The sequence below is a fragment of the Lygodium microphyllum genome, chromosome 3 (assembly GCF_053477565.2).
Source record: "Lygodium microphyllum isolate KBCC chromosome 3, Lygodium_microphyllum_v1.1.10, whole genome shotgun sequence".
Taxonomy (NCBI): domain Eukaryota; kingdom Viridiplantae; phylum Streptophyta; class Polypodiopsida; order Schizaeales; family Lygodiaceae; genus Lygodium; species Lygodium microphyllum.
In genome coordinates, this window is record NC_141137.1 from 119,543,165 (window position 1) to 119,615,253 (window position 72,089).

Consider the following 72,089-nt stretch of genomic DNA (forward strand, 5'->3'; position numbering starts at 1 on the left):
AAGGATGAGCTTGATCCTGATCTTGGAACACCTCCATCCATTGAGATTGAGGGTGGGGCTAGGTTGGCTTCCACTTGTGAGGCACGGGATGACTTTGATGAAGAAGAAGATGAAGAAGTAGATGAAGAGATAGAGTTAGAAGATGAGAATGGAAAGGCAAAAACACCTGGGTTAGGCCATTGCTACATGGAATCAACACTTCTACTTTAGGTGATGATATGGGTGAAGAAAAAGAAAGGAGAGAGGAATTAGAATAGAAGAAAGAAGAAGAGGGGGCGGATGTGCTTAGCCCAGATTTTGAAACACCTTGACTCCGACAACCTCAACCCCAACAAGAATTAACCAAACCCTCACAATTCAATGATGATAGGCTAGGAAAAGAGTTGAAGGAGAGAATCATGAAAATATGAGATGAGATAGAAGAAGATGATAGGAAAGAAGAAGAAAGAGATTTGTTAGATGGAGCCATAAAAAAGATCAAGGAAAAGATGAGACAAGAAAATAGAAGAAAAGAGATAGAAGAACAAGTAGTCTTAGCTAGGAAGAAGCTAGAAGAAGAAGAGAAGCTAGACCATGATAGGAGAAAAGTTAAAACAAGTAGAAGAAAACAAGAAGAAAATTAGGAAAAAGATTGAGCAAGAAGGAAAAGATGAAGAAAGCAAGTTGAAAGAACAAGTATGGAGAGCTAGGAAGTCAAAGGAAGAAGATAGAATAGAGCAAGGAGAGCAAGAAAAGATAGATCAAAGGAGAAAGGCCAAAGAAGAAAATATAGAAAACAAGAAGAAAGAAGAAGAGCAAAAGATAGAGAAGGAAAAGAAGGAGAATGAGACGAAGAAGGCGGCGAAACCAAACGCCAAGAAACAGAGGCAGGCCATTAGAGTCAAGATGAGAGATGACAATGAAGATGCCTCCAAAATCCCCCAAACTGAACTCGTGGCTAAGGACGAAGCAACCCTAGCTTTTGATCCAAGGCCACATCCTATCCCAGCCAAAGCGGATCAAATTAGGAACCAAATGCACTTCAGCAATGGAGTCATTGGCTACACCTTTGAGCCTGAAGAGCCAAACACTTATGAGCTTGGATAGGAGTCAGAGGACAAAGCCTTAAAGAAGGGAGGGCATGAGGGAGTGCTCGCAATATAGTCAAATCAAGGTAACTTAGTGCCATGGAAGGGAACCTTACTAGTTGAGCCTTGGAGAACTCTCCAACTCACTCTTAAGGTGAATGTCTTTGGACTATGGAACGCATTGGGACTATACTCAATGCCAACAAAGATTGAGATCTTGGCATTTAGGCCACAAGCATTGCAAGGAGTTGTCATCCCGATCCTATGGATCCGTAACACACCAAGCACCACACATATGGGCATCACCCCAAGAAGTTCAAGGATACCTCTATTTCTACAAACCAAAATCCGATCTAAGTGTGACGACTTAGTCTATCCCCCGCCAAGAACCTCAACTCCAAATGAGGCTAAGAAGAGCCAAAGAGATGCCATGTGCCAAGACCGCATCTTCCGTGTGAGAAGGTAAGCTGAACCAACCAGCTTGTCTAAGTACAAAGCAAGCAAGAAAGCAAAGAGGCCAAAGAAACAACTCAAGTGCTTGACTCGGTGATGAGGGCAAAGCGTCTTGGCAAACGAACCAAGAGACCCAAGTTTCCAAGGCCCAAGGCGATGGCATGAAGAAAGGGAGAACCGACGCAAGGAGCAACTCAATGGACTGCCTTCCTTAAGGCATGGCACAACATAGTGACAACCGTGCCACCATGCCTTGACCCCAACAATGCGATAACTTGGGATCGTGCCTACAAAGCTTGGTATGCAAAGCCATAAGTGCCAAGCCAACCTCCAGTTAGGACTATGAAGTCTCTACTTCTCAAATGTAATTAAGTTGAGGGTGGACTGGAATGAAAAAACAATAAAACAACTAAGTCTAGATGGGTAGACCCTGGCCAGCTTGATAAGATAAGCTATGTTAAGACTTCCAAGTCATAGTGCGGCAGACACTGAACGGCTTGATAATAAAGGCTACGTTAAGACCCTGCTAATGAGTGAGTCGTAGATTGACAGACACTGATCAGCTTGATAGCATAAGTTGTGTTAAGACCTTGGAAAGAGTCAAGAAACCACCCTTAGATTGCTGAGGGCAGCAATCCATTAAGCGGGGGTGAGTGTAAGGGTATGGGCTTTGTAGCTATACCATGGCATAGGTATCACCAGGTGGTGATACTTTTTGCGGTTGCTTTGCTTATTTACTTTTGTAAATATTTTATTTTTCTTTTCTTTAGTTGCTATTGCTTTTTATTCCCAGAGTTCTCTTGGATTAAGCCAGGATCTTTGCATGGCCAGAAGAGGTAGCCATTGGGACAAATTGGATTAATGGTTTGTTCGAGCCTTGGGACCGGATTGAATGGGTACTAAAGAATAGAATGCCAGTGTTTGGGATTGTGTGCTTAGCCACTAGAGATAATGCAGGACAACGAGCTTGACCAAGACAAAAGATGCACATGTGAGAATGCCTACGAAATAAAAGTCACCGTAATTGAGCCACATTACACTTTTTGATGTGGTTGCAATGATAAAAGTTGCTTAGAACAACTTGAGGAATGTAGGGGTCACCATCCCTAAAATTTAGGGAGTTAATATTTTTGGACCCCAGAATATGTTCGCATCATTATCTTCGTTTTTGCATGAGGATTAATTCTTTGGTGTGCCGAGGTCAAATTTTGCACCGATCATGGAGAATTTTAGATCGGAAGGTTTAAATGGGAAAATTGTTACGTGTATGTCATGTGTCACAATTTGGGCACAAATTCCCAAAAGAGAGAGAGCAGCAGGAGGGGCAGATCTGAGTGTGAATTTTTTTTTGGGTTGAGGGCAGATTGCTGCAAGTACATCAGCTATGGAGAGTATTGCTTCGTCTCTGACTCATGTATGGAGGTAGAGCTTGCTCCCTCTGGTCAACACTCTCTCTATTCTTAGAGGAAATGCTCGGCATGATGAACTGATTCAATCGAATGTACAGTTTTGTGTTTTCTTTGCTCTTTTGCTGAGGCAAGAGCCTCACTGTCCAGGTTCAAGAGCAGCTGATTGCTTCTCCAATGCAGGAACTAAAGAAAGTGATGAATATGCTACACAAGAAAAGTGTTTTCAGCTCTGATTTAGTGCTGTTTGTTGTACTGTTTTACTGCTGGAACGATGCCAGGGTCAAAGGGTTTGTAGTCCAAGTGGTATGGAACAGATCTGGAATGGAATAAGGCAGAGAACAGGTCAAGAAACAGGTGAAAAATAGTAAATACAGAGTTCTGTAGATTGCAATTCTACACTTGAATTATTGAGTTATGGTCACAGAAAGTGTTTTCCTACTTGGGATGTTGTTCTGGATATGCTGTATTGTCTTTATGCAGCTGAAATTTACTAAGAAAAGATGAAAGTCAATTGTTCATAGGCTTTGTACTTTGGAACTTTTTTTTTTTTTGGTAACTTTCCATCTTTTGATTGATAAAGAAATACTGAAAGGGGCATTGGACTTCGGGGTCAATCTAGTGTTGAGTGAGGTCTTTGTTTGTGTGTGTATGTGAAAAGACCAGGTATTGATTGAAGGGACTACCACTTTATGTGAGTCATAGATTGGTTTCAGTAGGAGTGAGAAACACCTATATAGGGAGTAGTAGTGACTCTAAGCTTAGCTTGGTTTCCACTCTACATGAGATTCCCTATACTTAGTGGTGAACCCTCACATGTGCGGCGTCACAAGGGTGTAGTCCTGAGATGTGCCTCAATGTTGTATCTTTCGATATCATGAATACAAAGATTCCTTATTGATATATCTTGTGTGCCATTCCGCTGTGCCTTTTTGTGCCTCTTGACAGGTTATTACTTGAAGTCCCGTGAAGGTCTGTATATCCCCCCCCCCTAGCGGTCCGGTAAAAAACTCTCTCTCTCTTTCTCTCTCTCTCTCTCTCTCATCTGGTTATATGGATGAATTAGTTAGTAGAAAAGAGATTGAGAAAAATAGAAAATGGCTCTCTCTGCTTTGGTCAACACCATGTAAAATGCCTAACAAGCTGGCTTTTTCAGTGAATCAAGGTCTTACAACCAAAAATTTATAACTTGGCTTTAAACTGTGATTGTGTATAGAGTTTGAGGTCAAGGGGAGTAAGGTTTCCCTTGCGAGATTCAGAAAGCATGGCTCCTATATTTACTCCTCCGAAGTCCTGTATAGTGCCTACTGAAACTAATCATGCATGGCGACAGTCTAATGAAAAGCTAATTGGTAGACATGAAGATTTAGATTTTCCTCCAGATATATTTGATGTGTTGGGTACTGCACAAACGATGGATTTATTTGGTACTGCTCGGAACTGTGTAGACCTCCTTATGACGGTGCTGACATCTTCTCCACAGCATGAAGCTCTTCAGGTATGCTACATATCACCATGTAACATACCAGCATTCATTCTGTAGCTTTTATTGTTTAAATTGTTATTGAATGCAAAACTTCTTTTTCTGGTGCAAATGGCCATTACTATATCTGAACTCCATAAGTGGAGGCAATAAATAGGATTTTGCTTGTAGAGATATATGATATTCTCATATGCAAACTTTGTGAAGATGGTAAGTGTTATTGTTTTGAACTTTTGGTGGATTCTATTTTTAAAAATTATATGATTTACTTCTCGCAGGATGAGCTTACGCTGGCACTAGTGGAGCAGTGCTATCAATCTCAATGCGTCGTGCAAAGAATTGTTGAACAGGCTGGTGATAATGAGCTATTACTCTTTGAAGCATTGAATGTGAATGATGAGCTTCAAAAGGCTCTTTCCAAGTATGAAGAGATGAAAGAATCTTTATTGGCAAACAGCAATTGGCCTTCGTTATCCCCAACCACGATCAGTGATTCTCATTCGTTTGCTGGTTCTGAAGCCTGTGTTAACAGCACCACTTCAAACTCAAATGAGTAGACAATTATAAAAGAAAGCAATGTGTTGGAAGTGTGAAAGTTCTGTGGGGAGATTCTGGTGGGTATTGTTTGGGCTGTTCAGGAGGGACTTCTGTATAAACTGTTTGTTCTTGGGCATGGCAGCCCTCTGCTTGTTTGTTTGCAGAAGTGGCGTGCTTTTTGAATAAATTCTTGTTCTTATTTTGAAGAAGGTTGGGTTTCTGATTGGTCCTATAACAAAATATTACAAGAAAGTTCAAGCAGCGCAGGTCAAGCTTTGTAATCAAGCAGCCATGAACAAAAATGTTCTCATGCTTAGTTGCACATCATTGAGTCAAACTCCCAGACATTTGTTTCCTTTTTCCTATAGTTTCCCTCTATGTGTGTCTTGCATTCATTTACGTTGCAAGATAAGAAAGAGAGAATGTTGCACAATTGTAAATTTATCTGCTCTAATGTACTTGGCGATTTCAGCTTTTTTTCATGCAGGCCTAACTGGCTCAAAATGTAGTAGTGCATTCTTGTTACTCTCTATGTAGTGGCAGATCGGTGAGCCATTCAACACCGGCCATACAGATATGAAAAAACATAATATAATGTGGAGTTGGATGTTGGTTGATGTTCAGATTCTTTCCACGCAGGAAGAAATTCAGCTGTGCTGTTCCAAAGCTATCCATCATCTCAATATTATTCTTTAGGATGCAATTTCAATTGGTGGTGCCTGAAATATCAGGATGCTGGTGTCATAACAGGACCACCGCCAATACGATGCGGGCACCTTTACCCTTATTGGATGCAAAGGGAGGATGAACCTCACCTCTGTATGGTGTGGCAGGCCATAAGGGGGACTGTTGCCATAGACAATCAGGATCATAGGAATACCATAGTCCATCATAAGACAGTCAGGGCAATCGAAGCAACTTGTTAGGTAGGAGAGGAAAATTTTGATTCAATCATGTGACATTGCCAAAGCTGGGAAGAGGGATAGAACTTGAATAGCTACTGTTTTCGAGAGCAAGCTGAGTAAGTTGAAGATCTAACCTGAGAGCTGCTGTATCTCTTTTTATTGATACTTGTACTTCAAAAGAAAAAGAAAAGAGACTTGACAGAAAAGTGGTTCAATTAGCCCCATCATTGCTTTCAAGAGCCTGCTTATATAGAGATAAGGTTCATTGTCTTATAGAATGCATTCCCCACCCAATCTCAAGAACTTGGCAAGCTAGATGACCATCAAGCAAATTTTCCATGTATGTATGTCTTTGTCGCTGTCCTTGCTATTGATCTTAAACAATGTAATCAGGGCCATCATAATCTTGCTCTCTCCCAACCATGACTAAGGCTTACCCCCATATGGGTTGGTATTGGCATTGGTTGGCACAAGCTTGGGTTGTTTGATTAGGGTCTATGCTTTACATGTGTCCTTTCCTTGCAATCAATTAAAGCTTAAGGTAAGCAATAGTATTGTACGCTCATCCTCATGGTCAAGTTCTATTAGTTGAATTGCTCTAACATCAATTTCTTGATTTGCATTTGTCATTAACAAGGGCACATTCTTGCATTTGTTTTTCAATTTCTAAGCACGAGTCTAATTGTAACGCGATGGATAGGTGTCCATGCCAAGGATTTTCCTCTACTCAACCTATTGTTAGTTGTGGTAAATTTAGAGAGTGGCCAAGATCTACATCCAATCCTTTCCATATTTGAAATCGAGGATAAACTTATTCAGGTAGCTTATTGTGGATTGCTTATAGTCAAGTCCTTGAAGCATCATTTATATGATATCGAGGTTGAAAGAGCTATTCCTTCTATGCATATTCCCTTTGTCATGTTGCCAAAAAGCTTAGATCATTGGCCCAACCTTCAATCAATCATGTCTTAAGCATTCATGGTCTTTTGAGCACAAGGTCATAGTTTAGCACCTTTCATGACATCAAAAGTGACTAAGAATCTCACCCTAGCAATGTTGATTGGCTAAACCTCTAAAGCTCCAAAGGATTTAGTTTTTTGGCAGTTGGCTTTAGTTGGGTTTAAATGTGCAACCTCTATTGGTAGATATTTCCAAGCCTCAAGTATGAGACTAACATTGCTAACACTTGGCTCCTGTGTTAATGAGCCCTCTTCTTGTGATATCACTTGGGGCCAGGATTGGCAACACAATCTATCTATTAACTTCTTCCTAAAAGATATTGACTCTCAAAGGATTTGGGGTGCATGCCAAGTGCTAGGTTTGACATTGGGATGCTAGGTTGATAAGCTTTTTCTTGCTCCTCAATTGCTGTAGCTTTTTTTCATCTAACCAAGATTTGAAGGCTCTCCACAAAAGTGGGTTTTATTTGAGTAGCAATCCTAAGGGAATTGTAACACTAGTGGAGGTCAAGTTTGCTATTATGTTTGGATCTATATGTTTATGTGTGTTTACTTTAGCTTTGTGGTTTGTAAGCATGTGCTTGAGAAAAAGGAGGTTGGCTTTTTTCTTTTTTAAATATTCATGAGTTAGATTTGGGGTTTCTCAAAGGTGTTTGGACTTGTTATACTATGGGCTTGATGTCGGGACCATTGGATACATCCTCATTAATTCAAGGATTTTGATCTACAAACTCACCAATATGTTTCACCTAGTTGGCTCACATGCTCGTACAAATCTAAAGACTCGATATAATGTAGGAAACACACTTATCTATACTTACCACATTGTTGTTGCTCATGTTGGCAAGGTTGAAAGGTAGAGCCCAAGTGGAAGCACACAAGCGTAAGTAAAAGGAAAGCAAGAGCTATGGTAGATGGAGCAAGAGAGCAAGAGAGAGAGAGACATTGTATGTGGGAACTCTAACAATTACAATACGTGACTGGCCTTCCCTTATTCAATAGTAATTGAAAGAATAAAGAACAAAGTGATAATGATGGGGGCTCACCACCTACAGTGTATAGGTGTGCGGTCACAGTGTGTGAAGTAAATACATGATTGCATAGGCACATGCGTTTACCCCCTATAACCTTCCACTTAAAGGTAAATGTGCCTCTATTGAGGAGAGAATAAGAAAAAGTGATAAAGTACAAATGTATATAAAGTAGAATAAGGTGAGGAATAGACGTTATCTTATCCTACGCCCATCATCTTCCTAAGGAATGCAAAACATTTTGATGAGAGACTTTTAACAAGTAGATCTGTAAGATTCTTGTCAATTGAGATATTGGGTTGACAAGCTCAATAAACTTGTTCTCTACCACCTCCTTGATGAAGTGATAACACATCTCAATGTGCTTTGTCTTCGCATGGAAGACTGGATTCCTAGCCAAGTGAATAGCACTCATAGAATCTGAATGTAGTGTAGGAGTAATAATATCAAGGTTTGATAGCCTAACCATAGGGCCTCCTTGCAAGCGTCAATGGCTGCAACAAACTCTACCTTAGTAGTAGATAAGGTTGTGCATTTTTTTACCTTGGACATCTAAGAAACAACACCTCCAGTAAAAGTGAAGACATACCTAGAGGTGGATTTTCTACTATTTGGATGTCCTGCATAGTCGGAGTCAATGTATTTCACGATTGTAGTATCTTGACCACCATAGTAAATGCTCATATCTATAGTGTATTTTAGGTACCTCATGATACCCTCCACAATGTCCCAATGTTGCCGGTCAGGTGTAGCTATATAGGGTGCCACAACTCCCATTGCAAATGCGATGTTAAGGCAAGTAGCTATCATGACATACATTAAGCTTCCCAATGTGGATGTATAAGGGGTATTAGCCATCTTGGTCTTTTGCTCATTCGATTGGGATCTACTTGCCCGACCTTCACATGGGAAGGTAAAGGATAGCCAATAGGCTTAACATCTTCCATATGAAAGTGCTCAAGGCTTTTTTATATGTACTTCTATGACAATTAAAGGAGCCCTTGAGAGCGATCACACGTGATGTGCATCCCAAGAATATGTGAGGCCTGTTCCATGCTCTTTATCTCAAAGCTCTTGTTCAACTAAGTTTTTTCAAAGCATCCAACTTATCATGAGTTCTACCAGCTATCAACATATTATCCACATAAAGTATCAAGATAATAAGGTTGCTATAACGAGGCTTCTTTGTGTAGAGACATGGATCCATATCATTGCGGGAGTAAGACTATGAGCGACATAATAAATGCATCAAAATTATGATACAATTCATTAGTGTTTGCTTAAGACCATGAAGGCTTTTCCTCAACTTGTGTACTAGGTGTTCCCTGCCCTTTTCTTGAAAGCCCTTAGGTTGCTGTTATAAATCTCATCATGCAAGTCCCCTATAAAAAACCTATCTTAACATCCATTTGATAGAGATCGAGATCTAAATGAGTAACCAAGACCAACACTAAACGTCGGGTAGTCATCTTGACTATAGCAGAAAAGACCTCATTAAAGTTAACACCATGCTCATGCTTACCTCAACTATGTCGCTCAGGCTGTTTATGCATCTTCTCCTTATGGAAAACAACATTATGGCTATGGATAATCTTCCTAGCAGCCTGTAGATCCCATATGCAATAGTCCATCTCATTTGCATTCCCATAATCAAGAAAGGTGTATTTGACTAATTTAGGATGTAATTTATTGCATTTGTCCTTGGGAACATTGCAAAAAGCCCCACATCCAAAGTCACACAAATGAGCATATGGCGGAGATTTTCTAGACCATACCTTCTTTGCAACCCGATAGCCAATAGTAGTGTATGGGGATTTGTTTATCAAGTGTATGGCAATAGTAATTGTTTTAGCCCAAAAATACTACAGTAAGCCTACTTGGCTAAGCATACTATGGAATCTCTCCTGAATCGTTCTATTCATACACTCTGCAATACCATTTTGGGGTGGTTTGTAAGGGACAGTCAATGAACACTTAATACTTTGCTCATTGCAAAACTGCTCAAATGCTTTAAAGACATATTCACCCCCATTATTAGACCTTAGGCATTTTATCCTGTACCCAATCTGGTTCTCAACAAGATTATGCCAATGTTGAAAGGTAGTCAATACATCCGATTTTTGCTTTATGGGATATGCCCAAACCTTCTACAAATAATCATCAATGAAAGTCATGAATACTTTGTGCCACCTAATGACTTGTAGGACATAGGTCCACAAACATAAGAATGAATAAGAGCCAGAGACTCATCCATGCACATAATGCTAGACTTCATATGCGAACTATGGGTTTGCCTACCATAAAGATAATGATTGCAAGAATGAAAACATTTATAGTCAAGGGATGGAAGATATTGCAAACGGGTGAGCATTTTCGTTCCCTTTAATAACATGTGTCAAAGGCGATGATGCCATAACGATACATGTGGTATTGCAACCATTGCCAAAACATGGTCAATAGACCCATATATAAGTAAGGGATAAAGAGTGCTAGACTTGGTACTTTGTGCTAGGATAAGATTCCCATGGATAATTTTCCATGCGGAATCACCAAAAGATACATGATATCCTATCTCATCCAGCTATCCAGCAGAGAGTAGGCTTTTGGTCAAAGCTGGAACATGGTATACATAATGCAAAACAAAAGTATTGCCCTAAAGAAAATTGTAGTCTAAATCATTGATTTCCATAATATCCAATGCCAAGTCATTAGCTAGTGTCATAGAATCTTTCATAGTGTGATATAAATGAAACCAATCCCTAAGGGGTAACATAGAAAGAAGCCCTTGAATTAAGCAATCAACAGTGAGAAAAGTAGATAAGGCATCAACCAACTGACTAACATGAAGCTACCAAGATGTAATCATCATTAGACTCAATCTCCAATTATCTCCTCAATTTTCATGCTGCACTTATTAGGAGCAATGTTGCAATCATTAGACTTTTCCTACACTTTGCCCTTGCCTTTCTCTTTGCACTTATCATCATGTATCTTATGGTACTGTGGTTGAATATGATCCCGCTTCAAATGGTAATGACATGTAAGGGAGGCTTTATGACCATAGGACTTATTGCGAGATTGCCCATGAGACATCTCTACTACAATAGTCCTTACCGCTTTTACAATCATGTTTGCCCCTAACACTCAATGCATGAGAAGTATGGGATGCATCCACATTCTTCCTATTTATCTCCTCTATGAGTAAGGCACCCTTAACATCTCGGAGTTTCAACCTATCCTTAGATATATTAGCACACATGGCAATACGGAAATTGTCCCATGAATTGGAAAGTGTCACAACCAAGAATAAGGGAGGAAGATTACCCTTAAAATCAATGCCTTGCAAAGTCAACTGCTTGCAAATGGAGTGAAACTCATTCAAATGTGCAAACACACTAGTCTCTTCTTTCATGTGAAGGTCCATGATCTATTTCAACCAATACATTTATGAAGCAAGACTTTGCTTGTCATATAAAGGTTACATTTGTGAAGCACACATGGCAATATGAAAAGTGTCACAACCAAGAATCAGAGAGGAAGATTACCCTTAAACTCAATGTCTTGCAAAGTCAGCTAGTTGAAAATGGAGTGAAACTCATTCAAATGTGTGGACACACTAGTCCCTTCCTTCATGCGAAGGTCCATGACCTGTTTCAACCAATACATTTGTGAAGCAAGACTTTGCTTGCCATAAAGATTACATAGCTTTTCCCATAATTACCAAGCATATATTCAAGTGCCACAACATTGACATAAACCTGTTTAGACAATGATAATATAAGAGTGGATTTACATAGCTCATCCAACTCATCCCAAGTATCCTAATCAATGCCTTTGGGGTTTATTGAAAATAGCACTATCATAGTATATCATTGTAAAATCCAAGAGAATAGGATTTTTTAAATGAGTGAAAATTAATCCCCAAAACTCAGCCAAAACAAGGGCAAAACATGAGGGAATCCCAAAGTATAGAGTTGTTCACCAACTACAACCAATAGACTACCAAAGTATAATGTCCACTCTCTAAAACAATGCTAAAAATTGTAATTACATCAATACTGAAATAAAGGTAATAGTGTATGTCAATCCAATTGTGGGAAAATAGCCAAGAAATCAAGCTTCCACTACCAAGGATATCTGAGTAGCAAGTTGGATACATAGAATGCAACTAGCAGTGAAACTAAGCATAGACTATCAATACCAATGAGTGTCATGAACTCAAAGTGTCAGCAAACCATACACCCATAAGCATATACATCACCAATAAATTGTTAACAAAGGTAAGTACTAGTTTCCAAAGCATACATGATTAAATTAGCCCACAACCAGAGGCAATTACATCCAATAGTATATAAGAGAGCAAATACATGAACCAAGAGTTCCATTTTCTCAAAGAACCAACCAAGTAAGTACAAGCATCTCCCATTGGAAGAAAATCTGATTTATTGCAAAATTAAGCCAACAAATCTCAAGACATATACATCAAAGCATCTAGGAAGCCCAAGCCCATCACAAAAACATTCGAGAGCATGTGTCCAATGAAGCTTCAGTACCCCCGTAAGTGAGTAAGTATAAATGCTCAAAACAACTAATCAAAGCCCAAGGAAATAAAATGTAACTCAAATCCAAGTGCCAAAGCATGTCATAACCATATCCATGCTCATACATCAATGCTAGACATCACCATAGACATGTAGCATATCTGAAATACCATGTAAACATAATAGACATTTAAAGCACGAAGTTCCTTGTTGTATGCTTGTTGTCCAAACTATTATGATAGCAATAAAATTCTACAACACTAAGTAAATTAAACTCTAAAAAATACAAATAGCATCCCAAAGCATAACCATATCATACGAGTACCAAACTAGTATGCCCGAAGAATCAAACATGCATCATGGAGCTCATTGTTTATTGTCCAAACCAAAACAATTTTGTTCTGTGTGAAATGGAGAATTGAAAAATGCATAGAATCAACTTTGAGAGTACTTGTAGCTCTCGTTGTGCTCTTTGTTTCTAGCTATAGAATGCTTAGATCTGATGTCGTATGCAAAAGTTATGGTCAAAATACGAAAGTATTATCAAGCCACCATAGCTGTCCCCACGACTTCTGCGATATGCTATGTATTCACTCAAAATAGATAGAATGACTAATCCTTAGCTCAATAAGTAAACAAGGCTTAGCTAATCCTTGGAAAGCTCATCAACAAGCCAAGAACAACCTACAACAAGTTGGGAGAGGGAACGAAGCAATTCATATCTCAAAAGCAAGAGCAAAGTAAGAGCTATGGTGGATGGAGCGGGAGAGCAAGAGAGAGACACGGTATGTGGGAACTCCAATAGTCACAATGTGTGATTGGCCTTCCCTTATTCAATAGTCATTGAAAGAATAAATAATAAAGTGACAGTGATAGGTGTTTGCCACATGCAGCGTACAAGTGTGTGGTCATAGTGTGTGAAGTAAATACAGGGCGGCCTAAGCACATGTACCTTTACCCCCAACAAAGGTACGCTCAATAATCCAAGTATGTGCCATTCGTGCTCTTGTCTCCTTGCTTCCATTATTGCCCATGTGCTTAAGATGAGTCAATGCTACGAATAGGAAAATATGAAGAAATGGAGAAGATTTTCACATTGCACATCCCTCACTTCCTCGCAACTTGACATCACATACTCTAGCTCAAGCTCTCAACTCACCATAAATGGATGGAGATGAAGAGGAAAAGATAGAATGGATGATCCTTCACAATCCACAAATCTATCACTCCCCCCCAACACACACACACACACACACACACACACACACACACACACACACACACACACACACACACACACACACACACACATACACACACACATCCCCTCCTTTACTCTCCAACACTTGGGTACTAGAGTAGCAAGAGAGAGAGGAAGCAAAGTGAAAGGTGAGAAGGATCGAAGCTTGCACGCGAGCTATGGCGGGAGAGCAAGAGCAAGAAAGAGAGAGACAAGAAATGGGAACTCCAACAGTCACAATGTGTGACCGGGCCTTCCTTTATTCAAATTGTCACTAAAAGAATAAAGAATAAAGCGACGTGATGGGCGCCTGCCACCTGCAGTGTGCAGTGGCGGGTACTGTCAGTGTAGTAATACACGGGGCGGCACGACAGAGGCGCCTTTACCCCCAACAACCTCCCACTTAAAGGCGAATCTGCCCTAGTGAGAGAGAAAAGAAAAAGAAAAGACAGTACAAATATACATAGGTACAAGGGATGAGGAAAGGCGACATCTCATCCAACGCCTCCTGAGGAAGGCAAAGCGCTCAGTAGTGAGGCTCTTTGTGAGCAGATCTGCAGGATTCTCGTCAGTGGAGATCTTCATAAGGTCAACAGACCTGTCCTCCACGACACCATGTATGAAGTGATACCTCACCTCAATGTGTTTCGTCTTCGCATGGAAGACCGGATTCTTAGCCAACTGAATGGCACTCATAGAATCTGAATGCAGTGTAGGTGTAGCATCAATCCCAAGGTCAGCAACTAGACGGCCTAACCATATGGCCTCCTTGCAAGCCTCAGTGGCTGCATCATACTCGGCCTCAGTGGTAGACAAAGCCGTACACTTCTGAACCCTGGACATCCAAGAGACAGCCCCTCCAGCATAGGTGAATACATAGCCAGAAGTGGACTTCCTACTATCTGCATGTCCTGCATAATCGGAGTCAGTGTACCCCACGACCCTTGTATCCTGGCTGCCATAGCAAATACACATATCTGCTGTGCCCTTCAAGTACCTCATGATACCCTTCATGGCATCCCAATGTCTGCTGCCAGGTGTAGCCATATAGCGTGCCACAACACCAACTGCATGTGCAATATCTGGACGAGTGGCTATCATGGCATACATCAAACTGCCCACGGCTGAGGCATAAGGGATCTTGGCCATCTCGGCCCTCTGCTCATCTGTCTGCGGACAATCGGCCTGTGATACCTTCACATAAGAAGGTAATGGACAGCCAATAGGCTTTATGTCCTGCATGCGGAAGCGCTCAAGGACTTTATGAATGTACTCCCGCTGTGAGAGATACAAAAGCCCCTGATGCCTATCGCGCTTAATGCGCATCCCAAGTATATGTGAGGCCTGTCCCAAATCCTTCATCTCAAAGCTCTTCTTCAGCTGAGATTTAAGAGCATCTAGCTCATCATGAGCTTTCCCTGCTATCAGCATATCATCAACATAGAGTACTAAGATAAGCAAACTGCCATCATGGGCTTTCTTCGTGTAAAGACATGGATCCATAGCACTCCTGCTGTAGCCCTGTGACTGCATAAAGGCATCAAACTTATGATACCATTCCCTAGGTGCCTGCTTCAAGCCATACAAGCTCTTCTTCAACTTGCACACCAGGTGCTCCCTGCCAGGTTCTGCAAAGCCCTTAGGCTAATCCATATAGATCTCATCATGCAAGTCCCCATGTAGAAAAGCCGTCTTGACATCCATCTGATATAGATCTAAGTCAAGTTGTGCAACCAAAGCCAAGACTAAGCGCAGGGTGGTCATCTTAACCACAGGAGAGAAGACCTCATCAAAGTCCACACCATGTTCCTGCTTAAAATCCTTTGCTACCAATCTAGCCTTGTATACCGGCTTGGGGTGTCCAGGGGTACTTTTCAGCTTGTACACCCACTTGCATGGCAAAGCCTTCTTGCCATTAGGCAAGGCAACCAAATCCCAAGTCTCATTCTTATGTAGGGAGTCTATCTCAGACTGCATAGCCCTCTCCCAGGAGTAACTGTCACCCCTGCGCATAGCCTCATCATACGTGAAAGGCTCTCTACATCTGTAACCAAAACATAATGCATAGAGGGCTGAAATCTGTCAGGTGGACGTCTGTCTCTAGCAAACCGTCTCACCGCAGGCTCTGCTGTCTGTCTAACTGCCTGTCCAACACCCTGGCCCTGTGGAGGAACTGCTGCAGGCTGTACTACTGGCTGTGCTGGAGCTCTAGGCTCCTCCTGAAAGATCACTCTGCGGATCTCAACCACCTTCTCAGGCTGCCTGTGCATCTTGTCTTCATGGAAGACGACATCATGGCTGCGTACTATTTTCCACGCCTACGGATCCCATAGGCGATAGCCCAGCTCTCCTGACTCACCATAGCCAAGGAATATGCATTTAATGCTCTTTGGATCCAATTTACTCCTCTTGTCCTTGGGCACATGGTAGAATGCCTCACATCCAAAGACACGGAGATGCGCATAAGAGGGTGGCTTACCAGCCAAAACTTCCTCTGCAACCTGGAAATCCAATCCACTGGAAGACGATCGGTTTATATGGAATTTCCAGGGGGGTATCTCCGGGCCGCTTGCTTGGTGCGTACCATGTCTTCTAGGAGAGAGAACTCAGAACTCAAAAGTGAAATGTGTAAAATGAGGTGAAACTTTAAACTTATAGCCAAACTTTTCAAAAACCCTAAAATTTTAATTAATGAATCCACGCTTTGGAAAAATATCACCAGTGCTCCGATTTACATGAAATTTTACTTGTAGGCTCCTCAAGGACACATCAACCACCCAAATTTTTTTTGGCCCCAACAGAAGCCTCTGGATCACCTGTCCGGAGGCTCGCGTCTGGGGATTCAGGGCCCCAGACGCGAGCCTCCGGACAGGTGACCCAGAGGCTTCTGATGGGGCCAAATTTTCAATATAAATGAGTTTTTCTAATGCCCAGCATGAGGGTGAAGTTTCACCAGATTCCGATTTATAAATTTGACGGTAATCTTTTTTTGAAAATGCGTTAACTGCATTATATTGCACTGATAATGTATTGTCAACCTCGCAATTGTAGATTAAATGTACTGATAATGAGTGTGCGCAACTGCAGATTAAATGTATTGTCAACCTCGCAATGCGAAACATTGGAAACTTAAAAATTGACAAAAAATAAATCATGGGTAAAATGGAATATTGCATATCGGATATACTATTGCCAAACCACTAAATATAGTAAGCATATAGTGCATCGGCCCATGTACAACCAATCACCGACGTGTACGTGGTTGCACATTGAATTTATCCTCAACAAAACTACTTACAAAATTGGAAACTTGAAAATTCACACAATGCGAAACATGGTCAAAATAGAATATCACATATTGGATTTAGCATTGCGAAACTATGAAATACACGGTAGATAGTGCATCGCACCAAGTACAACTAAAGCTAGGGAAAATTTAGCTCCATTTTGCAGGCCACTACTATCAAATACTTGAAGGTCTACCGGAAAGATAACCCAAAACTAAGCTCCTTACAATCTACAACCAAACCTGAGCTAAAAACATAGATCCAATTACAAGGTAGCTTCTCAAAGCATATTGTTGACATTAAGATTAAATGCATCCTTGTTATTGTGGATCCTGCGAACAAGAACCAGATCTATGGGCTTAATAGTGATACGTCGGGCATGAATGGCTAAAAGTTGACCATCACTCATTAGATCAATCAAGTAGCTTTCAGCTGCTTCTTGGAGAGCAAGCAAGGCTTGGCTTGACCATCGCCCCACATTCCTTGCCTGGTTCCTCGAAAAGAACTTGTGATGATGCCCTGACTGTAGATCTTGCAGTATTTCTCGCACCAACCTGGAGAATGGTGCCTTAGGAATAATCAAGTCGGCACTCTTCTGGAATTTCCTTATCTTGCGTAGCACAGCTGTGCCTGGTCTCCATCTTCGCTTTTTATGTGTTGGAGGGCGTGTATTACGAGCTGGAGCAGTAGTGGGAGGTGGAGCAGCTGGAGCATGTGGACCACCATTTCTGGACAATGGCGAACCATCATTATCGACCACACTAGGGCCACCATTGTTGGCCACAGTAGCGCCACCATTATTGGCTGCAGTAAGGCCACCGTTATCGGTCACCAGGGGATCTTTGTCACTCACAGTACGCTCACTAGATTCGGAAGAGTGTTGAGCTCTTGCTCTCGCAGGCGCCTTTTTGATAGGAAGCTTGGAACGTGCCATGGCTGTGATGATGAAGGATAGAAAGGTGGAGGGTAGAGTGGAGAGCAATGGGAAAAAATGAAAGGAGAGACGACTTAAATACGAAACTTTCAAACTTACTGTGGTGTAAATGAATTTTAATTTTTCATTTTATTTCATTTCTCCACCCCATCCCTATCTCTCTCTATCTCCTGACACCCCCCTCATGCCCCCCCTCTCTCTCTAGGCTAGTGAATGTTCCAATGTTTGGAATTTTCATATCTTTGTCTTAGGATTTCAAAATTCGACTTTTCATAATTAAAAAACAAAGTTTGAAATCGACTTTGAAAAACATAGTGACAAACCTTTAAAATTTTAAAGAAATTTTATAAGACATCTCATGTTAGAGATATGAGTATTGATGTGTCATATCCTTGGGACTTGTGCTCTCTTGTGGACTCTAAATGCATCAAAATTATTATCTTTATCTAGGTCTCCATTTTTTGCCATCTCTCTCTTGGGTTGCCAACCATTCTGCGTGCCGTTGTCTAGCTATGCTATTTTCATATCTTGCTTTTCTCACTTCATATATTGCCCTACTTATTGATTCTGCTTGAGATGTTTTGGACTTCTTTTCTTTTTCCTCGTATCGTATCTCTAGTCTCCTATACCACCATTGGAATAATTGCCTCATAGAATTGGAATCATTGATGCCACCTCCATGATCAATTGCCTTTTGAAAAGCATAGCGAGCTTGCCAGTGAGATCTTTCCATGCCTTGAGTTGACCATATTGCCAAACTTCCTTGATCTGCAAAGTATGGACCATGTGCTTCAAGTATATGCTGCACAAGAAAAGAGATTAGAAACACAAAGTAATTCGAAATGATGATTTTTTTTTGCAATGGTGATAATACTGACCATGTAGTGTGTTATGCTATTTGTAGTCCATGCCTCCACCATGGACTTATGAAATTTAGCAGCTGTCTCTTTAAATGCATTGGCATCACCATCCATAAACCTCAACTTCTGTAAGAGAGCTGCTAATCTATCTAGGTGTATCCACACTTCTGCCTTCGCAATCCTCGTTCGTCCCCCATTGCTCCGATCTGAAACAACAAGGTGCAACTTTTTCCATGCTTCGTACTTCTCTGGTTGTTTTACTAGTATATTGCCTTCCTCATCTCGAGGTGGAGATAAAAACTTCCTAGCCTTGGGTCCGCCAAAGCATGGTTTACAAGAAACATTTCCACTCTTCCCCGATTTTTTCTCGTCCTTTTTTATTTCTACTTGGCCTCCGTGCAATCCAACTTCAGAGAGGACTTGTTCTACCTTCTTGCATGTAGCATTAGATTCTGACACGGGCTGCATCTTGTATGCAAAGCATATATATTCATATACTAGCTTCTCAATTATTCTAACCAAACAATGCAATGTGCAAAAGTGAACCCTTGTTAGTGGTATTTTCAAAATAGGGCGCCAGTTTGGATCCACTGGAATTAGCATTCCATTTCTCATGACTTTCTGATCACGTGTCGGAGCACCCTGTTGTCCTGCCTTGGCAAGCCATTCTTTCTTTCCATCTTTCCCTTTCTTCCTAGTTTGCATGCAGTATATGCACGGAAATTTTGCATTTGCTGCATTTGATAAACCAAACATACACTTCAATGTTTTTAAATCGCCTACAAGATGCCATTCAACTTGATAGTTCCCAAACCCCTCAACGTGTAAAACTGCTCCATTATTTTGCTGTTGAATAACACTGGGTATATTAGTGAGGTTAAAAAAAACTTCAAGTACTTCATGGTCCTCCTTTGGTACTTCAAATGCTGCAAGCCACCATATTTCATTCTCCGATTGTACACTGAAGTATAAAGGATGTTTTTCATCGATGTTGGGATCCAATGCTCGATTCATAAGTGTTATACTCACACGCTCAAGTTTTTGCCCCTTGATAATCTCACTCTCATCAAGTTTGAGGACAAACTTAAGCTTGCCTCTACATTCTTCCATAGACATATTGTAGAACTTGACCATAGCAATCTGAACCCTACATATATCCAATACAAAGTTGTTGGATGCATTCAATACAAAGGCAACTTCTTTGGAACCATACTTCAATATGTGTGTGTGTTCCAGATGCGTAGGCTCACCAATTAGTTCTAAAACTTTCTCATTTAGTTGTTTTCGAGCCTTCGTCACGTGAAATGGTTTTGGCAAAGGCATTACTCGCTTAGTATTGAAGACTTGCTTAAAACCTGTATCCAATTGTTGATAGATCATACTATATGACTTAGAACTCATTCCCACCTTGTCACATAATCCCTGAGCATCTGTAGCAGTAAATAAGTTGCTCACATCCCTAAGACGTTCACTAGCAACACCATCCACAATGTCCCTGAATTTACGATTTTCCAATGCATTTTTGACCATATCCTTGCTAAGGACTTTGGCAATAGTATCATTCTCTGCATGAGGAAACATATTTTTCATTGTAGTAGATTGAGCATATATCCATCTATGATATTGTCCACTTCCTTTGGCTAATTGGCCAATTGGTTTAACGGATCGGATGCGCCAACGTGCCTCTTTGGTTTTTAAAGTGGGCCCAATCTCCAAAGTTTTTGTGAGCTTCCTCTCTATGTTTCGATTCTCCTTCTCCAAGTCATCGACTTTAGACTATAACTCCATATTCTGCACGTGTGTAGCATGCATAGCATCTTCAATGACAGACATTGCTTGTTGTAGGTTATGGTTCTCTCTATCCTTCTCAGCCAATAATCTATCCTTTTCCATCAAAGACTGCATATTCCCTTGTAATCTTGTCTGCATATTTGTCAAGGTTTGATGAGCCCCTGCTAATCCTTGTGTGACAAGTCTGCATGTGTATCCATACAATCCTTCATTGCCTTCACAAGCAAACTTTACAAATGATGCAAGCCCTTCAAATTGTGGTGGCCTTCGAGTGAGTGGATCGGGTGGATAAATGCACCCATCAACCCAAAGGTCCACATTTTTTTCCCCTGCATTTCTTTCTTGTTGCATCCTGCATCTTATTGCATCATCTCTTTCCACAGTTCTTTTGAACATTGGTGCATATTCATCCTCCAATTGAAAGTGAATATCTCTCTTTCTCTTGGTATATCCTGCACTTGCATTCTGGAAAAAAAAAAAGTATGCAAATGTTAACTTGGATTAATATTCAAATCGCAGAACTACACCCCTTTGATTCACTATATCTGTGTTTTTTTTAAAACCCAGTTGGTTCTTGTCTCTTTCTCTTGCTTTCAGTCTTGATAGACCCTAATCAGCCTGTAATCTTGGCTTTTAATCTACCTCTAATTAGCATCAAATCTTATCTTCTGTTCCATCCAAAATATTCTCTCTCTCTCTCAACAAAAATTCATCAAGGAAAAACATTCATATTGAAGCTTGGCTAGTGGAAAACAATAACATCATCTTATCTTCTGCCCTAATTTACTATCTGTCACTCTATCACTTATTTTCTTTGTTCATCTCACACAGTCCTCTCTGTCCCCCCCTCTCCCCTCCTCTCTCTCTCTCTCTCCCCCCTCTCTCTCTCTGTATGAATTGATGCTTAAGGACTGAACAACAACTGTGAAGAATAATAACATCACAAAGATTAAAAAAATAAAGATACCTCCATTATCACTGGATTGCTTGTAGTATAGACAGTTGAAGACGGAGATTTCTTACTGCATATTTCTGAAGAGGAAGATGGCTTGTAGCAAGGTAGAGTGTGTTGTAGATAGAGATTATTTGATTTCAACAAATGGTATCAAAACTACTCCTCAATGCTGCTTCAGAATAACTCGTATGCAAGAAACCATATTCTGGAGGGAAAGAGAAGAATGCACAAAATTTGGGACAAAACTAGAGCTTTCTGAGGGAATGAAAAAATGCCCAGAAATAGGTATATACTTGTCCAAAAAAGATGAAAATTTACAAGGAAACTCTCGAGTCAAAAAGGTGTCTCTGGGTAAAAAATAATCTTAAAATATGATGTGTACATCATTTTATATCGTTTTTTAACTTCCGCCCTTTTAAGAAGCGAGAATGAGAATGATTGAAAAGTCATGAGGGCATTAAAGAGTCATGAGGGCATTAAAGAATGATTGGCTGCATTTTTAGAAAAAATAAAATTATATTTTTTTAGTTATGAGGATTTTGAGAAAAAGTGACCTTATCTTGCAGTTTGGGAATAAAATAATAGGTGAAATCTATTGAAAACACAAAAATGAGATTTGCTTGATTGTAGAAGATCTCTTTTTATAATATTATTTTGGAATCTCTTTTTAGAGAGAGAGAGGTGAGAGAAACCCCTTAAGGGGCAAAAAAGAGAGTCCATATTTCTCCTAATGACAGGACATCTTCGCACGCATGTCTCCAGACCAACTCGCCAAATTCAGAGAGATGGCAGACCAGGAGCTATCTCGTTCTTCGTCAGGGCGCTCTGCTAGATCTGCTTCAGCACGATCAGATGATTCGACTTCGAGTAGACGATCTCAACACTCACGACTTGGGCCAGAGGGAGGGAGTGCATCGGGATCAGAGGGATGCTACTGTGGAGACACGGATGTGGTGTCTCCATCTCGTTGTTCAGCTGGAGTTGCATCACCTCCAAGATTTGTCACACCTGTGGGGACGTCTACTCCAGTTACTCCGGCTTTTGTGCAGCCGTCAGCAAGTGGCACCCCTTTGGGTGCCACTCCGAGAGAGATTACCCCCGTCGGTACACCGGATGCAGAGGGGTCTCTTGGATATGCGCAAGAGCATGGACGCAGATGGGAGAGGACCTATCTTAGGCAGACCCCTAGGAGTTATGGATATCTGGTCGATAGTAAGTCAGGAGCCATCATCATGAATGATGAGAGGAGGAGGGTGATGGCTCGCATGAGAGAGTTGTGCCAACAAGTTTTTCTGCACAACGTCTTGGATCATTGAAAGAACATACCGGAGGGGAGCAAGGACTACATAGTAGCATCCTTACATGAGGAGTTTCCGGTGCCAGCTGCAATAGATAGATTCTCTACGGGTTGGATGATGAATTGCATGCGTGCATACATGTCACATAGACGATCCCACGCACGTAAGGCAATCAAGAGTGGGCTGCAAAGCCCGAGTGGTTAGATGCAGACGACTGGTGCCGACTAAGGGAGAAGGCTACAGATTCTCCAGGACGTTGGAGTCAGTAGCGCGAGGCGGCGAGGGCACGACTTGAGGCCGGAGTGGTCCATCATCTTGGGAGTGGCGGCCACAGGACATATTTGGAGGACTTTGTAAGTTTTTCTTTTGTTTTGCTTGTTTGTTTTTTTGAAATATTCTTTGTACTGACAATCATGTTTCTAACAGTTAGCATTTTATTTTTTTTGCAGCACTCCATTACAAATCGCGATCCGACCGGCCTTGAGACTCGATATGCAGAGAGGCACGGTCTCAATGCATTGATCGACCGATTGTATAGACGCAGCGGCCCTGTAAGTCACTCATCTTTCTTGTTCATAGTTACCATGAGATATTTGAATGCATTATTGTATGGTGGACTGATATGTTGTTTCTTTTTCTGCAGAGTCCATTCGATGCTCCTTTGTGGCGGGACGAGCTTTCCGGGGACGAGGATGCGTAGCTCGCCCTTGGATCCCTGGAGCTCACACACTTTTATTTTTGAGTCGCCTGATCTATGTAGACATGTTCTATGTATTAGTGATATCCTGTCATGATTGTACCAATCGCTTTTTATGAGATCATGTATTTATTTCATGTATCAGTTTTATGATTTCAGTATACATTGTTTTTGTTTGCAAGCACTTTGTACACAGTAGTGCAAAAACTATTTTGTATGGCTCTCATAAAGCACACAGTGCTATATGTGGCCCTGCCACAAAAAAAGAATTATCCCTGTTACCATCGCTATTAGCGTCGTAAATTTTACTGCTCGCGTCGCTATTGGCATTGCTATGCGCGTCACAAACTGTCGCTATTAGCGTCGCTATTGGCGTTTGCGACGCTGATAGCGACGCCAATAGCGACGTTTCTATGGTGTCGTTAATAACGACGCTTTTTGCGACGACGGGGGCAAATTTTGTTATTTGTATTTTCGTTGCTTTAAACATCAATATAAGGCCTATATCTTGTAGTGCAATTAGTATAATCGATCGTGCACTATTTGACTTAGTGGGTCACTTTCCTTTATATTATATCTTATTTATACTTTGTGTACATTACATAGTGTGAGGAAGAAGGAAGAAAAACCAATAAGAAAATGTTTTGGCCTCCGCCTCTCTTCTTGTGTTATTGAGTGAGCTTGCTCTTGCATGTATTGAGTGTGTTCGGTGTAGACGTAGCTCAACCAAGTCTCCCCACCATGCAATTTGTGATAAGTTCAACCCTTGATTTGCTAAATTGGTAAGGATTTTCAAAGTACAAGTGCTTATATTGTGGCAACTAGTTTGCATGATAAAATCAAAAACAAAATTTTAGCATAATCCTACCATTATGTGAGAGATTATCTTGCACTCTAGGATATTTGTGATTTAGATATCATCTTTTTGTGTTTGGGATTTTCTCATTCTTCAAGATGATATTTAAAAACTTATTATTCAAAACTATATATTGAAATAAATTAAGTTTGATAATTACTTAAATAAATATGTATAAATATAATTATATACTATTAATTTTATATTAACTCATTAATGATACATTTAATGAACAAATGCTCAAAGAAAATAAGTATTACACTTAAAATTAAAAATTATAGTAAAACTAGTCAAAAAGTAGAAAGGGAGAAAGTAGTCATCCAAAACCTTTCGAAATGTAAGAACCTTCAAAATTTAATCATGTACATAGTTTTTTTATTAAAAAAACATTTTGAATCGAAATGTGTTTTATTTAGAAAATATCCATGCATTACTCTGTTATGCCTGGAATAAAGATGTAATGTGTATGTAAGAACCATTATTTGGGCCAAATAATGCTACTTAAGTAAGGGAAAGGCAAGACATAGGAAAAAATATCACAAAAAGGCACGCTTATATAAGAAAGCATAGTTACCAAGAGAAAAAAAAGCACTAAATTTATGTAGTGCATTGAGTTGGAGAGAAAAAGAATGTAATTTGGCAAGTTTTACAAAAAGTGTGTCTAAAGGAGGTAAAGTTGATGCGCTACTCAAGTTAGCCAAAACAATCACAAGATCTTGCGCTTTTTTATTTGTATAATGAAAAAAAAAATATGGATCCTTAAAGAAAGCAAGAAAAGGACAAGACATAGGAAAAAACATAAAAAACAAGGATGCTTCCATGCCTATACACTATGCACACATGTATCATGGCCATATTATTGTGAGTATAAGGGTAGTAGGCATGTCTCTTATATTACCTCATACATGTCATGCATATTCTATCACATCTATATACATTGCAGTCATGTACATTACAGCCATAAATATAATGGGTATATCTATTGTGGCTACATATATAGCCATAAAAAGGGAAGAAACACAAGATAAAAATTGGTATTGAAAGTGCATTACTCTCTTCAGGATTTTTCTCTTTATAAAGGAGATGTGTCACCTGTCAGCGTTTAAAAAAAATTTAAACCCTATTTACACTCATACAATAGTTATATAACCTCCCTTTTACACTTATCCGATATATTTAAAACATTATTGCATAATCCCTTTTTTAGATATAAGATTTTGTATTATGTTTAGTTTTTCATATTGATTCACATCACTCCAAATGTAGTATTTCATGGTATGAATTATCTTGAATACTAAAAATGTAGTATTTCAAAATTGTAACAAATAATTTATATTTCCCTTGGTTCCCTCTTCCCCCTTCCCCAAGGCCCAACCCCCTCTCCTTACTTTAATGATAAGAGGGGGGAAATTAATGGGGGCCTACCCCCAATCTATATGCTTATGCACTTTTTGAAAAAGCCTCACTCCCTTGCACTTACATGATTCAATAAGTTACCCATGGCGAACTCCCTAGGTTTAGTCTATGCTTAGCAATGCATTCATGGGGAAAAAAAAATACAGAGATTTCTTTGAGTACTTTTCCTAAACAAAGACTCTTGTATTTGTGTACAAAATCTTGGACCATTACATATAATGATTAATATTCTACACCTAAATGCATAGCACCTGCATTCCACATGATTAAGGATTCCATGGTTTTCCAAATTATAGTTTAGTAGAGTATTTATTTGTGGACTAAGCAAGTTCGAGTGGAATTTTTGTGTATATGGGTGGCTCATATATGTTGTGTGCTAAGAGAAAATTAGCTTGTAAGGGAGTGTTAGTTTTTGTCCATGTTGTTGATTGACTTTAAAAAGCCACACTAGCTCAAAGAGATGCCTAGTATAAGCACTCAAGGCATCAAAAGATATGCAAGTGATGGAATTTATGTCTTACAAGTGGCCTAGTACTAGCTAGGTTAGGATCCAACTCAAGGCATCAAAAGAACTACAAATGATGGGATTTATGTCTTACAAGTGGCTTCATTGAAATTTTTGGAAGATTTAATGGACTATTTTAGTGTATCATTCTTGCTTGAAGGTCAAAAAGGTTGTTTTTTGCTAATTGACTAAAGTACAAATGCATATAAGATCTTTTTGCTTAGTGCAACACTCATGGGGGGTTGGCATTGTGACTTGACCAAACCTTGAGAATAGAGATATTATTTTTAGATCAAAAGAACATGCAACTTTTTGGGAAATAATTTTGATTAAGACTTCTTGAATCATAAAGTTCCAATCGATAACTATTTTGATGTATATTTAAAGCCACTTTGAGACTACTATGAAATTTGGAAACCTAAAACTAATGATGTTATTATATTGTGAAAGACATGAACATTCACTTTTCTTGATATATTAAGGTTTTCAATACTTTCGTGTAGAAATTTGAATTTAAGCATCCCTCTTTACAAAATGACAAAAAATTACCATAATGAAACCATTTCAACCATTACAGGATCAATATAAGAAAACTCGATGATTTTATATAAGTAAATCCTACTCTTAGAAGTAAATATACAAAGGGAAGTTGAGATGTTGAAATTTTCAAGTAGAAATTTTGGTGGTTGTAGATTATTTCTCTAAGTACTTTTTGCATCATCATCCTGGTATTTGCTCCATTAAAAACTTCAAGAATTAGAGACTGGTTCTTTTGAGGTTGATGGTGTTTCACTTGTCTCACGAGTTTCATTTGATGGGTTTTCTTTTTCAATGGTATGAGCTTCCTTTTCAATGGTACGAGTTTCCTTTGATGGGATTTCAATGGTCTCTTGAGTTTCATGTGTTCTAGCTAAATATTTTCCACGAACAAATCCTCCGGCAACAAGTGCAAGTATGTAGAAGAAGTGGGTTATTGCAAGAGTAATCAACAATGCCTCCAACAATTTCTGCATTTAAGACTACATGTTACTTGTTGTAATAATAGTGCTCTTTGAAACATAACATGTTAGCAAGGGAATTTGGTAAAATCAATCATTGTTTCTCAAGTCATCATAAAGTAACTAAACTAAATACTAAAAAGCTTTTATGTCTAATATTGTGCTCAATGCACAATTTCAAGATTAAGATAATTGATTTGAATGATGAGCTTTAAGTTTCTTCCGATTGAGGTTGTTGTACAGAAAGGTCCAAAAAATACAATTAATTTATGGAAAGTGGAATCACAGTGTGAATTAACCCTATTTAGTGTTAAGGAACATGCCCTATGCATTCATGATTAATACCATAAGTTAAACTACATGGAACTACATGCAAGTCATACAACATGAACCTAAATTTTTGGATAATATGGTTTCAACAGTATCATAGAGAAGATAATTATCTATGTTTTCACATGTTTGCACATCTGATGGTGATGATTAATGAAATAATTAGAGAAGTTAAAAGCAATTGATTAGCTCTAATTTTTGCTAGATGGCTCACAAATAAGACCTCAAGTATCTTGCTTACTCTAAATTAGTACTTGCATTTACTTTCTTCACGCTCACAATGTTAACTCATGAACCTTTTTTCCCATGTCAATGAAGGAAAAATAAATATGTTCAGGCTTCTCATTTTCCTTTATGCAACAAAGTACGAGGAAAAAGCATTCAAGGTTTAAGGAATTTTCATCTTTTGCATTTTGTTATTAATATTCACAATAGCAAGTTATCAAGTTTAGGTAGTTTATCCAATAACCAATTTTTTATATGAAGTTTAGTAGAAAGTGCACCAAGTTGAAAATTCTAGGGCTCCCCAAGCTTATCTCCTTGGATGCGAGCCTGCAAAGAAAGCAGATTAAATAATTAGTCAAAATGGGATATTATTGGTAGTGTTTATGGATGTAAATTTGATAGTAAAGATTAAGGTTTAAAGCTAAGGGTGTTGTGTGGAAAAAAGTATTTGGCCTAGGCTAAGGGGTAAATAAAATGCATTTATCTAGTACCATGGCTTTCCTTTAGTAGAGATTCAACTTATTGGGAATTGCACTTACCATTTCTTCTCAAGATGTGCCCTTCAGTATACCAGAATGAATATATTTCCTTAAGTAGACTCGAGTCAACAGTATTATGAATCATAATCTCCAATTTTTCTCAAATCATAATCTCTGATTCTTCTCAAGATCTTTCCTTGACCAATACCAAGATGTGCCTCAAGTATACCAAGAGGAAGTTGAGGTTGATGGAGCACAAAGGGTTCTTAGCCAAGAACTTGCAAGGCAAAGTAGCCTACAAGGATGAAGATGTGCACTTCATTATGTCAATATGGAGGGTGACACGAGGAAATTGGAGGGCGAAGGAGCCTCTAGGCTCTAGGGATGTGTTGTGTTAAGGCTAGTGGAAGGGGCAGAATGCTCTCTCTCTCTCTCTCTCTCTCTCTCTCATATATGTTGGGAACACCTTCTTCTTTCTCTCTTTCTCAAGCACCGTGGATAGGGTTGATTACGAGAGAAGTATGTAAAGAGTTAGATCGTATAATTACCCCATAGCAAGGAGAGTGAGCAGCCACGCGATGAGAGCTGAGGCAGTGGCCGACGATGAGAATGGCGACGATGTGATGATGTTGCCGTCATGACGATGCAGCAGCTGGGCTAACCCGCTGAAGACACTCGCCACCCCAACCACGCCCGCCACCAACGCAAACACCACCACGAAGAAGCTGGCTGGATTGTACGACACCGCTGCGATAATAATAATAATAAATAATCATCGTCATCCCCAAATTTGCATTATTTGAATAATTACTAATAATCATATCCTGATTTGCATTAATCATAGATAATCAATCCGCACTCTGTTTTTATGTCTACTTCGTAATAAGAAAGCAAATCGAAATTAATTTTTAAATCAAGAATCTTGCAATCAAGATTTCCAATGAATTATCTCCCATAAAAACGACCAAAAAAAAAAAAATCACTTATCTATTCCAATAGATATTTTACCATTCAACTAAACTATTGCTGCCTAGAAGTGAAATCAACCACTTATTTGGTAGGCACAAATTTATAGATAATGTCCACCAAAAATTACCCCAAGTGTGCCCCACCTTTCATACCTGTATAAAAGAAAGGCCCTCCGACAGGCAACCCTTTTCCCCAAACGACACCTAGCTAAGTATGTTGTCCCTCCCTCACACCTGTCACAATAGTATAAAAGAAACACCATCGGGATGGCAATTATTTCCCCCCGATCACACCTAGTATAAAAAGAATGCCCTCGAGTCGGTAACCCTTTCCTCTCGATCCAACAGTGCTAAGATGTGACAATCAGAGTTGCATCACCATTGCATAAAATCTAGTTTTTGATGCACGGACCAAACGCACCTAACACCTAGCTAAGTATGTAGTCCCTCCCCCCCACACCTATCATACCAATACTAGGCGTTCCACGCCTAGGCTCACTTCGCACCGGGGCGGGCATGATTTTCGCGGGTGGGGGCGGGTGTTGGACGTGTGGCACCCGCCCCCGCGTTCTCTTTTTTGTCTTGTGGGGGAGGTGGGGGGCTAGCACATAGCACCCACCCCCCACCTCTTGTTAACTAATAGTATAGATGTAAAGAAACGCCCTCGAGCCAACAACTATTTCCCTCCAACCACACCTTGTATAAAAAGAAATGCCCTCATCAAGAATGCAACCCTTTCCACCCAACCACACCTAGCTAAGTAGGGCTAAATCACACCTACCTAAGTAGGCAAAGTCGAGGACTAAACCACACCTAGCTAAGTGGGTATAATCCGTCCCTTAAAGAGGCTCATGATGTTGTCACGAGTCCAAGTCCCAATATTCCACATGTGGGAATTATGGTGAGAAGTTGTCTAAAACACAATGCGATAACCCACTAGCAATTAATTACATGTGCAGAATGCATTAGCTTAATGAATAATGCGCATACCATCCCAAGTCTGATCATTAGCTTAATGAATCATGCGCATACCATCCCAAGTCTGATCATTAGCTTAATGAATCATGCGCCTACCATCCCAAGTCTGATCGATGGCCACGTCTAGAATCCAGCCGGCAATCACAAGCGATGCGACGTAAAGGACCAAGTTAATGAGCAGCAGAGCCGCTAGCACTATCAGACGACTGCGTATAAAGATCAACGCCATCGCTGTGATGCTGTCAGCGAATAAAGACCAGAGGATAGGAGGAGGAGGAGGAGGAGGAGGAGGAGGAGGAGAATGACGAAGAAAAGGAGGAGGAGAAGCGGAAGGGGTGGTCTACCGCGATGGAGGGGGGGTTTGATGGACGTGCTTTATAGAGAATGCAGGGATTATGTGTGGATAAGAGCCTGCTTTTGGTCGTAAGCGCTGACAATTCTCAGAAACCTAACCTTTGATTGAAAGGCTTTCTTTTTTCTATGCATGCTTGGAGTCCTCGAATCTCAACCTCCTAGTGGTGGCAGTTTGAGAGAGAGAGAGAGAGAGAGAGAGAGAGAGAGAGAGAGAGAGGAGATCCATGTGTTCCTTCAATACAAGTCTAGTACAATAAGAGCATAAACTGCCACGGACAAGAGCCATAAGAGAGTGATTCGAGAACTTTTAAGAAGCCTCCCATGCTTCTTCTTGGTCTACTTTAGTCACAACAACACCCACAACGAAACCAAAGTTACATTCTCCTTTGTGGTTGCTTGCTAGCACATGCCAATCATTGTCACTTCTACCTAGGAACCAGCACTCAACCCTTCCACAACCTCTTGGCATCTAGCTAGGGGGTGGCTCTGTCCCCGTGCTTACACCAAGGTCGTAGAACTCCTACACTTTAGATCTTGCTCACAACAACTTAGCATCTAGCCAAAGGGTGGCTTATCCCCGTATTTACACTAGGGTTGTAGAACTCTTGCATGCTAGGGGGTGGCTTATCCCCTATTTACACTAAGGTTGTGGAACTCTTGCATGCTAGATTAGTTGCACATGTATAAATAGATTTTTGAACTCAGCTTTCTTTTGCTTTTAAGAACTAAGTTACAGCAAATGTGATGTCCATCTTTTATATTTTTGTTTCATATGTTTCTAGTTTGGATGTCGTGTTTTCTCAAGATTTGAGTGCTCAAGTTATGATGAATATTGATGAAACATAAGAATTTCAACTTTTCTTTGTGATCTACCTATAATATATTAGTTTTATTCTATCGTATTTACTAATTTCAAATCTAGTTTTCTTGTGTTGAGTAAACTAGAGGAAATAGTTAGCTATGAGAACTAAAAAATGTTCATTTTTTTCAAGTATGTCCTTTAAAAACATTATTTCATGAGAAAGTTCTCAACTTGAGAGGTCACTTTATCGCATGCTTTAGCATATTTCTCTATGATTTTCTATAGACATGCATACATTCTTTTTTATAGAAAGTATTTTTAGGCTCACAAACACTAAACTCGAATCAAAACTGTGAGCCTTAGCCGATCATTACAAAAATGACACTTGCATTTCACATAAATTTGGCATGGCATATGTGGTTGTTGGCTATTTCAAAGAGTCATCTCCTTTCAACCATTAGGAAATTTACATGCATTCCTCATTAGAAGAATTTTGAGCTAATTTTGAGGCCTTCTAGGTTAAAGAGAAAAGGAGATCTTCCAATGAGAGAGGTTGCAAAAGAAAAAACATTTTTCCAAAGCATAATATGTATATATACATATATAAAGTGGCTCAACATGGAGACATCTTTGAGGTCTCACTTTTAGTATCATCATACTACCTTAAGCCGCAAAAAGGACACTCCATCCACATTTGTGCAAAACTGCATTTTACTCTCCTAATATTGTACCCACATTTTGATATAAAATTGTGTAGTTTTGACATTACAAATCCATTTGGAGCATGCAAAGAGTCCCAACTTTGAATGCTAACTTTAGACAATTGGAGGTTTGAATTGATAACACAATGATTTTCAATCCTCCTACTAATTGAGCTATCCCAATCAAATTTTTAGTAATTGTTTCTTTTCTTTTTATTCAATGGACCAAATTGTTACTCCTTTTGCTAACTCAAACTAACTTCCAATTTGTCCTAGTGAACACTCAAGCTTTTGAACTCATCTAAAGAGTTCACTTTGCAAACCAATCATAATAAAAATTAAAAAAACAGGCTCCAAAGGCCACATATGCATAAAAGAAATAAAGAAAATTGGCTTAGAAACTCCAACCATAGTTTAAAACCATTGAAATTGCATTCCAAAGGATCAAAAGTGTTCCAAAATTTCTGAAAAGCCATGTATACAACACAAAGTTTTCAGGCCCTAGGTATCCTATTTTAACATTTCAAAACTCATTTAGGGTTTTAGCTTGCTCCAAGAAAAGTGGTGATGTTAAAATCACAAAAATACCATCTAGAAACATTTATGGACTCGTTTGTCTTGAAAGTTTAGGTCCATAGCACTATCACTTATCCACAGATAACATATGACCTAAGTATGATCTAATAAAGTAGCTCCCCCTTGTCTCAAAAACAGTGCTAACCAAATAGTAACTCGCAGCCTTATTTAAACACTCATTTCCCTTTTCAACTTCTTTTTTCAATGCTTTCCAATTCTACCTTGGCCCTCATTTGCTTGGTTTGTGTCACAAGTTTTAAAAAAATGCTTTTATAATAACACCATATTAGAGAATTTGGGAATTTTGCAAGACTTCCCAATTTCAAATAAGTGATAAATATTTGACCACATGGCCAAATCGTGATCCATATTTGAAAGTGGGATTTGGAAAGGTAGCTTATATAGTAGTTAGGATAAACTCCAACTTTAAGTAAGACAACAAGATTCGACCATGTGGTCAAATAATAAAGGTATTGGGGATTTCCAAAGTGCATGGAAATTCCCAAATTCCCAAATTTAGTGTTTAATCATGTTGTGTGCCCATTTTGAGGGCCCCCTCAACCTAGTTAGAAGCAAAACAAAGGTTCCATTGAAGCCTATTTTAGAAAAGAAGGAAAACATGGATGGGGGTGGTGTCGCCCTCTTCACAACCATGACACATCTCCTTGTACACACCCCTACCTTTGACCCTGCGTGCAAGCTTCGATCCTTCTCACCTTTCAACTGGTATCAGAGCTTGGCATTCTCTTGCTCGAGCTCAACTCGGTGCTTCCCGACCTTCGCATCGACTCGCTTCACGCATTGGGTCTCCATCCCGGCAGCCATAGCCGGCCTCTTGAGCTCCCGACTCTCCCCGGCTTCCCGAGCTCCATCCCGACCTTCTTGAGCTTCATCAGGGCCTTGCCCTTGAGGTATTGCTTCAGCATTTGTAGGCATTTGAGTGTATTCTCAGTTTGAAATAGGGCAGGAACAAAGGGCAACCACTCTTCTTGAGCTCCATAGCTCATATCTTCCCTCCCCTTTGCATTGGGCCTTCATGGCTTGGTATGTGCCTACCTTGGGCCATCATTGAGCCCCCCCACACTCAACATTCAGCCACGTGATTAAAGTAGCACTCCAGGCCTCAACACGCTGAATATGGCGCCCATCTTTAGACTTTGACCTCCACGTTTTATAGCTGAATGCTTTGTTGCTCATGGAGCACTCATCATTGGCCTATTTGGAGGGCATTTGAGCCATTTTTGGATGTCATTTTGATGCTTTGGCTTGACATTGAGGTTGGGAGCTGATCATTCTCAGTTTTGAAACTGTCATTCACTACATAACAGTGCTGGAAACAGGGCAGCACCCCTGACACTAACATTTGTTGCTTATGCCTCATTCCATTGGAGCTATTTGATGCCCGTATGCGGTCTACTTCCTACCCGGATGTATTGGGGATGTATGCATTTGGTTTGACCATGATTTTGGCTTGAATTCGGGGCTGAAATCTACTATTTAGAACAGTAAATACATGCTGGAATAACAGTGGGCTGAAGGTACTTTACATGCTTTGGCACTTACCTACCGATACCGGATGTATGCTTTGAGCTTTGGCATGATGTCTCTGACATTTTGGGATGACTTGGAGCGATTTTGGCTTGAATACGGGGCTGAAATCTACTGTTTAGAACAGTAAATACATGCTGGAATAACAGTGGGCTGAAGGTACTTTACATGCTTTGGCACTTACCTACCGATACCGGATGTATGCTTTGAGCTTTGGCATGATGTCTCTGACATTTGGGGACGACTTGGAGCATATGTATGAGATTATGGGATGCTTTTGAGCTTTGCATTAGCTCCCTCTTCACTGGCATTTGGACTGACTTGGCATGCTCGTGGACCGCCTATGCCTCATGTCTCTGCTTGACAGTTAGGCTTTTGCATTACATGCTTTGGTTCGTGACATATGCTATTTGGTTCGTGTATGCCATACTGACATTTGGAGCTTGGATTTGGATGTATTTGAGCATTCCCGGCTTACTTGATCATTGATCTTGGTTGCTATTTGGATGTCATTGAGTTGACCGAGAGCTTATTTGGGCTTATGTATTGCTTCATGGTTAATACGACCGGTGCTTCATGTATGTCATGCTCTCTTGGATGCGCTTGATGCATTGACAGGGTCACTTATCACTGGTGCTTTCTCTTGGGTTGTTTGAGCTTCTGAGCTCGCTTTGTACACCTTTTGTGCCAGTGGAAGCATTTTACATGCTTGCTTGACCTTTGACAGTTGCATGCTATTGGAGCACTTACATATATTTGGAGCAGTTTATGTCTTGAGCAGCTACATACGCATTGAGACTTTGGGATCATACTCCGATCTTTATGGATATGCATTGATGTACTCTTGGTTCACAGGATGCTTATGAGCTGAGTCTCATATTTGGATCTTTCTCTTTGAGCAGACACCTATTTGTGTTAGGTTTTGGCAGTTACAGGAACACTTTGCCTAGAGTGTCTGGGGGTGTGCCTTTCACTGGCAGATGTTATTTTGACATGCTTCGGTGTTGAGCTCATGTTCTTTTCACTGTCATTGGCCTTGCTTATATCCGTTTCATGCCGGCTTTGGACCTAGCATTGTTTGCTTGACATTGGATCCTATTTTGGGACAGTTTGCTTCCTAGACTGCATACCTGCAATTTATTACAGCAAGCAGTTATTGGTGGACTGAGGTGTACTTTTCATGCTGAAATATCCTAATTTGGTGTACCGCACCTAGTACTAAGTGGGCAGCAACTTTTGGCACACTTTGCTCGCCCTTTGGACCCCGTTTTGGTCATTTTTGGGCAATTTCTGCAGTAAAACAGCAAGCAATTTTGGACTGTTTGGGCATTTCCAGCCTGCATAATGGCGTCATCTTCGCATGATAGTGCCATCTTTAACATTACAAAGTTGGATGGTACCAACTACTCTTACTGGAAGAGTCAAATATGGCAGGTTTTGGTGTAGAAATCTCAGATTAAGCCACTTCGGTTGAGTGGAGAGCAGCCTGAAACTATGGACAATGACGATTATGTGCACTATCTTTATATGTCATTCATACACTTGGAGCCTATGATCACACATACACACACATATATACTCTCTCTCTAGGCCCTTAGCACCTAGATTCTCTTGATGCTTTGCATTGATGCTCTCTTAGTGCTTAGCACAAGGGTTTGAAAGCATGTTTTGTATGAAAAGGGGGTTCTTGGGATGTTGATATAAGAATATAATCTGAACTATGAAAGCTTTGGTAACTTAGACTAATACAATGTTGAATACACAAAAATGCAATATATGGGCATGTGGCACTCACTGATATATATGGAGTGAAAGACCAATGAAAGGTGAGAAGGATCGAAGCTTGCATTCGAGCGCTATGGTGGGAGAGTAAGAGCAAGGAAGAGAGAGACAAGAAATGGGAACTCCAACAATCACAATGTGTGATCGAGCCTTCTTTTATTCAAACTGTCACTAAAAGAATAAAGAATAAAGTGACGGTGACGGGCGCTCGCCACCTGCAGTGTGCAGTGGCGGTGACTGTCAGTGTAGTAATACACAAGCGGCTAGGCGGAGGCACCTTTACCCCCAACAACATCCCACTTAAAGGCAAATCTGCCCTAGTGAGGAGTGAAAATAAAAAAGAAGAAAGACAGTACAACATGTACACATGTACAACAGGATGAGGAAAGATGTCATCTTATCCCATGCCCATCAACCTCCTGAGGAATGCAAAGCGCTCTGTAGAGAGGCTTTTCGTGAGCAGATCTGTAGGATTCTGGTCAATCAAGATCTTGAAAAGATTAACAGACTTGTCTGCAATGACCCATGAATGAAGTGATACCTCACCTCAATGTGTTTCGTCTTCGCATGGAAGACTGGATTCTTGGCTAACTGAATAGCACTCATAGAATCCGAATGCAGTGTAGGGATAGCATCAATACCAAGGTTAGCAACCAAACGACCCAACCAAATGGCCTCCTTGCAAGCCTCAGTGGCTTCAACATTCTCGGCCTCTGTAGTAGAAAGGGCCGTGCATTTTTGCACCTTGGACATCCAAGAAATAGCACCTCCAGCATAGGTGAATACATAGCCGGAAGTGGACTTTCTACTATCTGCATGTCCTACATAATTAGAGTTAGTGTACCCCACGACTCTTGTATCATGGCTGCCATAGCATATGCACATATTTGCAGTGCCCTTCAGGTACCTCATGATACCCTTCACGGCATCCCAATGCTTCTTGCCAGGTGTAGCCATATAGTGTGCCACAACACCAACTGCAAAGGCAATATCTGGACGAGTGGCTATCATGGCATACATAAGACTGCCCACTGCGGATGCATATGGAATCTTGGCCATCTTGGCCCTCTGCTCATTTTTCTGTAGAGAATCAGCCTGTGAGACCTTCACATAATAAGGCAATGGACAACCAATAGGCTTTACGTCCTGCATGCGGAAGCGCTCAAGGACTTTATGAATGTACTCCCTCTATGACAAGTAGAGGAGTTTTTGATACCTGTCGCGTCTAATGTGCATACCAAATATGTGAGAGGCCTGTCCCAGATCTTTCATCTCAAAGCTCTTCTTGAGCTGAGCCTTAAGAGCATCTAGCTCATCATGAGCTTTCCCTGCTATCAGCATATCATCCACATAGAGTACCAAAATCAATAAAGAACCATCACGGGCTTTCTTCCTGTAAAGACACGGATCCATAGCACTCCTGCTATAGCCTTGTGATTGCATAAAGGCATCAAACTTATGATACCACTCCCTAGGTTCCTGCTTTAAGCCATAAAGACTTTTTATCAATTTGCACACTAGGTGCTCCCTACCAGGTTTTGCAAAGCCCTTAGGATGCTCCATATGAATCTCATCATGCAAGTCCCCATGTAAGAAAGTCGTCTTGACATCCATTTGGTATAAATCCAAGTCAAGCTGAGCAACCAAAGCCAAGACTAAGCGCAGGGTGGTCATCTTAACCATAGCAGAAAAGACCTCATGAAAGTCCACACCATGCTCCTACTTAAAACCCTTTTCTACATGTCTAGCCTTGTATGCCGGCTTGGGGTGTCCAGGGGTACTTTTCAGCTTGTACACCCACTTGCATGGCAAAGCCTTCTTGCTCGTAGGCAAGGAAACCAAATCCCAAGTCTCATTCTTATGCAAGGAGTCTATCTCAGACATTGCATAGCCCTTTTCTAGGAGTGACTGTCACCCCTGCACATAGCCTCATCATGAGTGAAAGGCTCTCTTGCATTTGTAACCAAGACATAATGCATCAAGGGCTGAAATCTATCAAGTGGACGTCTGTCTCTAGTAGACCGTCTCATGACAGAGGCTCTACTGCCTGCCCACCTGCCTGTCCAATACCCTGACCATGAGCATTTGTTGCAGATGTAGGCTGTCCAAGTGGCAGTGCAGGAGCTCTTGGCTCCTCTTGAAATATGACCTGCGGATCTCAACAACTCTCTCAAGCTACCTATGCATCTTGTCTTCATGGAAGACTACATCATAACTGCGGATGACTTTCTGCGCCTACAGATCCCAGAGACGGTAACCCATCTCACCTGCATCCCCATAACCAAGGAAAATGCATTTGACACTCTTAGGATCCAACTTACTTCTCTTGTCCCTAGGCACATGGCAAAATGCCACACATCCAAAGACACAGAGATGCGCATAAGAGGGAGGTTTTCTAGTCCATACCTCCTTTGCAACGTGGAAATCCAAACCACTAGAAGGTGATCTGTTTATGATATGCACAGATGTACTAGCTGCCTTAGCCCAAGAGCTCTGTGGTAGGCCTGCATGGCTAAGCATACTGTGTACACGCTGCTGGATGGTTCTATTCATCTGCTCAGCCAAACCATTTTGGGGGGTGTAGGGGGCGGTCAACTGACGCTTAATACCCCTCTCATTACATAACTGCTCAAAAGCACGTGAGACATACTCAGCCCCATTATCTGTCCTTAGGCATTTTAGCCTATACCCAGACTACTGGTTCTCAACCAAGGCAAGCCATCTCTGAAACACAGCTAAGATATCGGATTTCAACTTAATGGGATAAGCCCAAACTTTTCGTGAAAAATCATCTATGAAAGTAACAAAATACTTTGCAGCACCCATAGATTGAGAAGGCATGGGCCCACAAACATTCGAATGTACCAATGCCAAGGGCTCACTCATGCATGGCCTACCAGACTTCTTATGCGTAGATCTAGTTTGCCTGCCATAAAGACAATGCTCACATGAATCAAAACATCCATAATCAAGGGGCAGTAAGTACTGCAAACCAAAAAGAATTTTCATTCCCTTCAAAGACATATGGCCCAAATGAGCAATGCCAAAGAGATACATGTGGGATAGAACCCACAGACAAAACATGATCAAGGGAAGAAGCGGATACAAACAAGGGATAGAGGCTATCAGACTTGGCACCTCTCGCAATCATAAGTCTACCATGAGTGATCTTCCATGCAGAGTCTCCAAAAGATACATGATAACATGCGTCATCAAGCTGTCCAGCTGACATGAGACTGCGTGTCAAAGCAGGTACATGATGTACATCCTGCATAACAAAACTGCATCCAGAAGGAAATTGCAGCCTAACATCAGCAATGCCCACAATATCAAGAGAAATGTCATCACCCAAGTGCACAGAACCCGAAATAGTATAGTATGAATGAAACCACTCTCGACAAGGTGTCACATGAAAGGATGCACCTGAGTCCAAGAGCCAACACTGTGCATACATAGAGTATATCTCCGTCATCTGCGAAGCACTAGAAGAAGCTGCAAGGATATAATCATGATCAACATCCTCAGGTTGCATAACATTGATCTCTTCAATTTTAACACTGGACTTTGCAGGCATTACGCTGTGATCAGAAGACTTATCCTGCACTTTGTCTTTCCCCTTATCTTTGCACCTTTCATTGCACAGTTCATGGCATTGTGGCCTAATATGGCCCCTTTTCCCACAATGGTGACAAGTAACATCTGCATTCCTGCCACGGGATTTGCTACGTGACTTCCCACGAGACTTGGACGACCGAGATTTCTGAGAATCCCGTCCATGGCCATTGCCACTGCCATGCTTCCCATATCCATCATTCCTGCCTCTAACTGTCATAGCATGCGACACATGAGAGGCATCCAAATTCTTACGGTTAACCTCTTCCTGCAGAAGAGCACTCTCGACATTAGATAATTTCAAGGTAGCAGTAGAGGCACATAATGCAGTATGGAATACATCCCATGACTCATTAAGAGTACCAAGCAAGAAAAGAGGAGTGACATCCTCTACAAAAGTGATGTCCTGTGAAGTCAAGTTCTTGAGTATAGCATGGAACTAGCTCAAATGAGCACACATAGTCACATTCTCCTTCATGCACAGATCCATAAGCTGCTTTAGCCAATACATCTGACTCGCTGGACTTTTCTTGTCATAGAGATTCTTGATTTTATCCCACAACTGCCATGCACTCTGTTCTTCCTCAAATACATTGTAATGAACCTGTTCTGTGAGAGATAATACAATAGAGGATTTGCATAACTCATCAAGCTTAAGCCATTTCTCATCTGGCATAGTTGCAAGTGGATGCCCGCTTAACCTCAAAGGTTTGATCTGTGATTTTTGCACCAATACCTGCCAAATCTAGCTCTTCCAATAAGAGTAATTCGTACCATCAAGCTTAGTGATGTTGAAAATAGCATGATCAGTGGATGAACTCGCCATAATGCAGGTTGGAAGACAGCAGACAGCTCAAAACTGCTTGCTATTTACTGCAGAAAATGACAAAAAAATCACCAAAATCGAGAGAAAATGTCAAGAAACGTGTAACCAAAGCTGTTGTCCATCAAGTACTAGTGAAAGTACTTCATTTCAGAATATTTCAACATGAAAAATCCATGTCAGTCCGGAGTTATATGCTTGCTGTAATAAATGACAGCAGGGTACTGTGAGAGTCAATTGGTGACCAAATCACCGCACCAAGTCAATAAATGACAGCCAAGACATGAACAGCCATAAATAGGCATAAATCAGCACCAAACAGTCATCAAGACCCTGAGCACATACCCAAACATGTCATCAAAGCATTTGCCAGTGAGTAGGCATACCTCCTGGATAATAGGGCAAAGTATACATAACACTGGCAAGACCTGACACCAGTAGGTGTACGCTCAGAAGAGTGCAAAGCCCAAGCTTAGGTCAAAAGCAACTCCAAGATATCAATGCATGAACCATGCAACATTTAAGTGTAAGAGATCCCAAAGTCTCAAGTATATGCAAAATGCTCAAATAGCATAAATCTCCTACTCAATGTCGGTCAAGCATACAAGATGCTCCCACTGACACAAAAGGCGGATAAACGAGCTCAACAACTCAATCAAACCAAGTCAAAGTACCAAAGACAGGTAACCAAGACAATGCCTCAATAGCATCCCAAGAGTATGACGGCTACAAAGCAACTATAGGTAGCATCCATGAGCAAGACATACATCCCAATAAATATCTATGATAACCAAAATGACATCCAATACAAAATTCCGGAATAGCAAATGAGAATCCAAGCCAAGTCTTTAGAGAGCACTAAAGCTCAACAAGTACATGGTACACTGTGCCAAGACAAATGCATCAAGCCGTAGGCGTCGGGTAAGCATGTACCCAAAGAGCATATAACTGTGAAAGCACTGACCATTGCCAAGCATAGACTGATGTCAATAAGTGCGAGCTGAAATAAGCTCAAGCTTCCAAAAGCATCCGGATCCAATGACAAGCTCGAAGTCGTCCCTTGATGATCAATACATCATAGCATAACCCAAGACATACACCCAAAATCAATAGGCATATGTCAAAGCATGAAAGATAGTTTTAGCCCAAGAGTATTCAGCATGCATTTACTGTTATAAACTAAGTATTTCCAGCCCCACAATTAGGCCAAAATCATAACATTACATGTAGCTTCAATCCCCCAATCAATCGGGATGCAATAGGCATCAAACGGGTTATGTAGTCATGCCCAAACAAGCATAGGCATAAATTGTGAATGTAGCACTAGCATAAAATGTATGTGGACTGTTTATAACAGTCCTGAAACACTGTTTTTAGCCACCAACCAATGCCTAATCTCAAAGGATCAATGCCAAGTATCAATACATGTGCAAGAAGCCCGAAATGGAGCCTGAATAAGTGCTTGATGCCAAGTTGGAGCTGGAGCTGATGTGGCTGACTGTGTGGCTGTCTAGAAAATAGACACAAATTTGCGTGGGGTTGCTGCTGGTTCTATTGGTCCACTGGCAGATTTGGAGTGGTTGGAGGGCTCAAACATTAGCCAAAGGGGCCTGGGAACAAGCCTCTAGCAGCCCACAACCGGTGGCAAAGAGATATGAAGGTTGGAAGCTTCAATGGTGGCTGCCCTGTTTGCCTGGACCTGTGGACTGAAATAAATCTCTGAAATAATGAAGCAATACCTCAGTGTCAATGCCCTGATGGTGCCTCAATAGGCCAAGAAGAAGCTCGAGAAGTCGGGGAGTGACGGGAGCTCAAGAGAATCAGCTATGGTTGTCGGGAAGGAGACCCAATGCAAGTGGGGAGTCGATGGGAAGCTGAGAATGCCACGAGCCAAGCTCAAGAGTCGGGAAGCCGTGCTTTGATACCAGTTGAAAGGTGAGAAGGATCAAAGCTTGCACTTGAGAGCTATGGCGAGAGAGCAAGAGCAAGGAAGAGAGAGACAAGAAATGAGAACTCCAACAGTCACAATGTGTGACCGAGCCTCTCAAGGGGGGGTCACTCATGTATATATGTATATATAACATGAGTTCAAAATAAGGAGTTTTTAAAACACTAGTTTTATACAATTTTTACATATAGAAGGGTGTCATATAAAGGGGTTACTTACAGATTGAATAGAAAAGGGTTGTGTTTTATTCAAGAAAAATTCACAGATTAGGATATTTATAAATAGCTATGAACGCACGTTATATAAAGAATATATATATAGTGAGCCCCCCGAGCCGGGCCTTCCTTTATTCAAGCTATCACTAAAAGAATAAAGAATAAAGTGATAGTGACGGGCTCCTGCCACCTGCAGTGTGCACTGGTGGCGGTGACTGTCAGTGTAGTAATACATGGGCGACTAGGCGAAGGCGCCTTTACCCCCAACAACCAACATTAACAAGATCAAGCCTAAACTATATTTTCAAAGAACCCTTATGAAAATTTCTCAAAGTTTTCCAAATTCAAACACATTTAATTATGATTTTTATTTACATTGAATCATCATGACATGCATATTATCCTCATACATTGAGCCTATAATATCACATAAATTTGACAATCCATAAACAATATCAACAACAACAACAACAACAACAACAATAACAACAACCACTACCACTACCACTACCACTACCACTACCACTACCACTACTCCTACTCCTCCTCCTCCCCCCCCCCCCTCTCTCTCTCTCTCTCTCTCTCTCTCTCTCTCTCTCTCTCTCTCTCTCTCTCTCTCTCTCTCTCTCTCTCTCTCTCTCTCTCTCTCTCTCTCTCTCTCTCTCACTCATATTTAGCAATTAATAACTTGTGTATATAATTATGTGTGTATAATACATTGATTGAAATATAATTATATATTTTATTTATAATTAGTTAATTTATTAATAATTAATATCTTATCAATTATATTAAGATATTAATAATTATAGTATAATAATATTATTACAAATAATATATAAAAATAATTATAAATAATAAATATTAATAAAATAATACTATATTAATTAATATTATAGATTATAGTTATATATTATATAGTATTATTCACAAGCAAATTGAGGGATATACATATTTTATTAAAAATTTATTAACATATTAATAGTAAAAGATTAATATTATTAAAACAAAGGTAAAAGTATACCATATGTATTATTATTATTATTATTATTATTTATTGGACATACTAAATATAATATTATATATAATTAATTATTATATGCATAATAATTATACTAATATAATAATACACATCCATGATATGAAAAAATTTCTCTTATATGCGACTTCATCTTTGAAACTATGACTCTACAAAATATAACTCATTTGGTCTATAGGAATTCCAATAAGTTTCAATTTCTCTACATTAACTATCAGATATTTAGATATATCTCCCCCTTCAAATTGCTCCATGTTATTTAAATTTTTTGGAGTGCATTTGTCACTACTTCCTCTTATTTATGCATTCCATACTTTTGCATAATCTGTCTCATATCATCTTGTTGTACAAAGTTTACATCAATATAAGTATCTCCCATGACGTTGAGCTCTCACCTTGAATTTTTCATGTTTGATTCACCACAAAGATTGTGAGAGTTTGGCTTAAGAAGAGATATATTTTATTATATGAAGAAGAGAATAGAATAGTATTTATAATTACACTATAGACACAAATACATTAAAATCATGTTTGTAACATATTTGGATTCCAAAGAAGAGTATGCATTTAATACAAATAAAACATGTGATTCAATTTTAAGCCTTTTGTACATCATATCCCTAGCTATGAATATTCATGCTTGCTTATATCCCTTAAATATTTATGGGCATCCCTATATGCTTCTACTACTCAAGAATATCCCTCCTTGTTTGTGAAAAATCTTGCTCTTATTCAACTTATATTTTCTTATTTTACCCTGAACTCGATCAAGAATAGCCCTCTTGATTAGTCAAATATATCCTTCTTTTGTTTAGGACAACGGCAAAGTATTCTTGATTGAAAATAGTCGATTGCTACTCTTGATTTAGGATATCATTGTTTGTCTCTTTCTTGATAGTTTAGGCCTACATATATCCATCTCTATTCTTGTTTAAGAACAACTTCTTAAAGAACAATGCTTTATGTTTTCCTTAAGATGTATGCAGCTCTTTGGATTTCTTTCATCCTTCATCTACTTGCAACAATTCCCACCCACGATTGTGCTTGTAGCACATAAATCACACTAGAATCCAACTTTAGTACATTGAATTTAGCATTCCCTTCTCACCGGCCTTCCTACTCCTTGCTCACCTTGGCCCTAATTTCTTTAGAAATCTTGTCCAATGTCCCTTATTGATTTCTATTGCTAGTCCCATCTCCATGAATTGCATTACATTTGCCATTATGGCCAAGCCTTACACAACCTTCATTGACATAATTGGCCATTGCCATTGTGCAATGATATTTGACACCATTTAGTTAGTGTGAGGAGTAGATTTTGAATATTTACTTATGTTGTAGTTAACCTGGCCTTTATGATAGATTGGACTGAATGCCCATGAATTTGGCCTTCACGATAGATTTGGATTCAATCATAGAAGAATTATAGTAGTTGTGATTATGGTGGTTATGAGCTTTGTGGGGTGGCATGTGCATCAGGCATCATCACTGTAAAAGCAACATAGTGGTAAACACCTCGGGGGGATTGAAAGCTAAAAGATTTGATCAATCATGGACCATGGTTCACCTTTTAGCTGCAACTCTTTGTCATAGCAGCCACACATGGATGAAGGATCACCCTAGGAAATACTGAGGAATCCTAGCCTTGGAAGTGAAAATGGATGGCCTATATGATTCTCTAATTTGGCTTTCATTTGTGAGTGGATTGTCAAAAGTTATTTGTATAAGCATGGATTGATAGAGATTGAGAATTATCTTTTCCAGCTATGCGACATGCTTATACATAAGTCCAATGTTGCATTGGAAAAGTTCATGGTAAGATGCTTAATGGGTTATTTTCACGGGGGGTTGACTCATAGTAAAGAAGACATCTCACCTACATGCAAGGACTTCTAAAAAAACCCATATTTATGAAGCTTGTAAGACTAATATATCCCCCTATTTAAGCTTATAAGATATATACATGTATGACTTTTTATGTATCCCCTTTCTTAAATGTAAGTCTTCATAGAACATATACTAACTTTCTTTTTAAAGGTTGGTTATTATCCTAAGCAATTAAAAGTATCAAAATGGTCATATCACAAAGTGATTTATGTAGTGGCACTTGGATACCATCGAAGTATGTGTCGCAATGTTTTTGAATGCTCGTGCCCCCTTACCACATGAGGAGAGAGAGAGTAGGAGAATCGAACCCCTTTATACTTAAAGTGACTACACCAAGCGGACACCAAGCTCTCTTTGGAAGCAGGGGAGTTGAATCTCTCTACCAAAACCATGGGAGAGTGCCAACTCCCCCCCTCCCACACTATGATTAATTCAATAACCCTACTATGTGAGGGTTTAGGGTTTTAACCTTACTTGTCAAGGTGATCAAATGCTTCCCCCCCTTCTTTTTTCCTTCTATCCCCTCAAATTTAAGTTCAATATAGGAAATTAAGAGGGGTATACCTCTAATGTATACGCTTAAGTGTCCCCTTCCAAACCCCCCCTCCTTTACACTCACGTGATACCATACAACATCTATAGTGAACCCCCCGGGGTTATTTTATTTTGAAAAATCATGTGCCAATTAATGGTTGAAAAAATGTTGACTAATGACTTGAATCAATGATAAATAATGGTTGAAATTAGTACTAAAAAATGGATGAAATCATTGCTAAATAATGGGTGGATAATGGATTCATTGAAAGTAGAAGAACATGCCGTGATCTGAAAGACAAGTTAGTCTTGGCTGATTTCTTTGTGTTGGGGTTGGTATGAGGGACAATCACAAAGCTGTTACCGATTTTTCCAAGTAAAGAATGTGGATGCCAAATCCATAAAAGTAGTATAAACTTGAGAATTGCATAACTCATAAGTGGATAAACCTTATTTGGGGAGATTCCAAGGCAATGGAAAATGGCAAGGATCTCTAATTTACTTCCAAGAGTAGAAGAAGTTCATCAATGGGAAGGCCTCAAAGGCTGAGGGGCTGAAAAGAGAGTTGAGAAAATTATCTCATGGGGGATTGCAATGGGTTGATAAGGAGGACTACATGGGATATAAATAGAGAAAACTTGGCAAGGAAAGCAGCTGAGTAGACGTGGGAATGGAGCATGGCATAAGCATTTAGGATTGGAAATGTTATCGTTCTAAAGAAAAGAAGAACAAGAAAGAGGGATTTACTATTGATTCATAAGTAGATCTAGAGTGAGATAAGAGGATAGTCGGAGAGAGATAGAGATAAGCGTCACAACAAGTTTTAGCAATCTCACACATAGTAGACGTTGTGAGTATCATATAGATAGAGACATAGACTCCAATTATAGTAGATGCAAGTGCAGAGCTAAAATCTCTTGTTGATGATCATGTAAGAACAACTTTGTAGATGTTTTGGAAAATTCTAGTAGCTGTATCACAACTTACAAATTAGTGACTTGTGAAGGTGATGCCGTCATCTTGAAGGTTCAAATTGGTACATTAGGGGACAACAACTAACAATTGTGCAATGGGATCAACATGTGGAGGGAGGCAACTTATGCTATCATAATAGGAAACTAAAGTGGCCTTAGGTCTATATTAGAATATGTAAAAGGAGAGAAGGCAACCAAGAAGGTGAACCTATGGGCAGACCATACACAACAATTGTGGAACAACATATGTCAGCTTGGCAAGTGAGCAACTTGACACTATTTCACGAGCAGTGATCAAGGATAGGAGTGCCGATAATGTGAAAGACTTTGTTTAAGGAGTGAAACTCAACTAAAGAAATTTCAAATAGGAGATAACCAACTATACTTTTGCCTCACATAGTTGTAGAACACATACACACAAAGCAAAAACAATCACTGCAAAAATAAATAACGTACCTTTATACTTGCAAATCCACAAGTCATATTATTGCCACAATGTTCGAAGCTTACATGGACCAACTTCTACAGAAAAAACTTTAGCTTCTATTTTTGACTCTTTTTGGGTATGACCCTACTCTCCTTGTCACAATTGCAACAAGAGCAAAACAAGAGACGCCCCCCCGCTACTAGTTTCATCCCCTTATGTAGTTTTTTTACCTCTCGGCATTAGGTTTAAAATTCTTTTGAAAGCTTTTCTTCTTCGTTTTTTCTTTTTGAAAGGCAATAAGATTTTCTATTTTATGATTTTTTGTTCAAAAGCTAACCGCCTCTATCACTTGTTTCATAAATTTTCCAGGTACCATATTGTTAATGCAACATGTCTTCATAAAGTGTGTTGATTAGCAATTGACTATTGATTTTGTCAAACCTTTGACTCATCTTCTCCATACTATTTTTGAATCCCATTGTGGTAAACTTTGATCAATTTGATAATGGTTGTGACTCTATTGTCAATAATGGTGCAACTCCAGGGTCATGGACTTATGACTACTGTCTCTAACTGATTGAGAGACCTAGTACAAGAATTGATGAAGTCATCTTTTGTGGATGATGGCCATACCACTGTCCACAACTCCAACATAACAGAGCTAGACAAAGCTTATACATGATCACCTTACGAATAGATAAAGTTTTATGATTAGACAATACATAACTTTCGAACATGCTGTCTATTGTGCTCTCAATCACGTAGTACTTTGGAGCTTCTTCCCCTCCTGATCACATCGATCAGTATGACAATCCGACATAATCCTGAAATTATGGCCATCGTAACAGTCCATCCATAGTCCAAATGTGAGACGTGCAATCCTCACTAATTGATTATCAAAAACTTTATCACCAACATAGTAGTCCCATATTTGAGCTGTGTGTCTGTGGAAAGCACAAGGCCATGCAACCTTATTAGCACTTGCAATGCACTCAATATCACAATGTCACTAGTTTTCTTCAGATGTCTAATGTCACTAGTCCTTTACAACACAAATCTTCTCATTGTAGAAGCATACAACCTTGAGGAGATGTTGTTCTCCGTTGTTTCATGAGCATTTGTGAGATTTGGAGAGTGAAGTGGAGTGAAACATTTCTTCTTTTTGCTCAGTGATGAAAGATGAGGTTAAAGATCGTAAAATAACCAAGGAAATATGTTTGCATATTGCATGATGCACATGCACTTGTAAATGGGCTAGGCACGATATTTTCAATGCATCCAATTTTTCACGTGTGGCATTCCTTGTATGATTGTATGGAATGGATTTAGATTTTGCACTCCTTAAAACATGTGTGATTGAGCACAGAGTTCAATTTCAAGCATGTCTAGGACATTGCATGGAATCAAGCAAGTACATCTAAAGAAAACAACATCTCCTGAAGGTTGCATACAAATCTTAAGTTACCATGATATGTTGTCCTTTCATTAGGCTTTCGTGTTGCTCTTGGGATGGCAGGATCCAAACCTACCAGTTTTCATGTAGGGGCTATTGATGTCTCAATGATCTAGATGGCTAACATTGAAGTAGGCATATGGGCAAGAAAGATGGCAATATATACTCCCGCCAAAGTAATGGGTTTGTTTAGATTAATAAGTTGCTTACAACTTATACATGGATATATGAAACACAAGTAGCTCAACTATATGCTCTTGTAACATCTTCTATCTCAATGTTATCTTTATCATGCTCGTGTTTGGATATCATGTAACATTCTTTTTCAAATGGTTAAAAAGCACACCATGTCTCTTATACACTCTTGGAAGTGACGGATGGTTGTGAGACTAATAAAAACTACATGAAGATAGTAGGATGTATACATATATTCTTACGACAGGGTTTCTTAAATAATATGTCTATATGAGCACCACCCTACTCCACATGTATGTCAAGTGTGGGTACACACAAAAGCATAATATGTGTTTGATGAGCATTAGGAGAAATATGGACTCTCTTTTTTTCCCCTTAAGGGGTTTCTCTCACCTCTCTTTCTCTCTCTAAAAAGAGATTCCAAAATAATGTTATAATAAGAGATCTTCTATAATCAAGCAAAACTTATATTTGTATTTTTAATAGAATTCACATATTAATTTATCCCCAAACTGTAGGATAAGGTCACTTTTTCTCAAAATCCTCAGAACTAAAAAATTACAATTCTATTTTCTCCAAAAACAGAGCCAATAATTGATAGACGGCTCTTTAATATCTTCATGACTTTTCAACATTAAAATATATTAGAATCATTCTCATTCTAACTTCTTAAAAGGACGGAAGTTGAAAAGCGATATAAGTTGACATACACATTGTATTTTAAGATTATTTTTCACCCAAAGACACCTTTCTGAATCAAGATTTTCCTTGTAAATTTTTATCTCTTTTGGAAAAGTATATGCCCATTTCTGGGCACTTTTTCCTTCCCTCTAAAAGCTCTAGTTTTATCCCAAATTTTGTGTATTCTTCTCTTTTTGTGTCTAGAATATGGTTTCTTATATACGAAATCTTTTGAAGCAGCATTGAGGAGTGGTTTTGATGCCATTTGGTGAAATTAAATAATCTCCATTTACAACACTCTCTACACTACTACAAGCAATCTCCCTCTTCAACAATCTATACTACAAGCAATCAAGTGATAATGGAGGTATCTTTATTTTTAAATCTTTGTGATGTTATTATTCTTCACAATTCTTATTTAATCCTTAAGCAACAATTCATGGAGAGAGAGAGAGAGAGAGAGAGAGAGAGAGAGAGAGAGAGAGAGAGAGAGAGAGAGAGAGAGAGAGAGAGAGAGAGAGAGAGAGAGAGAGAGAGAGAGAGAGAGAGAGAGAGAGAGAGAGAGAGAGAGAGAGAATTTTAGATAGAACAGAAGATAATATTAGAGTCTAATTATAAGTTGATTCTATGATAAGATTAGAGACTAATTATGGGTTGATTAGGGTCTATCATGACTGAAATCAAGTGAAAGAGTCAATATTTAATTGGGTAAAAAAGAATATAGATATAGTGAATCAAAGGAGTATAATTATGTGATTTGAATGTTGATTCAACTTAAAATTGCCATACATTTTCCCAGGGGGTCCACAAAGGAGTATAATTATGTGATTTGAATGTTGATCCAACTTAAAATTGCCATACATTTTCCCAGGGGGTCCACTAGGGTTTACCGTATGGTACCACGTGAGTGTAAGGGAGAGGGGTTATTTAAGGGAAGGAAGGTACATTTTATAAGGTAAGATCCTATAAATAGGGGGTAGATAATGGGTATTTTCATATATTTCTTACACACAGGTGACGTCTCTTTATTACTACTAGTGAATCCCCTCGTGTACATTTTTCTTTGCAGAATGGAGGTGCAGGACGAACTAAGAGAAATGAAGATATTCACTTCCAATTGGAGGATGAATATGCATCATTGTTCAAAAGAATTGTGGAAAGGGATGATGCAATAAGATACAGAATGCAAAAAGAAAGAAATGCAAGGAAATAAAATGTCAATCTTTAGGTTGATGGGTACATTTATCCACCTAATCCACTAACTCACATGCCACCATAATTTAATGGGCTTACATCATTTGTAAAGTTTTTTTGTGAAGGCAATGAATGATTGTATGGATACACATGTAGACTTGTGACACAAGGATCAACAAATAGGGATTCATTAAGTCTTAACAAATATGTAGACAAGATTACAAGGGTGTGCACAGTCTTTGATGGAAAAAGATAGATTGTTGGCTAAGAAAGATAGGGATAATCAGAGCCTACAACAAGCAATGTCTGCCATTGAAGATGCTATGCATGCTACATAGGTACATAATATTGAGTTATATTCTAAAATTATGGTATTGGAGAAGGAGAATAGAAACTTAAAGAGGAAGCTCATAAAAACCTTAGAGATAGGGCCCACTTTAAAAACCAAAGAAGCACGTTAGTGCATCCGATTAGTTAAACCAATTCACCAATTAACCAAAGGAAGTGGACCATATTGTATATGGATATATGCTCAATCTACTATAATGAGAAATATATTTCCTCATGCAGAGAATGACACTATTGCTAAAATCCTTAGCAAGGATATGGTAAATGTAAAGAGAGCTCTTGCTCAACCGCCAAGACCCACGGACCACAATTCCTTCAAGCGTTTCAAGCGAGCACTAATGTGGCTACCTCTCACATAGCCGACACGCTATCCCTCTCTATGAGCGTAGTGAGCTTACCTTGATGCCCAATTGAGTTGCTTCCTCTCTCAAGCACTCCGATAGCTCCACAATTCGTGATATAAGCTCAGGCATCCTCAAGCATCTTCCTCCAAGCTCCATCCTCCATAGCCATGCGTGAGATGAGAGAAGATAGGCAAAGAGAAGAGAAGAAGAAGAGAGGAGATAGTGGAGAGCTTCACCTCCAATATTCCTCACCCTCACACACTCACTCCCTCACTCACTCACACTCCCTCCCTCAAGTACTCGAAGCAAGCAATCAAGAGAATATGAGAGAAGAAGAAGAGTCCACTTTGCCACATAACAAAGAATGAGCTCTCATTTACTTTTTGAGCTTTATATATGGTGCATAGATCGGATGCCGTATGCATGCGTTGTACGTGTCAGAAGGTCCCCAAGAACAAAAGAACTCTACTTTTTACACAAAAACCAATGAAGAAAGCTTGCACGACATGAACAAGAGACCAATTGGGTGCAATCTTCCCCCATGCCTTGTGTGAGCGCTCCACAAAGCATGTATTTAACATATTATTAATCTTCAAGCTCAAATAATAGCCCAAATTATAAAATAGCACGCTTTAGCTTTTGAGTTTGCTTTTGTGCCAATAAAGAATTAAAGCTAATGGGCGCCCAAGAAGTCAGACTGTACCCAAATACAATGTCCAATACAAGTATTTAAATCATGCGCCCATGCGCATACAATAATAAATAAATATCAAACACTTTAATAAATAAGCGCGACAAAATATAAGCGCTATGCCTAAGATACACGCCCATCAAAACTTGATGATAATTTGAATACACACTATTCTCCAATGCTTCCCACTGCCACCGCTGCTTGCTCTACACATCAACTGAAGCATTCACAATTGTTAGAAAAATAATACAATTAAACCGACAAAAGTGAATACCTAGCAGTCTTCAGCTACATAAATAAATTGGTTAGAAATCAATCCTAACCTTAATTTATTACGAGTGTGCACTCTAAACTCATAAACGTTTACTAATTTAAATATGCATTTTACCGAATCACCCGTTATGGAATTACCTATGTACACATAAAATTAACAAAACGCCCGAAAGGGATAGGCGTCCCCATCGACTTCTCGCACAAAGAATCCACTTTGTGTATGAGCCTCGGTAATAAAATTTTACAGAATCCACCGCAAAACCTCATGGAATCCACCGTGGAATATGCCTCCTGGCATCATACCCCCAGGGTGGGATAGCAATTGTCCGCAATTGCTATTAGCTCAACGTGGAGCTAACAGAGTGGGAAAAGCATTTAAGTCTCTAGCGTGCATCCATTGGGCCTCTTCAACAGAATGGTTTTTAAACTTGACCAAATATCTAGAATATCTACGGCCAGTTCTAGTCGTGATAAAGTCAATATCTATAATAGTTTCAGGCTCAAGGATTTCAATTTCATCATCTAGTAAAGGAGGGTTTTCATAGATAGGGTGTACAGGTAGTTGGCCTCTAAAGGGTCGTAATAAACTGATATGGAAGGTGTTGTGGATTTTCCAATGTTGTGGTAGTTCTAGTTTAAATGCATTGTCATTGATTTTGTATATGATCTTGAATGGTCCATAAAATCTAGGTGCTAATTTCACAACTGGGTGCTTATCTACACTTTGTAATCTTTATTTTTCTATTGTAACCAAACATAATCATCAACTTTAAAATTCATAGCCTGTCTTTTCTTATTTGCTTGTTTTGTGTATGATTGTTGGGCTTTGACAATCATATCTTTAACTTCATAAAAAATCGTGGCATGCATGTTAGCAATATCATCGGCAGTTTGAATTTTGTTTGATAATGATACAACAGGTGTAGGCAATTGATATCCATAAATAACTTCAAATGGTGCTTTCTTTGTAGCTGTATGTGGTGTGTTATTATATGCAAACTGAAGTAAATGTAGATGTGTATCCCATGTGTGTGGTTTTGAAATGGTGTAAGCACGCAAAAGATCTAAAATAGTAATGTTAGTAGCTTCTATTTGACCGTTTGTTTCAGGATGATATGCATATGAAAAATCAATCTTTGTTCCTAAGTTAGAAAACAAAGTAATCCAAAAATTATTACAAAATCTAGAATCACGATAAGAAATAATGACTTTTGGTAAACCATAGTTAGTGAAAATAGTTTTCAAAAACATTTGAGAAGCTTGAGATGCAGTTAAAGTTTTCTTACATGGAATAAAATATGCTTGTTTGCTAAACCTGTCTACAACAGTTCAAATCATATCATGGTTAGCTTTAGTGTTAGGTAAACCAGTGATAAAATCCATTGAAATCTATTCCCATGGTCGTGATGGAATAGATAATGGCATTAGTAAACCATATTGTTTACCATGGTGTCTTTTAACTCGTTGACAAACTAAGCATTCAGATACAAAGTTAGATACATCAGTGTCCATATGTGGCCAATAAAAATCTTCAATCAATGTATGCAAAGTAGATATAATTCCTCTATGACCTTGATATGGAGGACAATGAATTTCATGCAAAACAAATGATCGAAATGGAACTGTCACACATAATCTTTTTTCATAAAACATGAATCCATTATTGTAAGACAATGAATCAATAGGAATCCAATTATTTGCAACTAGTTTATTCCAATCAGCTTGAAAAGTAGGATCTTGATGATAAGTATCTTTCATAGGGATAAGGGTATCAAATGATATCATAGAAATATTGTGAATTGTTGGTCTTCTACTCAAAGCATCAGCTATAACATTCTCTTTTCTTGGTTGATATTGTATAAGAGGATGAAAACTTTGAATAAAAGCGGCCCATTTAATGTGTCGGTCAGATATTTGTGGTTGACTAAGAAGATGTCTAATGCTTTGTTGGTCAGTCTTGATCATAAATTCAGATCCCATTAAATAATGTTTCCATTGATGTAAGGCTTATATTACAGCTAACAATTCTTTATCGTACGTAGAATATTTAAGTTCAGATGGTTTGAGTTTACAGCTAGAGTAGGCTATGGGATAAGAATCTTGCATAAGGACTGCTCCTATTCCAGATCCACTAGCGCCAGTAACTACTAAGAAAAATGGTTTATTGAAGTCAGGTAGTTGTAACACAGGAGCATGAGTTAAAGCATGTTTCAATAAATCAAAGGATTTTTGTTGATTGTCAGACCAGTTATACACAATATCCTTCTTTAAAAGTTTTGTCAAAGGTAATGCAAGTAATGAGAAATTCCTCATAAATTTTCTGTAAAAACTAGCAAGACCTAGAAAAGAACGTAATTCATGCACATTTTTGGGTATGGGCCAATTTAAAATTGCTTCTATCTTTTTAGGGTCGACTTTAATACATTTTTATGAAATAATATGTCCTAGATATTCAATTTCTGTCTGGAAGAATTCACTCTTTTCTGGATTAGCATATAATTGATTGTCTTTTAACAACTTAAAAACTAAAGACAAATGTTCATAATGCTCATTCTCATTTTTATTGAATACTAATATGTCATCAAAGAAAACTATGACACAATGCTGATGTTTCAAAAATATGTGATTCATCATACAACTAAATGTGGCTGGTGCATTAATTAAACCGAAAGGTATAACTAGAAATTCATAGTGTCCAAATTATGTTCTAAATGCAGTTTTGAATATATCAGATTTGTCCAATCTTACCTGATGATATCCAGATTTAAGATCTATCTTACTGAATATGACAGATCCTTGTAGCTTATCCATAAGATCATCTACCCTAGGAATCGGGTATCTATTCTTAACAGTAATTTTATTTAGGACACGATAATTAATGCACATGCGATAAGTATTATTTTTCTTTTTCACTAATAAGACAGGTGTACCAAATGGAGAACTACTAGGTCGAATTAATCCTCTGTTAAGCAATTCTTCTACTTGGCTTTGAATTTCTTTCTGTTCAATTTGGTTATGTCTATATGGTGCTTTACATGGTGGTTGTGTTCCAGGAATTAAATCTATTTTGTGATCTTCAGGATATGAAGGTGGTAGTCCAGGTGGTAAATTAGCAGCAAAACAATCTTGGAATTGGGCAAGAAATTGTGTATGCCTAGGATGCATCTGTTTTTCTTTAGCTTGAATTTAATTCACCCATATTAAATAAGATTTGCTACTTTTACGTAATGCACGTTTAGCCTGAGTATGAGTAAGCAGTGGAAAATTATTAGAAGCGTGCATACCATGCAATGTAATTTGTTTTCCTTGAAAATAAATTTTAATTGAATGTGTAGAATAATCTATGTCAGGATTGTATTGATGACGCCAAGGCATTCCTAAGATAATATCACTAGACTGCAAAGGTACAACTAAGAAATTTCTTCGTTCAGTATATTCACCAATTTTAATTTCTAAATTATGCACCTCTTGTGTTCCATTATATCTAGTACCTAGGAATGCAGCCTTGATGCGATAATGTGTAGAAATAGTTTGTAAATTCAATTCTTTGACAAACTTTGCAGAAATAAAGTCATGTGTGCTCCCATCATCATGTAAAATAGTCTTTTCTTTACCATGCACAAAATATTTCATTGTTAACAAAGAATAGGGAGCATTTCCTCACGTTCTGCTTCTTCTATGGCTCCCAAATAATTGATATGGATAGGTAGCTTTTTGGATTGACAATTGACTACTAGATGTCTAGGTTGATGGCATTTGTAACAAAATATGGGTTTTGCTTTGGATACATTATTGGTAAGGGTAGGAAGTTTAGGAATGTTGGGATTTGACTGTGGGGATGGCTTAGGGTTTGGATTGGTGTTTGATGGCAAGGCAGGTGGTCGTGTCCAAGATTTACGGAATGAAGATGGAAGAAAATGACTTTGATTGAATCTTCGAAAATTTGAATTGAATTGTTTGGAACCAAAGTTACCATTAGTTGGAAATTGTTGTGGTTGCTTGTCTCTTCCGCGAATCTTGTCTTCAGTGTCATGGGCCAAGGAAATTGCATCTTCAAGTGTTGTTGGCTTGAACATATTGACTTCCGCATAGAAATGTCCAAGTAGGCCAGACATAAACTTGCGTTTATGAGTTGCTTCAGGTACATCTTCGAGCATTCATAGTTGCAGTAGGGAATTCCAGAAACGTTCAGTGTATTGGAAAATAGGTTCGCGATCTCTTTGTTGTAGAAGATCCCATTGCTTGCTGGGTTTTTCATGGAACTGAGGAGGAAGGAAATTTTGCAAAAATTTCTTTTGGAAAGTCTCCCATGTAGTGAGGCATTCAACGCTTTTGCGGACCACAGTCCACCATAAGGATGCTCGGTCAACTAAATGGTTAGTGACACATTTAATTTTGTCTTTCTCAGCATATGTTTCTTCATGGAAGTAATAATCAAATTGACTGATAAAAGCAAGTACAGTCTTTTCATTGCGTGATCCATTGAAAGTACGAAATTTGAAGTTTATTTTACTTATCTTTGTTTCTTTGCGGATGGATTGGGCTTCAAGTGTTGCATTGATGGTACGTCGTATAAGATCTTCGGGTTGCGATCCATCTTGGTCGGTGGTAGATCGTTGCAAATTGGCCAATTGAACTTGCAAAGCTTGTCGGGCTCTTCGTTCTTCTTCAAGCTGCATCATAATCAAATCCAACTTTTGCTCCATCGTTGGTTCGGGTAAATTTCCTTCAGCCATAAGAACGTCCATGTTTTGATCGGTCCTCCTGCAAAATTCCAAAAGACCTCACACTCTCAAAATCTTATTAGTGGGATGAGCGTAGCTCAAAGGCAGGTTTACAAGGCTTGTATATTTTGTTTGGCTTTTATGGTATCTCTCCTTTACGATTGCGGTATTCGTTGTCACAACCGTCTTCCAAGAGAATAGTGTTGTGTAGAAATTGCGTATGGCCTGCGTATGCACTTCTGTTCTTACTGAAACTAGTTCAGCAAATCTGCAAGTGTGAACAGGGACTTCCAAAGAACAATAGACTAATTCGTGTGCTTCTGCGTACGAACTATCTCTAGAGTAGTTGTTGATAAAGTCTTTAATGACCTTGATGACTTGCAGGATTAAGAGAGCTTAGATAACTTGGAGGACTTAAAGCTTAAGGCTTTACTAACTCTGTGTGATTTTCGTGGACATGAGTATGTTGGTGGCCGTTTTGACGCCGTTCAGGACATGCCGCTATCGCCATTTTATAAATTCGTTTATGAAAGCTTTTAGATAAGCTTCTTATTAAGCTTAATAAGCTTAACCTTTAAGCTTTGAGAGATATGGAGGATTTCTTATCTGTGTATCACGACTTGATGAAGAAACTTTGCCGCCAGTCCTTCGCCTATAGAGGCTGGTCTCTTGCGATCAGAGGGTGCAGAAGGGGGTTCTTGACTGCCTGGTATCAACCGTTCACGACGAAACTGACTGTAGAGCTAGAGCTTGATCGTTCTAAGAGCTCCGCCTTTGCACGAGATGGTAAGCGATTGGAAGCTCTCGATCTCAGCTTTTCTCTGATACCATTGGTGCATAGATTGGATGCCGTATGCGCACGTAGTGAGCGTCAGAAGGTCCCCAAGAACAAAAAAACTCTACTTTTTACACAAAAACCAATGAAGAAAGCTTGCATGACATGAACAAGAGACCAATTGGGTGCAATCTCCCCCCATGCCTTGTGTGAGCGCTCCACAAAGCATGTATTTAATATATTATTCATCTTCAAGCTTAAATAATAGCCCAAATTACAAAATAGCATACTTTAGCTTTTGAGTTTGCTTTTGTGCCAATAAAGAATTAAAGCTAATGGGCGCCCAAAAAGTCAGGCTGTACCCAAATACAATGTCCAATACAAGTATTTAAATCATGCGCCCATGCGCATACAATAATAAATAAATATTAAACGCTTTAATAAATAAGCACGACAAAATATAGGTGCTATGCCTAAGATACACGCCCATAAAAAATTGATGATAATTTGAATACATGCTATCCTCCAATGCTTCCCACTGCCACCGTTGCTTGCTCTACACATCAACTGAAGCATTCACAATTGTTAGAAAAATAATACAATTAAACCGACAAAAGTGAATACCTAGCAGTCTTCAGCTACATAAATAAATTGGTTAGAAATCAATCCTAACCTTAATTTATTACGAGTGCACACTCTAAACCCATAAACGTTTATTAATTTAAATATGTATTTTATGGAATCACCCATTATGGAATCACCCATGTACACATAAAATTAACAAAATGCCCAAGAAGGATAGGTGTCCCTATCGACTTCTTGCACAAAGAATCCACTTTGTGTATGAGCCCCGGTAATAAAATTTTACGGAATCCACCGCAAAACCTTACAAAATCCATCGTGGAATATGCCTCCTGGCATCAATATACATGCCCTAAAATCCCATGGGCACCCATCCTCTTTCTTACATGACCGACCATTGTGGCAAGGTTCTTTTTCCCATTCCCACCTACTTGGCTTATTTCTTTAGTTTATGCTTATCTACCCTTTTACAATTTGCACAAGGGGAGCCTGGCACTCTTTTTAAAAAAATTTGGGGTGCCTTTCACTTAAAAATTCATTTTTGCCTTTAGCTTGATTTTAGAGGCCATCCTTGCGCCTTTCTTGTTCTTCGTCCTGCTTCTTCCATTGCCTCCATATTTTACTTCTTTTTCTTCTGTCTCGAGCTGGGGTTAACATTAAAAAATGCATTGAAGAATTATAAATTTAGGGCTATTGTGAATGGTGTCACAAGTGAATGTATTAGGGATGTAAGCAACTTGTCTACAGCTACTACATATGCTTAGGGATTATGTGACAAGGTGGGACTGAGTTCTGAGTCACATAATATACTCTATCAAATTGGATACATGTTTTAAGCAAGTTTTCAAAACTAAGCAAGTAGTGCCTCTGCCAAACCATTTCAAGTGAAGAAGGCTAAAAAATAACTAAATGAGAAAGTTTTAGAACTGATTGGTGAGTCTACACATATGGAGCATACACATACTGAAGTATGATTCCAAATAAGTTACATTTGTATTGGATATATGTAGGGTAAAGGTGGCTATAGTCACAAGTTCTACAATATGTCTTTTGAAGAATGTAGAGGCAAGCTGAAGTTTGTCCTTAAACTTCACGAGGGTGAGATTATCAAGGGGCAAAAACTTGAACGTGTCTATATAACACTTATGAATCAAGTATTAGATCCCGACATCAATGAAAGCCATCCTTTATACTTTAGTGTGCAATCAGAGAATGAAATATGGTGTCTTGTAGCATTTGAAGTACCAAAGGAGGACCATGAAGTACATAAAGTTTTTTAAAACCTCACTAATATACCCAGTGTTATTCAATAGCAAAATGATGGAGCAACTTTACATGTTGCAAGATTTGGGAGACTATCAAGTTGAATGGCATCTTGCAGGTGATTTAAAAACAATGAAGTGTATGTTTGGTTTATTGAATGCAGCAAATGCAAAATTTCCATGCATATATTGTATGCAAACTAGGAAGAAAGGGAAAGATGGAAAGAAAGAATGGCTTGCCAAGATAGGACAACAAGGTGCTCCAACACGTAATCAGAAAGTCATGAGAAATGGAGTGCTAGTCCTAATGGATCCAAACTAGTGCTCTATTTTGAAATATACTATTGATAAGGGTTCACTTTTGCACATTGCATTGTTTGGTTAGAATGACTAAGAAGCACTTCTTGGGAGAAGGGATAATATAACAATGTCTATCTTAGAGAGTGAAGTTTAAGGTTATCTCTACTTGAGACCTTTACTTGACTATAGATACAAGATATGAAACTTTCAAAAAATTAAATTTGAATGATTAAAAGTCGATTTTGAAATCCTAAGACAAAGATTTGAAAATTTCAAACCTTGGAAGATTCACTAGCCTAGAGAGAGAGGGGCATGAGGGGGTGGAGAGAGAGAGAGAGAGAGAGAGAGAGAGAGAGAGAGAGAGAGAGAGAGAGAGAGAGAGAGAGAGAGAGAGAATTCATTTATGCTACAATAAGTTTGAAAGTTCATTTATATTAAAGTAATTTCAAAGTTCATTTATACTACAGTAAGTTTAAAGGTTTTGTATTTAAGTCAAGTCTCTCCTTTGATTTTTTTCCATTACACTTCACTCTACCCTCCACTTTTCTATCCTATGTCATTACAACCATGGCATGTTCCAAGCTTCCTATCAAGGTGCATGCAAAAGCAAGAGCTCAATACTCTTCTGAATCTATTGATCATATTCTGAGTGATTGTAGCCCCCTAGTGGTCGACAATGGTGGCTCAACTACAGCTAATAATGGTGGTGCTACTGTGGCCAACAATGGTGGCCCTAGTGTGGTTAATAATGATGGCTCGTCTATTCAAAATAATGGTCCACCATTGTCCAAAAATGGTAGTCCACGTGCTCCAATTGCTCCAGCTTCCACTACTACTCCAGTTGGTAATACATGTCCTCCAACATATAAGAAGGAAGATTGGGACCAGGCACAATTCCTCTACGTGAGATAAGGAAATTTCAAAAGACTATCAACTTAATTATATCTAAGGTACCATTCTCTAAGTTTGTGCAAGAAATACTACAAGATCTGCAGTTAGGGCATCATCACAAGTTCTTTTCAAGGAACCACATAGGGAATGTGGGGCGATGGTCAAGCCAAGCCTTGCTTGCTCTCCAAGAAATAGTTGAAAGCTATTTGATTGATCTCATGAGTGATGGTCAAATTGTAGCCATTCATGCTTGATGCATCACTATTGAGCCCATAGATTTGATTCTTGTTCATAGGATTCGCGACAACAAGGATGCATTTAATCTTAATGTCAACAACATGCTTTGAGAAGCTACCTTGTAAATGGATCTATGTTTAGGGTTAGAAATTTTATGGAGCTTAGTTTTTTGTTATCCTTCAAGTAGACCTTCAAGTATTTAATAGAAGTGGTCTTCAAAATAGAGCTAAACTTTTCTTAGCTCTAGTTGTACTTGGTATGATGTACTTACTATCTATCATGTATTTTGTGGTTTCCTAATGCTATATTTGATATGTAATATTCTATTTTGTGAAATTTTAAGTTTCCAATGTCGCACATAGTGTGGTCGAGAATACATTTAATACGCAAGTATGTACACTTGGTGAATTTTTTTAATTATCAGTGAAGTACAATCTAGTTAATGTATTTTTTAAAATATTCAATTGTAAATTTTATAAATTAGAATTTGGTGAAACTTTATCCATGTGTTGGGCATCATAAAAACTCATGAAAACTAAAAAATTGGCCCCATTAGAAGCCTCTAGGACACTTGGTCGGAGGCTTCTATGTGGGGCCCTGAATCTAGTTGAGGGCCCCACATGCAAGGCTTTGGGAGGTGTCCCAGAGACTTTTGATGGGGCATTTTTTTGGGGTGGTTGATGTGTCCTAGAAGAGTCACATGTAAAATTTCAGGTCAATCTGATCATTGGTTATATTTTTCCTAAAATTTGGATACATTAATTCAAGTTTATTGATTTGTAAAAAGTTTAGCTATAAGTTGAAAGTTTCACCTCATTTTACCTATTTGAGTTTTGTGTTTCAAGTTTTCACTCTTGGAAGACATGGCACATACTAAGTAAGTGGCTCAGAGATCCCCCCCAAGAACTCCTGCATAGAGGTAACCTCCCCCTACTCCACCATCACCACCATGCCATCATTGCAAGTGTCGATGGAAGCTAGGCACAGTGGCCCTCCAAGAGATCCGCCATTATCACAAGACCATGCACCTCTTGATCCCAAAGGCTACATTCCAAAAGGTGGTGTGGGAGACAATGCACAACATATTGATTAGAAATAGTATGTGGCACTTTCTTGATAGTTCGACCTGATTAGTGAACTACCCAGCCCTCCTTGCACTAGAAGAAGCTGTCGAAGCCTTCCTCATTGACTTGTTCGTAGACTTGGTCTATGTAGCAGTGCATGCAAGGGGGTCACCGTCTTGACATGGATCTACAGATAGTGAGATTCTTTCGGTGATGGAGGGACAGTCTTGGCAGAGAGTAGCAACAATAGGAGTCTACTAGTGAAACATCTATGTAAACTAGCTTCTGAAATAATTTTGTAAAATCATGCTTATATCAGATTCTCTATAAATTGTTATGAATATGAATACAAAATTTTTGGTGCATCTTATTTTTGTTTAGTCACTTGTTATTTATTTATTTTATTTATTTAAGTTATCCTTATGTGCCTTTGGATAAATAAATGTTATGCACAAATTTGATAAAGCGTTGTGTATTAAATTTAAATAACGAATCATATTGCATATAAATATGACATATAAGCATTACATTCAAATACAAACAATAATAAATGACAAGTACAAACTACATTGTATGCAAATCAAACAACATCAATTTTTATTAATATAAGAGAAGATTACAAATTGCATTACATTGTAAAAGAGACATCATTAGGTAGTAAGTACATCTAATCTATCCTAGGCTTCTTGGAGCCAGGATTACCATGGTCAGAGCTGGTCTTTATCATAGACAACAATACATTTTTTCCCAAAAGCTCTTGTCTAATGATAGTGCCTTAATTTTCTTTGGATGCTCACAATGGCAAAGAGGTCGTCGATGCTTGTGCCATCATATCGAGCTACCTCATCCACATGTGGTGAGGCATCTTGTATATTCAAATCTATAAAATCTTCTAGTGCATCATGCACCATGATACAATATAGTTTTTCTTCTCTTATCTCCAAAATCTCCAACACATCTTGCATGAGTAGGTATTCAACCCCCTTGATAGCGATATTATGGAGAGAAGCAAGGGGTGGCTCATTGCTCAGCATCTCAATAGGGTAGGGAGGTGGGTGTACAATAGGCTCTATACTACCTCATTGCTTAGACCAAGAGTGATTTCCCTAGGCTTCCTCTTGAAATACTGTAGTTGTGGTTGAGAGGGCGCATCCATATCTTACTCATTGTCCTCTTGCACATCAGTGCACAAAACATAGATGGAAAAGGCTACATCATGCTTGATGAGATCTATCGTGATGTGGTCCTATGATGAGATGGGTATAGCTCTAGTGTGGATTTGTTGCCCCACATACACTAAAGCTCAATTTATTACCTTTGCATGGCTCGATATTTGACATATAGACTATATAAAAAATCTATTGAAATCCACTTAAGAGCAGAGTTTAGGATGGAGCAAGTGAGAGGGTTTACCTCATCACAAAATGATGCCAATATGCTAGAGCTAGGATTTAGTATGGAAAGTGAGCTCTCTAGATTCAAGGTCACGTAAAACCTTGGCCAAATGTGGTCTCTTATAGGCCTGTAGCATGTGGAGCTAATCCATGCAGTGAAGGCGGAAGTACTAGCCATGGCATAGAGAGAGAGAACAAAGGAGAGCACATATATAGAGAAGTAGTGAATGAAAGTGAAAATGGGTTTGGAGATTTAACTTTTATATATCAAGGGGTTTAAATAAAGTTTCTCATAAAATGTTTAATCTTAAAGTTTCAAATTAAAACCCAAACCATAGATACTTTATTTCAATAATTGAAATCCACCATCAAAATTACTCAAATAGACAACTGCTTGATTACACTTCATTATATCCTCAAATATATTTGGATTGTTAAGTATGTTCAAGTCTAACTAGAGAAAATATTTTTTTAAAGAAAAAAATCTAAAAGACCTTCAAACACAACATCTAGAAATCTAAATACCTCCAACACTTTTTTTCATTTCTTCCAATTAAGTGCTCCACTTCACTTTGTAAGGCTATGTGGCAGGCAGGTGTTTCGTTTAAGGATTTATCAGCCATTTAATAGGATTTTGAGTGGGATGTTTCGTTTAACATTAAAGTTGTGTGTTTGGTTTTATTTTAGTTTGGTGTTTATGTTTTGTTTTTTTAAAAAAAATTGTGGAGATGGGTGGTGGAAGGGTAAAAAATGTAAATAAGCTTGGTTTTTAGGTTATGTGTTTGTGGTTATTATTTGTTTGTTTGTTGTTTGCTCTTTTTTTTTTCTCTATTTTTAAAAAAAGATAAATGAGGGTTCCAAAATGTAAATGGATTTTATGAGCTTTATTTTTGGTTTGTTTTATGTAGTTTTAGTTGGTTTAATGATGTTGGGGTGTGTGTGGTCATTTGTTTTTTTTTGTTCGTTTGTTTTTGTGGTGTTTTATTAGTTTTTTTTCTTTAAATGAGTTCATCATTTGTATAGGCAGTGTAAGCTTATGAAATATTGAAAAACATGTAAAAGAGTATGTGTTTTTTGAATTCTTTTGGGATTTTTATTGATTTTTAAATTTTTTTTAATGAATTGTAAAAATATTTTGAATTTTTAATAATATTATATATAATTTATTAATGCGTGTTCAACAAAGGAAAATGATTCCAAAAATCAACAATTGATTAAAAAAATTTAGTTATTTTTTTTGGTTTTTAAAAAATTTATAGATTTTTTATGCTTTATTTTTTTAACTGTTTTATGGTTTTTGGTGTTTTTATGGATTTTTAAATGGGTTTGGGTTTGAAAATTATATGTGAACAGCTATTAACATATATGAACTATGTAGAACTGTGTAGGAATGGCTACAACACGTAAACGACTGCTAATGTCCATGCCACCGCACAAACACATGCGTCCGTGCCCGTGAATAACTGTTAAATAGCTCATGAGCAAGTCATAGACACGATCCAGGAGACATGAATTAAACAGGAATGACAACGACAAACCCGCAGGAAACACTAGTGACAGTCCCGCACATGAATAGTCGCAATAAGACACGTGGCATGGGGGCGAAGGGGGGAGGAGGGTAGAGTGGGGGGTGAAGGGGGGCGAAGTAGGGGGTGGGGGGGAAAGGGGGCTAAGGTAGGGGTGTGGGGGGGAATGGGGGGCCAAGGGAGGGGTAGGGGGGAAAGCGTGGGAGGATTGGGGGGTGGGGTGGGTGGGGGGGTGGTTGTAGGAAGAGGAGGCAGGTGGTAGCGATGGGCTCCACGTTGGCGAGACCAGGCGAGTGGGGTGGGTGGGGGGGGGGGGGTTGTAGGAAGAGGAGGTGGATGGTAGCGATGGGCTCCACGTCGGCGGGACCAGACGAGTGGGCAGCCCAGCATAGGCGACGACGGTGGAGCGAACGGTGGCGGGTGGGGGCATGTCCTCAGAGGCAGGTGACGGTGGCGGCAGCAGGCGCCACAGTGGCGGGACTAGGGAGAGAGAGTGGAGGTGGAGGTGGAGGCAGGCATGGGGAGAGGGAGTGGAAGAAGAAGAAGAAGAAGAAGAAGAAGGAGGAGGGAAAGAAGAAGAAGAGATAGAGAGAGACAGAGGAAGAGAGAAGGAGTAGAGAAGGGGGTGTCAGGGAGAGAGAGGGAGGGGGAGGAGAGAGAAACAAAGAAAGAAAGAAAGAAAGAAAGAAAGAAGAAAGAGAGAGGAGAGAGGAGGGAAGGAGGGGGGAATCGTCGGGGAGAGGGGAGGGTATTAGAAGTATTTTTTAATTAAAAAAATAAAAGTAAAAAGGCAATTATGATTTGATAGTTTATTAAAAAAAAGAAAAATCAAATGTAGCCCTCGTGCGGGACGCGAGGTAAAAAAATTTGCAGTGATAGGACTCGTTTGGATAGTGGAGACACTGTCACATGGGTGGACAGTGTGACGGATGGATCATAAGACATGTAAATTGAAAAACGTGGATGTTCACGTGCAACGCGGGAGGCACATACACACGTAAAAACACAAAAAATAATTAATAAAACCCAAATTGTGCATTGTAATGAAAGGCTGTAAAAATAAAAAATGTGTCGGAAGGCAAGGGAAAGACAGTGGAAAAATGCAACATGGGGTTCGAGGAGAATGCAGGGTGTTCACATGGAAAAAAGGTGAAAAGCAAGTCGAAAAATGCATACGGAAATTAATATCGAAGAATCCATTTGGCCGAATGAAGTGCACGATGAATGAGAAATGTGTTGAAGAATGTGTTCGACAATTCTATCATATTAGAACACAATTCTAATCAAGATAAGATGCGTTCACATGGGAAAAACCCAACAATTGTACCCGAAAAGGGATTCAAAAATTAATAGTTAATGATTTGTAACATCATATTGGGGAATATGGGAAATTTCCATAAGTTTGGGACACATGGTCAAATCTTTGGATTTCTCATAAGTTGAACACTATAACTCCAAATTGAGCGCTCTATAGCTCAATAGATTCCATTTTTCAAGCGCTTTCCAATGATAGGTTACATGATATGTTTTTGAGAAACTTATGGGCATGTTATCCAGGTGCTACCTTTTTAGTATTCAAAAAATGGGAATTGGGAGATTCCCAAACTCACTAATATTGTGTTTTGTCCATCGGAATGGAGGGTATTCAGAATGAGAAATATCAAGACACAGATGATCTTTAGGGTTGGCACATTAGAACTCAGTTCTGATGGGGTTAGGAGGCGTTCACATGGGAAAAACAATAAAATGAAGCTTTAAAACACCTATAAAAATTAATAATAAAAAATCCATAGGTTAGAATAGGGTAGTAGAAAAAGGAGAAATGGGAAAGGAGGGCCGGCGAAGGCTATCTTCTCAAAATTGAATTCCGAGGAGAATAGGGTAGGTTCACATGGAAAAAGAACAAAAATACGCACGAAAAAGACATGAAAATCTGCAAAAATTAATAACGGACAAACCATACACCAGAATGACAAGGTCTAAAAAGGAAAAATGTCATATGGAAGGTGTAGGACAGGGTTGTCACATTAGATCAGTGTTTCGAAACAATAAAGCAGCGTTCACATGGACAAATATCCAATGTGTGAAAATTGCTTCAAAAATTAATAACTTTCAATCCGTTGCATGGAACATGGGGCAATAAAAGAAAAAATGTACATTTTAAAGAGATACACATGGCTGTAAACTTAGGGTGTGTTCACATGGAAAAACGACCAAAACACCGTGTAAAGAAAATAAACAATAGGAATGGTCTTATAGGTAAGGGAGACAAGGGATGGTGGGTGGGCAAGGGATCCATTAAGGTAAAGTGAAGACATGGGATATACATAGATTGCGTGAATAAAATATGCAAGATGTATGCTCGACAGACGCGCGGGACGCGTCCCCATACTTAAAACCTTACTGGGTAGGGTGAAATGACTCCACATGAACACAAGACGTGTCACCAGATTGTACGTTAACATCCCCATACTTAAAACATGACCGTCACTGGCAAATAAAAGGTGTAGGGTTAGAAACACTTGGCCCAGTTTGCCGAGCATTGCGATTGATTGTTGACGTTGCATCTTGTGTTGCAGTCGGCTGTAGGAGGTACCAAGATGTCTTCACAGCATATGTCTAGCACGGCAGGGACCACATAGCAACACCCAAGGAGGCAGCTTTGCTGATGAAGATGCAAGAATTCAAGTGATGATGAAGGATATTTCACTTAGTGCACAGTCACTCAAATGGGGAGGAGAGAACAGCCACTCGTCCCATAACGTACATCACTCGATGAATCTCGCAGAGAACCCCATAATGTACACCCAGTTTAGAAATCGACAAGGGAAATGGGATAGAAGGAGTATGCCATGGTGCACAGTTGATGGTGCATAAGTGTGCCCAACCCCGTCTAGCATAGGTGCAAGAAGCAGGAAGGCCAGGGAGCCTTATGGTACAGTGTACAAAATAGGGTTATATGTCCTATGGTGATGGTAGAGACCCATCTTTTGGGTACATAGGGAAAGGAAAACATACCTTGTGCCAAGTGTTGTAACATCCCTCAATCTCACCTCTCGATGATTGTTTTGAGGACACACCAGTCACAGTCGACCCCCCCTCTGAGAGGCACTCTGTTTGAGAATACAAGAGGACAACCTGATCCTTACACCCATTATTGTTATCTCACAATTGGTTGTGCAAAGGTTGTATACCTTGTGTGCATTTGATGGTGTAGTAGTGTATCCCGCCTTGTACTAGCATACAATGTGAGAAGGAAGGCCAAGGAGCCTTATAGTGCAGTGCACAGAAACAGATCGGGCTTTGTGCATTGAGAGGCCTAGCCCGTGCGTGAAACCCTCCATTCCACATAGCTCACCTCTCATTTGAATTGGAGGGAAAGGACTGGTCACTCACCCCACCCTCTGTCTCACTCTCTGTTGATAAATACAGAGGGCATTCCATACTCACAGGCCATCCTGTTAGGATGAAAGCTCACATCACTCAATTGTTTGTTGATGAAGTTCAGCTTCATCTGGTTGATGGTATCAACGCGGATTGATTGATGAAGAAGCCTACCTAGGGAGGTAGCCAACAAGTTCAATGCTCAAATTGTATGTTAGAATCTTCGTTTGTTGTAGAAATCAGAAGCACTGGAGATGGTTACAGAATTTAGCGCACCAAGGGAGGTGGCTTGAAAACTTCGTCTGCAAGAGTTCGGCTAGAGGTTCAGCGATTGTGGACTATGGGGTGTTACCACCTTTTCCATAGCCAGCTTCCTGTCCAAGGGTGTGTGCCACCTAGACTTGGAATGAGGCCTGTTATGACAGGGAATTGCTTCCTTTTCTCCCATAATAGTTTTATTTTATTTATTTATTTTTCTTTACTTTTACCCTACTCTCGAGGGTAATTCCACCTTTTCTCGAAGAATAGGTCGGCATGACTGGGACCAAAATCCTTTTCTCCCATGACTAATATATTTTTATTTATTTTATTTTTATTTATCTTATTATCTTTAAAGCATCGAATGGCAAGGATGCCATATATCATAAGCATCCTCGTCACCTTTGTTGCATCAGATGGAAAGGAAGACAAGGGGAGGGGAAAGGTGGCTACAAGGGGCTATCACGATGAAACCATATCATCAGAATTAGCAAGAGGGTTATCATGAGCATTAGGTAAAGCCATCTCGACCATTGATCAAAGAATAATGAAGCTATTGATGGTGATTGTCAGGATCCCTAGGGAGGCTAATACTTCTTGAGATGATAGCCATTAATAGGGAAGGGATCATCAGAAGCATCGACTACTTGGACTTGGGCTGAGCCATTCGAATCGACAGCAAGTACCTTATAAGGAAACTTGCCAAATTAGAAATCATAAGTGAGGACTAAGTTACGTTCTTTGAACTCTTTTGTTGAGCTTGTGTGGCTTCCATGCACTATAGAGCCATCCTTCGAGTCTTGTCTAGACATTGCAAGTGCAAGAGACCATCACCCCACATTCCTTGCCTAGTTCCATAAAAGAACTTGTGATGATGCCCTGACTAAAAATCTTGCAGTATTTCTCACACCAACCTAGAGAATGGTGCCTTAGGAATAATCAAGCACTATAAGATACATGCCTCATACTGACGTTTAAAGCGATGAAAATGTTTACAAAAAAAAATACCCCTGTCATTTCTAAACACATCAGTATTAGCGACTCCATAGAATAGTCGCTATCGACATCGCTATTTGTGTCATTATTTGTGATGCAAATAATGATGCAAATAGCGACACCAATGCGACGCAAATAATGACGCCAGTAGCGACCTTTTACGACGCAGACTGTGACGATAATAGTGATGTGTGCAGGTAAATTTGCAACGCTAATAGCAATGGTTATAGAGAAATGTTTTTTTATGGTAGGGCAGCAAGCTACCTTGCCGCATGTAGCACTCCCCATAGGTGTAACAAATCCCACAGGTGACACAACTCTAGCAGAACAATGAGATGGAGACATTGCGCCGCTACCTTCATAACAACCACTTGAGCCACCCTCTCCCGAACCCACATGAGAGTGAGGAGTAGCACCTGTATCTCGAGTTGACTGTGGGCTCACCACATCCATGTCTCCACAGCATCCCCTAGAACAACTCCCTCCATCCCAACCCAAGTCTCGAGCATCGATCTTGTCTACTGGAAACCAAAGCATCAGAACATGCTAAAGTAGATCTAACCGAATGGCATGATGGTGTCCGAGATAGCTCATGGTCTACCATATCTCTGAATCAAGCCATTTGATCAGGAGACATACGTGTGAATATCTCTTGTAGCTCCTCGTTGCTCTGCCCTCAACTCATCGTGCTATCCAAATATCCACAAAGGTCACTTGCACATGCAAAAATTGATGTTCAATAGGTCTAGATGATTTCTTGGTAGGAGAATCCCAAGTACTTCTCGTAGGAGCACTATGTATTGATAGAACTTGAGAAGGGAAACAAAAGCCTTATATGGGACTCCAAATACACTTTAGCCTTGTGTATTCCTAGTTATTACAATATTTATAAGCTAATCATTTGATGGCTAAACTCCAAGAAAATGGTTCTTGGATTATCTAGACAATATCTATTACTACTTGAAAGTAATCTCCAAGCATTAGATATCCTAGATCTCCTTGTTATACCCAAACATGCACACCAAATACTAGCTTCTACTCTACTATGCAAATGGCAAATTTAATGGTTCTGTTGGCTCCAAAAGGGGGATAAAACCTCAAAACACTTGCTTAGAATTCTCTAGAGGATCACTCCTTCTCTCATCTTCTCATATTGAGTGTTATTTACCACTTGAAAACTATGCATATGTGGCACGAATTCGGGAGCGCTTCTTTTTTTCATGAGATTTCTCAAAACTGGTTGAAAAGTAACTTGCTTTCTACATGTCACCCTATTCTAGGAGTTTTCTACACCTTTTTAGGATATTTATAAGAAATAATATCCAAAATATCAAAAATAGACTAAAATTGTCCAAAAAACTCATATTTTTGAACCATCCATACTATGGACACTAACACTAATGACTAATATGACATTGACTCTCTAGATTAATAAGAAAGCTCAATAATGATGCACTCCAAGGTTTTTCACACTGTGTTTGTGTAGTGGCACGACGCCGATATGGACCCTCATAAAAAGATATTATCATCCTTATCTTCTAGAGGCAAAAATTCAAATATAAGGTATTTTCTAGAACATTTTTTACATTGTAACTAGCTTGTGTGCCCAAATATACACAACTATGAAAACCTACCATAACGTGAAAAAGAAGCATTGAGGAATCATCTAAGGAAATTTTCCAAAATCTTATTATATTTGTTGATTTTGAGTATATTCATTGTTTGCAACCATATTTTGCATATTAAACTCATTTGTAGATCCTTGCACACTTTGTATCTCACAACTTGGAAGCACTAGTAAGTCACAAAAAGTCTATCAAATATGCCTCATATTCTCATATCTAAAATCCACCTTTAAAGTTTATAATATTAAATATAGAAGATTATTTTTAAATTGTGATCTTTTAGAATTTAAGGCAAGGTTGTGATTATTGGTTCATTACCATGCAATAGGAGAAAGGTAATTGTAATGGAAAGAACTTGTAAGTCACAAAAGGTTTCTTTGATATGTCTCACATTTTGAAGGTTTCAATACAACATATAAAAGAAGGATTTGGAGATATATATACACAAAGCTACAATTATCTTATGTCCAC

At 39.2% G+C, this 72,089-nt stretch overlaps 2 protein-coding genes across 2 annotated transcripts in view; one reads left to right on the top strand and one right to left on the bottom strand.

Annotated features, from left to right (window-relative positions):
* LOC148038815 (TOM1-like protein 1) overlaps nucleotides 1-5,426 on the top strand; it is a 14,556-nt gene extending 9,130 nt beyond the window's left edge. Inside the window, exons 2-3 of the mRNA XM_087674689.1 lie at nucleotides 4,143-4,424; nucleotides 4,688-5,426. Coding sequence (XP_087530815.1) covers nucleotides 4,143-4,424; nucleotides 4,688-4,966 — 561 coding nt within the window. The 3' untranslated portion in view covers nucleotides 4,967-5,426. The remainder of the gene's footprint in view (nucleotides 1-4,142; nucleotides 4,425-4,687) is intronic.
* Nucleotides 5,427-26,799: 21,373 nt separating this feature from the next.
* Nucleotides 26,800-30,534, bottom strand: LOC148038816 (membrane protein PM19L-like). The gene is made up of 4 exons (XM_087675472.1): nucleotides 30,296-30,534; nucleotides 28,802-29,000; nucleotides 28,053-28,101; nucleotides 26,800-27,228 (listed from the first exon to the last, which is right to left on the bottom strand). The coding sequence occupies exons 1-4, from the start codon at nucleotides 30,426-30,428 to the stop codon at nucleotides 26,971-26,973; spliced, it is 639 nt and encodes a 212-aa protein (XP_087531598.1). The 5' UTR covers nucleotides 30,429-30,534; the 3' UTR covers nucleotides 26,800-26,970.
* Nucleotides 30,535-72,089: the final 41,555 nt, after the last annotated feature.

Excerpts from the sequence above, each read along its gene's own strand:
- LOC148038816 (XM_087675472.1), bottom strand. The coding sequence starts at position 30,428 with ATGGCGTTGATCTTTATACGCAGTCGTCTGATAGTGCTAGCGGCTCTG. Across the intron at positions 29,001-30,295 it reads CATCGATCAGACTTGGGATG|CGGTGTCGTACAATCCAGCC; the intron begins GTAGGCGCATGA and ends TTATTATCGCAG. Across the intron at positions 28,102-28,801 it reads CTCACTCTCCTTGCTATGGG|GCTCGCATCCAAGGAGATAA; the intron begins GTAATTATACGA and ends CTTTCTTTGCAG.